This window comes from Cyprinodon tularosa, unplaced genomic scaffold, assembly GCF_016077235.1.
Source record: "Cyprinodon tularosa strain WSP-4 unplaced genomic scaffold, ASM1607723v1 ctg308, whole genome shotgun sequence".
In the NCBI taxonomy this organism is placed as follows: domain Eukaryota; kingdom Metazoa; phylum Chordata; class Actinopteri; order Cyprinodontiformes; family Cyprinodontidae; genus Cyprinodon; species Cyprinodon tularosa.
In genome coordinates this window covers 71,788-143,876 of record NW_024039017.1, presented here as the reverse complement: position 1 = coordinate 143,876, position 72,089 = coordinate 71,788, and the positions used below count along the sequence as shown (strand labels likewise).

The 72,089-nt window shown below is 40.3% G+C and overlaps 2 pseudogenes; one reads left to right on the top strand and one right to left on the bottom strand.

Annotated features, from left to right (window-relative positions):
- Nucleotides 1–24,698: 24,698 nt before the first annotated feature.
- Nucleotides 24,699–63,344, bottom strand: LOC119787992 (annotated as a pseudogene).
- A 5,916-nt stretch (nucleotides 63,345–69,260) lies between these two features.
- Nucleotides 69,261–71,915, top strand: LOC119787991 (annotated as a pseudogene).
- Nucleotides 71,916–72,089: the final 174 nt, after the last annotated feature.

Here is a 72,089-nt window from a genome sequence, read left to right as displayed (position 1 = left end):
ATGATGTCCTTCAGTAATCAGTGTCTGGATGATCCAACAGCCCAGTGGTTCCCAGTCCTGGGTCTCATTTAGAAAACATTGGTAGGATCCAGACTAAAAGTTTACGTACGAAAAACGCCTGAAAATGGAGCAGGACAAAAAATCCTGATTTCTAAAACTCTGTGAACAAAACCAAGCAGTTTTCCTTTCTAGATCCCAGCTGCAGCTCAAAGTTTGTGTCCAAGGCTCCACCTCATGTTCAGGCCTCTTCAAGCCTCCATCCAAGCAGAAATGGTCCATCAAAGCACAGCATGAATGTCATTGTGTCTCAATGAGCCAGCTGATCAATGTTACTTCATGGTTCTCTGGGCTGCGTCTCTGTCCACAAACCAAGAAGAAATCCCTCAGAGGAACCTGAGAGCTTTAAGGTTGGAGCCTTCAGTTCATGTCCTGACATGGAAAGCAAAGCTGAAGACGGCAGAGTCACGTTTAAAGGCCTAAATGACTGATGGAGTTTCTCACAGAGCAGAACTGGGTCTCTGCTGCCCGATGGCAGCGACAGCAGAACCTGAGCGCCTAAGGAGAAATGCTGCTGCTCTTTCTCTAGGAAATTTACTATAGTTTACCCCCCAAAAAACGGGACAATCTTTAGTTCACCTTAAACAGAACAACGTTAAATGATGTCAACATCAGCTTCGTTCACTTGATGTTCCTCACTTCAAAAACTGCATCGTTCAGTTCAAAGTTCGCAGAAATGTGAGTTCAGCTCAGAAATACATCCATGGATTAAACTAAATGACACGTCAGGGTTTTTGATTTCTTCTATCTTCCTCTTTATCAGCAGTTTTTCTTCTTTCTAATCAAACCATTTGACCAGAGGCCATAAAAACAAGGGAGAAATTATCTGGAAGAATCTCCAGATGGGCAGGGACACTAAAGCCTAACAATGCCTCCACCTTCCAGTCCAGATCCATCCAGCCTCTCTGGATCTGCTACTGAGAGATGCAGCAGCAGCACCGGGAGCTCAGAGCCTCGTACAGAGGAGGAGAACGGGAGAACCAAGTGTCCTCTCCAGGACTGAAGTCTTAGAGAGGTTCTGGGATTCTTCCTGCATTCCACACTGCTGCCCATGTTGGCTCAACATCACCAAATAATGTTGCTGGGAATGGGAGTGGGAATTTCCTGCATTATCAGCTCTAAATTCACTGGATTCTGGGAAGTTTTGGATAATGCTGCAACCCCACACTAAAATTCAACTCATTGTTTCATGTTTCCTGCTTATTATTGAATAAATCATGAGAGGAAGTTTGAAAAAGAAATAAACTTGAACTGGATCAAAGCAGTGAGGAAGAAATCAGCCTTTAGCCTGAAGATCCTCAGTGTGGATCAGTAGAATATCAGCCATATGGGCGTAAGTTTGCAGAGGGACCATAGGGACATGTCCTACTTGTCCTTACCAATAATTCGATGTGAATAACATGTTTATAATTTACATCTTTGCTGCAGCAGTGGCTTCTTTTCCTCTGGCAGCTTCACTGCCTGGTAGGTGCTGCTGCTCTGTCTGACTGCCTGCCTGCTCTTTCCTGTCCCTTTAAATTAGCAGCATATATAACTGCTGCGCTGTTTAACTCCACTCTGATTTTCCTGCCTTAAATTCAGCTTCTCTCTTTCTGATTCTTTGTTTCCTAGTCCGTGTGTGTGCGTACTTGGGGGCGCGTAATAAAACGAAAAATTATGCTAGAATACCGCAGTTACTACAATTAATATTAGGGTACGAAACTAGTCCCAATGAAATAACTAAATATCATCTATAAGTTGCTGATTGCACTTCTATGAAGAAGCAAGAGAGTGTTTTGATCTGTGGAACAAATGTTAGCATTTCAAAATAATAGCTAATTCTGAAGTATAATACATTTTATCAACAAAAAACTTTGTTTTCCTTTATAAAACTAAATGTTCTGAGTAAGACAGGAGTTCTGAAGACTTCTGGTAAAATGGACAAGCAAAGACTATCAACAATTCTGGTTCTTAGCCACAGCCGTCTGAAAAGGAAAATGTGATTGTTTCCCTTTTATTAATACTTCTTGGTTACTGTTTTAATTTGTTGATGACCCTTTGAGTTAGATCAGGTATAAATAGGAGGTTTTATTTATTTTATAGAGTATAAGAACACCAGATGCCGGCTAAACACCTGCTATTTTTTGTTTAGAAAGAATAGTTTGGGTTCCACATAATAACAGTGCTATTTAATTTACTATTTCTACTTCTAGAAAAAGCCTCTTATAGTTCCAGTACTCATGTAAATACAATATTTATTTGCCATCCCTTGAATGTATTATTTTGCTTGATACAGAGAGAGCATATCAGATAAAAATTAAAAGTGGGGTTTACCTTGGCATAATTCTATATCTTCAAAAGAAAATACAGGATAAATCCACATATAACAGACATATTTAGACTATATTTGGTTAAATAGGCATGTATTAACCTACTGTCTTAGTCGCTGGTGAGTTCAAATGAAACCCCCTTTCAAAGTGGAAAAAATCCTAATTCCTCATTCATCAGAGCCGGTGATGCTTCAAACATTGATAAACAGCATCTAGTGTGTGTAGTGATTATAAGATTTGTATAAATGCAGCAAAAAATGCTTTTCTCTTTAAATGAAATGCGCCCTGATTTTAATGTCAAGCATAAAAAAGAGCATGCATATTTTTGCATAGGACCAATAACATCAGACCAATGAAACTAAAGACCAATAGTGTCCCTACCAAAGTTGAAATCAAACCTACGCCCTTAATCAGCCATATGTCTGCAGTTTAGAGTCAACACAACTTTACCATTAGAAATATCAGCACTAAACTAAAACATGGTGACTGAACTCAAAGTCTGTGGTTTGCAGAGGGGAGACTGGAGAAAATCACAGAGCTGCTTCACTCCACCATCTTCCAGGTCGCTGCTGATCAGGTCCAGTTCTGTCAGATGGGAGGGGTTGGACTTCAGAGCTGAGACCAGAGAAGCACAGCTGATCTCTGAAAACCTGCATTGATCCAATCTGAATAAAAAAAGAAAAGACGTGTTGAAGCAGCTGGAGAGACGGGTTAAAACTAAAATAATGGAAAAATAATGAATAAAAATGTAAAAAAAATAATTTGATTAAAAGCTAAAGTCCCAGATTACTGGCCCTCAGTTCCCACTAGGCCAGAGGCCCTCTGAGCGATGAGGGCCCTCAGAGCGACTATCTGGAGTCCGTCTCTCGTTATCCAGTCTGCTAACGATCTTCTGTAGCCCTTTAAGTTCCACTCTAGCAGCCAAACAGCAGCTTCCAGTAGTCCATGTTAGTGAACAGCTAGCTTAGCTTCACTCTAACTCTCAAGTTCATCCAGCAACAAAGAAAACAAACACACAGCCCAACAGCTTCTCCTTCAAACTCTACTGTGTCTTGCTAACCTGCAGACTGGATATTAAACTTCTCCTTACAACAAGTCTGAGCTAACTCACTTCCAAACCAGCTAACTGCTCCTGCTATGGCAGGCCGTTTGACATTCTTCTTCTTCTTCCTATGTTTTTTTATTGGCGGATGGCCACCAACTTAAGGTGCATTTACCGCCACCTACCAGAATGGAGTGTGGTTATCAATGATGTCAGAGGGAAGTTATTAATTCATACCTCAATGGTATGAACGAAACTGCATATTATCTATGGATCAATATCTATACAAACTTACATATAAATTAATATTTGTGAATATTCACATGCATATACACACTTATATTCTACGATTAAATAATCCAGTGTTTTTAAAAAATCTAATTAACTGATTTCTAGCTAAATTAGATGCATTTCCCAGAAGGTTTATCATTAAAAATCCATTTTTTTCTGTATTTAGTGTTAACTTTAAATGCTGACATTCCTGTGAATACTTATCACATTCCATTAATAGATGTTCCACTGTTTCTATCTGATTACAGTGATTACAAATCCCCCTGTCATGTTTCCCTATTCTGAAAAGAGAAATATTAAGTCCAGTATGACCAATTCTAAGTCGAGAACTCCCAACAGCGCACTTCTTAAAGTTCCCCATTCATGTCCAGAAAGACATCTTAACAAATTATTCACTTTTTTACATTTATTTTGAACAGATTCTATTTGCTGTTTCCAAGTTCATTTTTCATCAAAGATGTTACCTAAAAACTTTACTTTATTCACTTGTTCAAGCTTCTGATTATACAGATTTAAATTAACTTCTTTATATCTTCTATAAAAACAAATAACTTGAGAGTTTGCAACTGACATTTTAAATCCCCATTTATTTGCCCAACCTTCCACCTTCACAATTGCACGCTGCATCTTTTTCTGCAAATATAGAAGATTATGTCCCCGCACCCACAGAGCCCCATCATCTGCAAATAAAGATTTCCCGATACTATCATCTATCTCATTAAATATGTAATTTATCATAATATTAATAAGAATTGGCAGGCAGGCAGGTCTTTGAATGTGAGCTCCTCCAGAGCTCCTGAGTCCATAAGGTCTTCCTAGGAAGGCAGAGAGGACAAAGGTAGGTTAGAATCAGGTTGGCTTTCGAAGCAGTCAGAGATTCAGGCAACAGGTTTGGCTCAGGCTTGCTAACCATAACTGTTTAACACTCTGGCACTGAAGGGAAGTTCAGCCGCTGCTTATAAAGCTGGTCTCCTGATGAGATGATCAGCCTCAGGTGTGAAGGTGGCTTCAGCTCAGGAGACCCAGGGCGCCCTCTGCTGGAGGAAGGTGGCAGATCTCCAGATCCCAACATTAATAGAATAAGACTAAAACGTAGCAAATATGTTTGATTAACCTTGATACATTAGGTTGACCCAAACCAAGAATATTTGGTTTAAGAAACTAAAATGTTTAATGTTGAAAATTAATTAATTAATTAAGTGTAAATGATTTTCATGATTTCTTCAAGTTCATTCAACAAAATAAAAAAATAACTTCTGGTTGGCTGCTCAGGTGGAAGAAAAGTCATCCGTCAACCAGAGAGTCATGGATCAGTTCCAGCTTCCCCTTAACTACATGCCAAAGTGTCCTTGGGCAAGCACCGAACCCGAGGTTGCCTCCTGGTTTTCCATGTCAGTGTGTGAATCTGAAATGTATTGTAAAGCTCTTTAGATAAAAGCACTGTCACCTCTAACATGTAGTGCCAAAGGTAGGAATAAAAAACAGTTTTCATGCGTTTCAATCAAACTCTATTTGAACAAAGACAATTTAGGCTTACATGTTAACACTGGCTTACTAAAACTGGGTAATTACATTATTTAAAAAAAACCTTAAACAGCAGCATACCATTCTTAGTTTCTTAAACACAAATTTGTAGTGGTTGCATCACAAAATAAAATTAAAACACACATATATATATATATATATATATATATATATATATATATATATATATATATATATATATATATATATATATATATATATATATATATATATTAGGGCTGCAACTAACGATTATTTTGAAAATCGATGAATCGGCCGATTATTTTTTCGATTAATCGATGAATCGGACACAAAATATTTTTTTTATATTAACCTCTTTATTCCAAAATAAACATTTTAGACAGAACAAACAAGCACACAAGTACAGGTTGCTCATTAACTGTACTGGTGCTATATGAAAAATTAAATGTTTGTTTTAAAACTACGCAAACTTACATGAGAAATGTAGCTGTACATCCACAAAATATAGGCTACTTTGTTTCATAAAGCGCAAAAAGAGACATTTTTGTTTTTTAAAGCCCCTAAGGGGTTCAAACAATAGGCCCCCCCCCATTTCAACAAATGAGGTTTTTTTAGACTAGAAGAGTTCTGCCTTTTAAGACAGGAAAGTATAGCAGTTAAAGTTGCTACTTGAGAAAATACTGAACCATAGAGATAAAAATAGCCCTGTGATTCAAATTATAAATTGTATTTGGAATAAAAATGAGAGAAGTAGGGGTGCTAAAAAACACATCCTCCAAAGACAGATATTTACATGGGAATGTGGCAGATAATTAATTGACATATTACTGATCTTGCTGGATTTTATTCTGCTTTACTTCCATAAATTGCAGGATCTACTTTACTTTATCTTTGCCAGAAGATTTAAACTTTAAAAGCCTTGCCCTCATAATTTGCAAGTTAATTTATTTATAAAGAAAATATAAACGCTGCTTAAGCTAATTCAAATGAAATTAAAAGTAAAATAAGTAGCCAACCTTATCACTGTCTGTAACCTACTAACACGGTAAGGAAAGCATCAGATGAGCTACCTGAGAAACTAACGTTACGTTTCCCCACTTTAAAATGAAACAAACATGGTCACTCATCCTGCTGATCAGCTCTCTTCACTGCCATCGAAGGCTCCAACATGTTTTCTTTTCAGGTGCTGCGTCATAACAGTGGTGCTTCCGTGCCATGTTTATTTGTCTTTACAAAAGTTGCATGTTACGACTTTTTTCACTTTACAAAGGCTATTTTAATTATTGTGATCAATTTGCGCCGTCAATCCCGGGGCATGCGCGCTTCATTTGCAGTCTGGACGCTGAGGGTAAACTCCTCACTAAAATCCTGCAGCTCGGACTGCAGCGCTGAGAGGGATTCTTGTGGGAGAGGGAGAAAGGCGTTGGGATGGGGGAGGCGCCCCACGGCAGCAGCTGCCGCTGGAGGACAAGAGTAGGAACGATACATGCTTTCACGTAAGAGTCTCCAAAAGCCGCCAGTGACACCGTAAAAAGTCGCCAGATTTGTCGCTAGTCGCTTTTTAAAAAAATAGTCGCTGGAGGGGTCTGAAAAGTCGCTGAGTTGGCAACACTGCAACTGCGGCGCTGACTCGCTCCGCCATATTTTTTTTTCTTCCCCGGGATGACGGCGGCGGCGGATGACGCATTAATCGCGCGACACAACTAATCGATGATTAAATTCGTTGCCAACGCTTTTAAAAGTCGATTTTTATCGATTTTATCGATTCGTTGTTGCAGCCCTAATATATATATATATGTATATATATATATATATATATATATATATATATATATATATATATATATATACACACACATACATATGTACACACACAATTATATATTAGGAATGCACAATATAATCGGCCCCCTACCGATATCAGCCTTAAAACTGCGTATCGAACATCGGCCACCCACCATCTATTTTGAATTTAAGTAATTGTCTTGTATATAATTATTCATACCCTCCAATTAAAGAAAAGGATAAATTCACAATAGTAATTAAAATAAGAAGAAACTTAAACTAAAAATAAATAAAATTACAAAATTACAATTTAATTAATTATTGCTTTTGTATTGTTATTGCAAATAACAACAACAACAAAAAAAGAACAAAACTACCCAAGACACATTAGGGCACCTTTCCCATGAACAGTGGACCAACATACCGGTCAACAGGTATAAAATTCTTTTTGAACATTACAGAAAACACCCGATTGCAGTCATTGCCTCAAGCATGCATGGGCAATGAGTTATCAACATGGAGAGATGACTTTCAACTTGGGGAGTTTTCAATTTGTAACAGTAAAAGTATCTTTTCTCTTTGCTTAGCTTAAATACCTTGACACTTAGTCACATAATAACAACTTTTTTTCATCTTCTAAACTTTAAGACTTGTACATGATTTTCTGACTTGTTATCTTACCCGAGTCATTGGAAGCATCACTGCCTTTATCTTTTTCCCAATGACTCCTCCTTTTCTGGCAAACACTCTCATCAAGTTTTCAGAGTGTGCATCAAGTTGCGAAAAGAACTTGGATTGAAGCTCAACTGAGGTTATCCTCTTGAATTCTGCTTTCACCTAAAATTGAACAGGGAAAAAAGAGAATAATGATGGGCATACCTGTTTTTAAGAAAGTAAAAAGAAAGTTTTCTCATTACATCTACTTACCTCCCTCACATTAAAGAGCCCTGGCCACCTGGCTTTGAAATCCGCTACCATGGGTGCATCTTGGACCACCTCAAGACGTCTTACTGCAAAAGTTTTGTCCATCATGGCAGCTACTTTGTCTTCATTATTTCTGATCTTTACTTCAGATAGGAGTTTTACTCTCATCTGTTACAAAGTTTCAGCTGATTCACCTGCCGGATATGGTTGACAGTAATTCACTTCAGCCTTTTTAGGTTTCTTAACACCATAGGCAGGACTGCGCCGATCATCAGGTTTTTGCTTCAGAGAATTCACAGTCACTTCTGGACATCCAAGTCGTCTGAGCTTGGATCTGTAGTTTCCAAGTTTATATTTTAAACTAGTCTTCCAACAACCAAACCCACTGGCGGAACCTGGCTCTTTCAAGCAAGGGTATGCTGTTATAAGAGCTTCTGCTACCTCATTGAACTCTGCATCAGAGAGGTAGACTTTGTACTTGACAATGTTTTCCATCAAACCACATTCTTTTCTTATACACTCTGTGAGATCACTGACTGATTCTGGAATTCCATCTGGGAGAATCAATTTGTGCGAGTTGTTCTCTCCTAAGATTATTCGCAACTTTGCTGGTGGAGACATCTTTCAACAATCTAAATATGTAAAATAAAGACATGTCACAACAAGAACAGGTTTCAATATGGAAAAAAAAACATACATTTGGTTTTTAGCACATCTTATAAGTTGATAAATCTTTTCAGTGTCACCATACGCGTCGGTCCAACAAAATAATCTGCTAAAGGGTAGTAATCAGCCAGTTCTTCTAGCCTAATCAAGAGAGTTTCAAAGGCTGAACTTGGCAGCTCAAAGGATCTGTAATGTTCTTTATACCACCCATGAAGTGTCTTCAAAATAAAACATGGTTTGTCATTCACAATGTAAACCTGAAGAATTTCCCCAAAGTCTGGGAGTCCACTTGTAGAGCCATGAACAACGATCATTCCTTTTCTGAAATTGACACCATTACTTGTCAAACTATTAACAAGATGAACTTCTGTTGTTCCAGGAAAGTTCTGGTCAATAGCCTGAGCTATTTCTTCTTTTAAAACATCCACTGGAAGAGTAGAGACATTTGTGACTTCGGGAGCAGATTTCTGAAAGCTGGTCAGTTTCATGTGATATCCCATCATGAGTTGATGCTTATTTGCCAGAGTGAAGGGCACATTTTTGAAGCAGTTGACGTGTCGCACAACTTGCTTGAAAAAACTGTGCTTTGCCTCAAAGCACATTGTCCATAGCTCCACAGAAGGACCAAACATCCTTATCAGTTGAGGGTAGTGCTCTACATAGTGATGTTTTGGGATTAGCCGCACATCAGGGAAAAGTTCTTGGAACTTTTGTCTGTGTCCTGAAATTTTCCCCTCAAGATAGGCTATCGACTCATCTGTATGTGATGGAGCAACAACAAGCTCCATTATGTCTTTTAAGTCCATCAGAACTTCCCAAGCTGGTTCACCTTCGGGAACTAAATGCCCAATAATAAATGGGAGTAGTCTTAAAAGGGACCAGTTTTCATGGGCATTCCCACCGATTGTTTTTCTAGCTGAAAATGTAAGAGGGATTGCATGTGGCTTGTTTTTTGTTTTTTTGTCTTCCCACTTATAAGGGAAATGCAAGATGGCTTTGTTGAGTGTTTCAATATCAAAATATTTCTTGTTCACAAGGACACCCAAACAATGTGCAAGCTCTACTGGTACAATGCCTTCGAAAACATCATGCATGATATCTGGAGGATAACCTGTGTGAATGCTAAAGTGGGTGAGCGTTTCAGTGATAATGCAATGATTTTTTTACCCCAAAAAAACTTGCACCACTCTCTGAGGCCATTTTCACATGAAAGGCATGGAGTTATTTTCTCCTGAGACTGAACGCACCTGACTGCACATCATTTGTCTGAATGTCCGCTTTTGTTCCAGTGCAAAATCTGCAAATATAACCACTGGAGAAGCTCTCATTCAAACCTGATAAACTGTGAGCGCCCAAGTTATCAGCCACAACAAACTGGACTGTTCCTTTAAAACATTTGCCAAGCAATGGAATTAACTTTTTACATCGTGAAGAAGAGGATGCAAAATTTGTTCATAACTCTACTTCTTCAAGTCATCACTCTTGCACAGGACCGCCAGATACATTGCGTGAAGTGAGGACTGTAAGCTTGCAGGTAAAATATTTAAAGTCCAGTAGATGCCACAAAGTTTGTGCTTCCTGCGAGAAGTTCCCAGTGGATTGCAAATCTCAAATTCATCTATGTATAGTTTTAACAAAATTCTCAACTTGCCTCCTGCCAAAAAAATATTACCTTAAAAGTGTGAACCATCTTGAGAAGATCTGTACACATGCTGCTCTACAGACACTTTACTTTGCTGTGCATTGTGATTTTCTAATACACTGTCCACAACATTTTTTCTTTCAAAGAGCTGCTGTAGTGATTTCAGTACAGGAACATACTGAAAACTTTTTTTTTCTTTCGCATCAAGTGTGTACTCAATAGGCTGTATTATATTAAAGTTGTTTTTGTAAAACTGGTTGCGAAGAAAAGATATGCTTAAGGCACCACTCGCCCCTATAGCTTTCAGCAAAGGATTAGATTCATAGACAGCAGATGCTACTTCTGCTAAAAAAGATTCATCTTTTGTTACACTATGTTTTTTTAAATAAATTCTCAAGAATCTTGATGGAGAATGGAAATGTGGACGCTTTTAAAAAGTAGTTAAGTTCCTCAAGAAAGTCATGAAGTTTTGATCCTGGGACATGATAAATATGCTCCAACTTGAGCAATGCTGCAGCCAAATATAGCTCAAATGCATCAAGTAAGTTCTCAGTTGTGTCTGGATTACAGCCTGAAGATGTACTACATGTACTAGAAACCTGAACCTCAGGGTTATCTTGATTATCTGCAACCTCTCCAGAACCATCAGAGTCTTGTTGTAGAATTTGGGTGTTTGTAACTATACCTGGCTTGAAATGTTTCAGAGTGTGTGGGTTGTGTTTCCTATTCTTGTGTGAGTGGAAAGTGCCATAAATGTTGGTTTGAAAAGTGCAATCTTTAAACATGCATCCAACAGTTTCATCATTCTTCAAATGAGTTCCAATGTGTACAAAGTAGTCTCTCTCTGTAGGAAGGCTGCTACTTGCACACAGATGACAACTGAATGTAGACCGCTCCTGAATCGCCGTAGAGCTTGGTTTTGGATGAACTCTACTCAATTGAATACGCAAAGCATTCCATGTCTTAAAAGTACATGGGCAACTTGTATGAGGACATGGATAGCGTTGTCTCAGATAGTGCTGTATTCTGAAATGTTTTAGAAGTTCAGGTCTACCAGACATGGAAAGAGAACATCCCTTACATCTCCACATTTCTTAAAGACTGCAGTTTAAAAAGAACTGCGCTGATCTATGTTTGTTGGACCAAAGCATAAATCAATTTAAACATTCTAAGCAAGAAAAAGAATTAAACATCTACATTTATAGCAAAAAATACAGTTTAAGTCTGGAGTTTGTGCATAAAAAAGTGATGAAATCCTCTGATTGGCAAGAAGCGATTTCCTCTGAACAGAAGCCAATGGTAGGGCAGAATTGGGGTTGGACAGGAAACCAAAGGATTAATTTGCTGTAACAAAGATCCTGTAATGCAGAGAAAATAATGACAAGTAAAATAAAGTTAGACGTATAGCTCCCCATTCTAAAGCTCAGATATGCTTCATAGTACAATGTGTTGGCTACCATGTAATTGACACAATTCTGTAGCCTCCCCCATTACAGCCTTGCAATGTGAATATGACAATATTGATAAAATAAATCATTTAAGCATCATCCCAAAAGTCAGTCAGCTCTGAAGTCTTTTGGTATTTTATGTAAACCTCACTGTGGACTAATTAACCATAGTTTAATGAAATGCTGAAACAAACTGTACGGAAAAAAAGGAAAAATTATCAGATCAGATTAAGACTATAGAGAACATTTTACTTAAGAGAGTAGCTTTAAAAAGTGCAAATCTCAGATCATGTATTGTTATTTGGTAATCCTGCAAAGGTCATGCATCAGTGTGTTGAGCCAAAGCACTTCAGAAATAACTATATTGCTCAAAAAAATATGCTTGTTTAACTGTACAATCTCCTGAGGGCGCAAGCACTTCTCAGCAGCTCCAGCAAAACAGACGTTTTTATCTTTGCAACACTGAAAATACTGACATTCTTGTCTGGTTAGCAGGTGGTAGAATGTACCTCACTTGTTTTCTGATCCGCTGGGCTGTATGGAGGATAAAAAGTGCCAAAATTAAATAAATAAATACAGCATTAAATAAATAATTAAATGTGTCAATAATTAATTAAATGTGGAATTAAATAAATAAATGTGTCATTCATCAATGAAAACCACGTCACTAATATAAAGTGCCACAATTAAATAAATAAATACAGTGATAAACAATTAATTAAATGTGTAATTCATTAAATAAATAAGGAATAAAGTTAGGGGGCGGGGTTAACGCGAATCGAGTCGCCACCTACTGTATCAGAGTATGTTCACAACCTGTGGATCACAGTCTCTGTAATCGATTTGCTTCACCTTAATGTGCAGGGTGACCAATCAGGTGTTAGATAACCGCCCCCTAACTTTGATGGGTGAGTTTATTTTATATATTTAATTCCTTATTTATTTAATGAATTGCACATTTAATTAATTGTTTATCGCTGTATTTATTTATTTAATTGTGGCACTTTATATTAGTGATGTGGTTTTAATTAATGAATGACACATTTATTTATTTAATTCCACATTTAATTAATTATTGACACATTTAATTATTTATTTAATGCTGCATTTATTTATTTAATTTTGGCACTTTTTATCCTCCTTAGGGCTGTGGGGGTGTGCTCACTTCAGTTTGCGGTGTGTGTGTGTCCTTTGTCCTGAAGGAGCTAAACGCTTATATGCTGCATATTTTAGAGAACGACATGTAATTCACACCTACGTGGTCCCTAAAGGCCCTTTCACATAGGACGTGTTTTTCGCTGCGCTCACGCAGGGTAGGGCGCAGACCCGGCGGCAGCGAGCACAGCGTGCACGCATTGCTACGCTACAGACCAGGAAGTGTTTTCTTCAGCTGCGTGAAGCTGACACCCCAATCCACGAAAAAATACTCAGCAAATAGACTGAATGGTTAGTGCTACGTTAGTGCTGAATTGTGCCGTTAAATTTATCGTTTGTGCTGCTTTAGTTTTAGAAATATTAAAGATTATTTTTTAGGTCATTAAGAGGTCACCATCCCCCCATTAAGCTCCGATTCAAACCAAAGTTGTCTACTTTTTTAGTGCTACATTAGTGCCTATTTTGTGCCGTTAAAACGGTCATTTGTGCTGCTTTAGTTTTTAAGATATAATGAATTATAATATAAGGCTTGTGACTAGACGTCAGGACGCATTTCTGGTTGTCAAGGCCACTTGAAAGACTTGAAGTAAACATAATCTGGACCGTGATGTATGTCTCATCATTGCAGCAAAGAGCTTTTCTCTTGAGGAGGAGGAGAAGACCAGCAACAAATAAAAGGGTGGGGGTTCACCTGATCCTGATGGCAAGGCAGGACTTGGGGAGTTCAGGCTCGTCCGGGGGCTGCATTCTTTCACACAGACCGCTTTCAGGTTTACTTCAGGATGACCAGGACAACTTTTTTTTTTCAGAACTGGCCTCACCTATTGGACGCGCTAGGATGTTGTCACAGCGCTTTGCGCCCGGATTGAAAAAAATTTAATTCAGGCGCAACGGCTTCGGCGGTGGCGCGGCGGCATGCGCTCACCTTGCGCGACGCTGGGCTCTGCGACATTGCGGAACGCGCTGTGGCTGCGGCACCACATACACAATGAATGGGTTTGCTGCCAACATCCTGCGCTTTCCGTGTGTGAAAATGCTTGTGAAAGGGCCTTAACAACTGTCCTATGCATCGTAAACGGCGTAACTCGGCATCCAAACACACACTTGGACTTAATTTCAATTCTCAAAATGAATATTCAACACTACTTTTCAGTACCTCTCTAAATGTCATCATCGTACAATATCACAAACATGAGCTGACATGCAGTAGCATGTTGAATTAAGTAGGCTAGCCCACTTTGTCTTGTGTTAGTCACATGCTAACCAAGCAATTGTTTTGGCTAATTTGTAAAGTAATACATCGATTAATCAAATAATAATAATTACATAGCTGTATGTACGTATGTAAGATACGTTTAACCATGGTAATCAATTTTGTTAGATGACATTAGATTCGAGCTTACCTTAAACTTCCCATGTGCTCCTCATGTTTGCCTATGGTGTCTTCCGTTGAGGTGTAATCTCGCGATAGCGTCCGAGATTTTCCAGGTCTGTCCTTGAACAGGAATTAATCAAGTAAATCTTGAGTTATTTGGTTTTAAGTAAAATTTACACAAACTGATTATGTAAATCTTACAATCATATTTTATTTTAGTAGAAACAACATGTTAGAATTGAGAGAGTTGGACAAACGGGTGGTTTTAATTCTTTGAGTGTAAGGCTTTATACACTCACCGGCCACTTTATTAGGTACCCCATGCTAGTAACGGGTTGGACCCCGTTTTGCCTTCAGAACTGCCTCAATTCTTCGTGGCATAGATTCAACAAGGTGCTGGAAGCATTCCTCAGGGAGTTTGGTCCATATTGACAATGATGGCATCACACAGTTGCCGCAGATTTGTCGGCTGCACATTCATGATGCGAATCTCCCATTCCACCGCATCCCAAAGATGCTCTATTGGATTGAGATCTGGTGACTGTGGAGGCCATTTGAGTACAGTGAACTCATTGTCATGTTCAAGAAACCAGTCTGAGATGATTCCAGCTTTATGACATGGCGCACTATCCTGCTGAAAGTAGCCATCAGAAGTTGGGTACATTGTGGTCATAAAGGGATGGACATGGTCAGCAACAATACTCAGGTAGGCTGTGGCGTTGCAACGATGCTCAATTGGTACCAAGGGGCCCAAAGAGTGCCAAGAAAATATTCCCCACACCATGACACCACCACCACCAGCCTGAACCGTTGATACAAGGCAGGATGGATCCATGCTTTCATGTTGTAGACGCCAAATTCTGACCCTACCATCCGAATGTCGCAGCAGAAATCGAGACTCATCAGACCAGGCAACGTTTTTCCAATCTTCTATTGTCCAATTTGGATGAGCTTGAGCAAATTGTAGCCTCAGTTTCCTGTTCTTAGCTGAAAGGAGTGGCACCCGGTGTGGTCTTCTGCTGCTGTAGCCCATCTGCCTCAAAGTTCGACGTACTGTGAGTTCAGAGATGCTCTTCTGCCCACCTTGGTTGTAACGGGTGGTTATTTGAGTCACTGTTGCCCTTCTATCAGCTCAAACCAGTCTGGCCATTCTCCTCTGACCTCTGGCATCAACAAGGCATTTCCGCCCAAAGAACTGCCGCTCACTGGATGTTTTTTCTTTTTCGGACCATTCTCTGTAAACCCTAGAGATGGTTGTGCGTGAAAATCCCAGTAGATCAGCAGTTTCTGAAATACTCAGACCAGCCCTTCTGGCACCAACAATCATGCCACGTTCAAAGTCACTCAAATCACCTTTCTTCCCCATACTGATGCTCAGTTTGAACTGCAGGAGATTGTCTTGACCATGTCTACATGCCTAAATGCACTGAGTTGCCGCCATGTGATTGGCTGCTTAGAAATTAAGTGTTAACGAGCAGTTGGACATGTGTACCTAATAAAGTGGCCGGTGAGTGTATGTGTTGGCTATATGAACTGAACTACCTGCTAAACCTGATAGAGTCTCATTACGATCAGCAAGGCAAAAAGTAAGTTTTTAGCCTTTACCTAAAAGAAACTATAAATCTTAACATTTTTAAATCAGTCTATCCCTTTGCTTTGTTTAAATATTTAAATGACAAGCCCAGATTGTTTTTACAGATAATTAGGAAGATAAATTCAATTCAATTTTCAATTCAATTTATTTATATAGCTCAAATTCACAACACATGTCATCTCAAGGCCCTTTACAGAGACAGTTCAACCAGATCATGAAGTCAAATTGATTAAAAGCTTTTTAAGGAAAAGCAGTTGATAGCATTGACTCAAAGGTGATCCCTTATGCCAAGCATGCTTGTAGCGACAGTGGAGAGGAAAACTCCCTTTTAACAGGAAGAACCTCCAGCAGAACCAGGCTCAGTGTGAGCCAACCAATTCTACAGGGGGTCTGTCTGGGAAACACACAGCCAGGCAGTATAGCTCTAAGCCAGCTCTCATGTCAGAGGATGAAAGAGAGCACATACATGTACACACAGTCAGAGAAAAATGACTTCACTGAAAAACAGGCCAAGCTCCAACATCTATAAACAAAGATGTTGATGGCAGCAGCACAGCTGATATGTCTCTCATAGGATGGAGTCACCGCCAAAAGGAAAAGACCAGATGAAGCTACTATGAGAAAAAGCAGAGAGAGCATAAAGTTAGAGATTGAACTAGCAAATACTGCAAAGCGGGAGAGTAGAGAAAAAATGAAGCGGAGTGATTAAAAAGGGGTCCCTACGTCCTCCAGCAGTCTAAGCCTATGACAGCCTCACTAAAGTGATAGCTTAGGATAACCTTAGCCACTCTGACATTAAGCTTTATCAAGAAGGAAAGTTTTAGGCCTACCCTTAAGATTAGACAGGGTGTCTGCCTCACATACTAAAACTGGTAGGTGGCTCCACAGGGGAGCACTGCAAAAAATAGAAATATCAATAGTTATTTTTTTCTTAAAATAAGTTATTTTTTTCTTTAATTAAGGAGGGTATGTGAGACCCTTTGCCAATGGAACCAGACAATTTACCTTTAAAATAAGAAAAAACAAAACAATGTTATTGTCTTATTCCAAGTGCATATTATCTAATTATCTTAAGAGTAAAAATTATCATTCTATTGGCAGATCATCTTATTTACCTGCTCAAATTAAGGTAAAATACACTTAATTTAAGATTTTTTTTTTTTTTTTTTACTTATTTATAGATTATTATTGCAGTGAGGAGCCTGGTAAGTGTACAATCTGCCTCCCATTCTCCTTCTACAAATTCTTTGAACTCCTAGTAAACCTGTAGATTGAGAATTAAGTGCTCTGTTAAGAACATAAGGAATGATCATATCTCTGATATAAGACAGGGCTTGGTTATTAAGTTCTTTATATGTGAGAAGAAGGATTTTAAATTTCCGTAAAAATTCAAAAAATATCCACTGGACTTGGTTTTCAAGATTTGAAGACGTTTCGCCACCCCTCCAGGAAGCTTTCTCAATTCAAATGTCTGGATCCGCAGTGAGTTTGGGTCTTATATGGACAAGGCCTTGTATTGCTTGGAAACATGCAATGGTAACCGATGAATGGGTCGTTTAGTTCCATCGTTAGCCTGTAATATCCGAACCTGTCTATGTTCCTAGGGGTCGGTCGTTAAAGGGGGGATTGCCATTAAGGGGGGGATTGTCTCCTGTAATACCTGAAACCTGTCTATGATTGTTAAGGGTCGGTCGTTAAGGAGGTATTGTTCACCGGCTGGAGCGGGTAGGTCCCTCGTTCCTCTGTGACGGGGTGGGGGGTTTGGTGATATCTGGAAGGGATCATGTCTATGATTGAATTGTATGTTTTTGGAAGCTGGAATCTGAGTCCACCACCTCTGTTTAAAGTTGTTTTTTCTCTCTTAACATAGATGTCTTCCTTCACGCCCCTCTCAAACCACCTATTTTCTTTATCCAGAATATGGACATTTTAAATTCTATTCTGGATTTAACAGGAAGCCAATGAAGAGAAGCTAGGACAGGATAGTTAAATACTATATACTATATACTGTAATATCAACTTGTTAAAGTTTTTAAATAAGTTATAATTAGTGTTGCATCAATGCCATTTTTGGCCCCGATACCCGATTAGGTTATTTGCATTACAACAAGCAAGGTAGAGTGAATACGCAAACTTGAAGTGGGGAGAGGGACTTGCAGGAAAACTGGAATTCTCCTGAACATCTAGTGTTAATGGTATTGATGGTGAGATGAGACCTCATGAGGATTTGAACCGTTTGGCCAAATCCCCACAGTTCATGAGGCTCCATGTGAACATGTCACCACCTCCTGGTGGAGTGCAGAACTACAGTTAGTAATAAAATTTGATTTGTTTGCAATTGTTTTTCTTTTTTTTCACCTTATCAGTTTATTTGAAATTGTTAATTGGTGTGTATAATAAAATCTTTTGTATTTTTTTAAGTTGTAAAATTTCTTAGAACAATCAAGGTGCACAGTTTTTCTGCCATTTAAGTGAAAACAGCTTAAGCAGATAGTGAAAGTGTTTTTGAAAATTGGGCAATGATGAGCAAAAGGAAATGTATTAGTCAATTTCATTTAAGAATAATATTTTTTCACATTTTTTGGTTTTAGGTTTGTTGGAAAAGGTTGGAAGTTGTGTTCAACCAATCTTTTGGCTAAACCAACCTAATTTGGTAGCGTTTTTCCCAATCTATATTTTTACTAGGGCAAACCAACCATTAGGCAAAAATAATTAAGTATATATCGCAACTTCAAAAGTCAAGGAGTCTTGAACCATCAACCTCTGGACAGAGAGTCTGTGTGTATGTCCATATGACGCCACTTAAGTGGACAACCATATCATGGAGGAAATACTACTTAACACCAATGTGTTAACACTAACTGTGTCCGGTGGCTTGCTCAGATAATTACATTGTTTATTCTCACCAAAATAGTTTTAAGCAACTAGATTTATTGTTTTTCCAACCAATCTATTCTTAGAATCTATCCATACTCTATCAAGCTGACATCAACTCTCCTCCAAACTCCATCATCTTGACTGAATACTGAGGCTGTTCAGATGCCTATTTATTAATTAATTTCAAGCAGCTTTTTAGAGAGCTATAAAGCATTTAGCAGCTCGCTATTAGCAGCTTTCTGACAGAGCGACAGCAGGTAACTACCCTGAATGAAAATAAAATCCTAAATCAATAAGTGGTCTGATAAAAGCAGCTCTCCTCAGCTCTCTCCTCCCTCAGAGCTCTCCTTTTCTCATCCCTGTGCTCCTCAGACCCTCCAAACCAAAGGCATCAATGGAAGATCTATTAGAAGTCATGCAAGCATTGAACTGAAGATTTGACAGCCAGGATGAAAAGATGGCAAGATGTGAACACAAAACTAACCCAGAATCCAGTAATGATCAGCAGTGTGGCCAAAGCTCTAGAACTGAATGTGAAGTGAAAGATTGAAAGGAGAAGAAGTTGATTTGGAGTCTGAGTCTGTTGAACAGAGGATCTTTTGCACTGCAGGTTCATCCACTTCACTCCATTCCTTTCCTGCTGGAAAGAAAAATACAACTTTACTGTTTGAATGACTTTCTTTTTCTTTATGTCGAGCTGTTATTGTTCAAACAGCCAAACAGCCCTCTTAATGCTTAAAACAAATGTGTATTTTATTTAAATGGTAGAGGACTCGTGAATAGTATAAAAAGAAAAAAACATTATTTTTAATATTGTAAAAGGCAAGGAGCTCACTGTGCCTTTCTGCAGGAGACCTTCTCCTGTGACACAGACGCCCCCTTGTGGTCAAACCAGAAGGGAGAAAAGATCCTAAAGCTGATGAAATGTGTCACTGGATGCTTCTTCTCTTTAATGTTCAAGGATATTCATTTTGTGCAATGAATATGGGGATACAAATACTAGTCAAAACAATTTGTTAATTTAAACTTAGATGATATTATTTCTGGATATAGGGAAATGAACTATTAAAACGCTGTTGTGGTAGGAGGGAACTTATTAATCCTGATAACCTGTTAGAAGGATGGAGACAGAAACCCTGATGCCGTCACATGGATCAAAAGTAATGGCAGAACCACATCCATCCATTTATGGTTAACCACACCAGAAGCAGTCAGATATCTTTCACATCTTCCTATTTCTGTTGCTCTTTTAACAGATCACTGGGCTATATATCACTCAGATTAATTCAGAGTTATTGAAACAAATGTAACAAAGATTACAGGAAATGTAATGCTGACTTATTACAATAGATGAAAGATAAAGAATTGATACATGAAATGAAAATTGACCAGACAGGGAAGTAACACTTTAAATTCAAGTTTGAAGAATTTTCAGTAACATTTAGCAAATTCAAATGCAAACACCAAAGAGAATTTGAAGGTAAATTGGTGCAAAATGATTCATTTATGCAGCTAAACTGAAATAACTGAATCTGACAATTGTGACTTTATAAAATTATAAAAATCTATTAGATGTTATATATCATAAAGGGCAAATGGTGTTTAGATCAGAGCTAAATGTATAGAAAGTAAAAAAAAAAACATTTTTCGACTTAAGAAAAAAATAGGCAAGAAAGGTCAAATATAAAATCATTAATTATAGACAACAGCGAATGCACCGTTCAGCAGAAAAAGATAAATCAGATAAAGGTATCTCAGAGGAAATATACAGATTTTTAATCCAATTAATAATTATCAGAGTGCAGTTGTGTGAACTCAAATATTTTTCTAGAAGAGATTAAAAAAATAAATTTTCCAAAGAATAGATTTCACCTTTAAAGAAAGTCTGATGTCAAATTAGAAGCCACAGAGTCACAAATAAACAGCTACAGGGAAAGCATTGGGACGAGACGGTTTAACTACAATATTTCACAAAAATTTGGGGGCAGAACTAAAACCTTCCTTTCCTTTTTGACCCAATGAATGAGATATTATTGACCATTTCATTAACATTTACAATGAAGCAGGGACTCTTTACTCTCATTCCAAAACCAGCAAAAGATCAGAGATGCATTGAAAATCTTCATCCAGTCACTATTAGATTCTGATTGCAAAATATTTACATGTTTGATTGCAGACAGATTAAAAGATGATTGATTTCAGATACTAAACGACACACCATCTTTTCTTCTTAAAGAGAGATTTATTCCTAATAATGTGACACGGGTTTTAGATTTGCTGAATTATGAGCCTCTGGTGGAAGATGATGGGGCCGTTCTTTTTTTGGACTTTTAGAAAGCATTCAATGTGGTTGAACTGCCATTGATTATAGAAGCATTGGAGTGTTTTGGCTTTGGGGAAAGATTTATAAAAAACCAATACGTTGCTTTACAGACATCCAAAGTTCAACACCTCTGCCCTCTGGAACATCTAAACGTTTTAACAATAACAGACATTTAACAGTTCCGGGAGTATCCCTGATATAGATAGCTGTTCACGGATGTCAACGAGTCAGATAAATTATCCCGGATTTTAGACTTTGCAAGGTGGTGATTTTTTATGCGAGTGAGAGCGGGCAGGCAATAATTCATGCATCATGTGCAGTGATGGGACTAACGGCGTTACCTTGTTTTAGTAACGAGTAATCTAACTAATTACTTTGACTGTAACTGTAATGCAGTTACCATTGCAGACACCCGTTACTGCGCGTTACTCAGGTCGCACAATGAACCTTTTTTCATGATAGGACTCGTGCGCAGCTGCGTGAAGCTGACACCCCACCCACGTCAAAAAACTCTGCAAATAGACTGAATGTTTAGTGCAACGTTAGTGCAGATTTGTGCAGAAAAAAATATTGTTTGTGCTACTTTTGTTTAAGAGATATTAAAGATTATTTTTTTAGGTCATCCAGAGGTGCGCGCCTTGTCATGAGAGAGGGGAGGATGAGAATGGCTGATGTATAGTGAGATTCCGTCTGTCAGTTGGGTAGGTGGGTGTTTCTGCTGGTGGGTGTTAACGTACAGTAAACACAGAGAGATGGAGAGTCAGGAGGATCCAGCAGCAAAACAGCGTTTTCCTGATGGAAATACCGGTGTTACGTCGAGCTGCGTTTCCCCATCAGATACGGTTTCCTCTGCATCTCCGCACAGCGCAGGCGGCACGGAAACGCGCATGCTCGCTAAAGGCGCGCAACAGTCGCCCTGTGCTCGCGCCACAGGGGAACTACGGAGAGCGTGAACGATCAAATGCTTAACCTGACAACAGCCAGAAATGATAGCCTATATGGAGAAAGGGAGAAATCTGGATGGATGGATGGATGGATGGATGGATGGATGGATGGATGGATGGATGGATGGATGGATGGATGGATGGATGGATGGATGGATGGATGGATGGATACTCTGCCTTTTCAACCTACTGTATTTTTTATTTTAAACATTATTTGATGGCCTTTGTGGCAGGGATGGAGATCCATATTTTATGTCACCCACAGAGTATACATCTAGATAGATAGATGGATAGATAGATGTTGCAATATCTATAACAACCCAAACACACAGGATTTCAGAATTAGACATCCCCAGTTATTAATTTCATATACTCACCAGATCTGAATGCCCTGTTAAAAAACTTCACATGGCGTTCCCCCCTGATTTCATTTACGTTGAGTTGCAATAAATGCACAACTCTCTGCAGGTTCTTGTCTTTGTCGTCCACTCTATTCAGCTGGCTTTGGAAACACACCGCGAGAAGGTGGGGGCTGGGTGGTAAGGGTTACGGGGGCGAGAAACGCAAAAGTAACGAAATAGTTACTTTTACTAGTAACTAGTTACTTTTATTGTGGAGTAACTCAGTTACTTTTTGGGAGAAGTAACTAGTAACTATAACTAATTACTTTTTCAAAGTAACGTGCCCAACACTGATCATGTGTGGTTTAGAACTAATGCGACTGCGCAGACACAAATAAGAGAGAGCGGGTGTGGGGAGGAGGTTACTGGTGAAACCTGTGCAGCGTATCTGTCCAAAGCGATGCTCTGTTCAACGAGCATTCCAGGCGACTGGTTATCAGAGAGCTGATTGGATCAGTCAGAAAAATAGGCCAATAAGTTTCCGTTTACTGTGTTACAGTCACCTCATTTTACAGCAGAATATACTGAAAAGTATCCATGTCTAGTGAAGGTGAAGAATGATGGAGTGTGCATGTATGGAGCATGGTGTGGCAAGGGGCGTCAGCTGATCCAGTACTATACAGGGGCACAACAAGGAACCAAAAGAATTTTGGGTAATTATTTATTTGAAAAAAAAAACATGGGCACAGATAACTAAAGCAAGCATGCGAGCAGATATTTTATGGCACTTATTTATTATTATAAAGCGTCATGAATAAAATGTACAATAAGATTGTTATTTTCTGCATCATGAAATATCTACCTGAACCAAACTGAAATGAACTGGCCCACTTGTGAACTTAACTGTATATCTCTAATCCACTACTGATGAAGGCACAATTTATCTTCATTAAGTACTTGAAAACTGAAAACTTGAAATGTGCAACTGTAAAAGGAAAAGGCTATAAATTGAAAATATATGTATTCCAAAAACCAGTCAAACATATACTAAGTTATCACACCAATATATTTATATGAATGCCAACAACAAAAAACATTATAAAAACAAAACATAGTTTCCTGAACAGCTTTACATTTTGTCCATAAATCTTGCCCTTCTAAGGCTTTGTGAAGGTAAAACTGTATTTTTCATGGTCCAATATTATTTCACAAACCTAAAGAAATAATGTACCAGTTAAATAATGTTTTATGAGCAACTATGCAGAGTAACAAACATCTAGAAAAAGTATACTATATTCTATTATTTTCCATATAAATCCCAGATTGTTTATTCTTCTTTGCCTTTTCTAAAAAGTGCTTTAAATCAGCCTACCTGTCTTTATCCATGCTGGATCAGATCCTGGTGTTTGAAAAAGGAGGCAGTGAAAGCAGAATAAAGCTACATGCTGCTAGCCAAGCCTTATTGCGAAACCAGGTGCTGGAAAAGGACATTTCTTGCCCCATTTTTCTCTCTCTCTCCAATGCCTCTCCAGCCACCGCAACTCAACCTGTCAATCACCCAAAAAAATTCCGAGCTGAGAGGAAGTGGTTTGCTCACCACTTCCTCTCAGCTCGGGGCGCACCAGAGCTGCAGCTGAGCTGTGAGAGATGAGCTGTGAGAGCGGAAAATTAATTAATTAAAAAAATCAGTGCCCCTGGCATATCCAGGCACCGCAGATGTGCAACGGGACATGTGCCCCTGTGAAAAGGGTCTGCCGTTTTCTAAAACTTCTGGCCAACAACTGAATATAATTAAATGTGAAATGATGGCTATTCATGATGGTCCACTTAACGCTGTTTGCTATATTTCAATCCAGAAAGAGCTGAAATATTTAGGCATCAATATTTCCAAGGATAATGAATTAAGAGAAGTATCACACATAGAAAGTAAAATTCAGAAAACTTCAATCATTTTCAACAGTTGGCTCCAGAGAGATGGATCTATTTTTGGACATATGTTACTCACTAAAATGAAAGTGGCTCTAGGCATATTTACCCAGCGTACTCGTTATATATATCTGATGAAGTGATTAAGAGGAGAAATCGAGACAACTTTAATTTGATTTGGAGAAACAGATGCCATTACACTAGAAGATCTGATGTAGTGAAATCTTTGGAAGGACGTCTGAGTATTATGAATTTTAATCCAATGAACGGCGCCGTCAGAGTCAAATGGCTACAGAGCTTCATTACAAAAGGATGAGTCTCTGATAGCATTTTTATTTGTTTTTTTTTATTGATTGGTGGGGTTCTAATTCTTAATGAGATGTGACTTGGAATCTTTAAATTATCAATCAAATGATCAGATTTTTATAAACAGGTCATGAAGAAATCTCCCATCAGCAGCTTGAATGATTACCGCCTGGTGGCCCTCACTCTGCTAATCATGAGGTGCTTTGAGAGACTGGTTCTTCAGCACATCAAGGACTATTTCCCCCCAGACTTGGACCCCCACCAGTTCACATAGCAAGTGAACAGATCCACAGAGGACGCCATTGCCGTAGCTCTCCACTCTGAACTGAACCACCTGGAGCAGCAGCAGAGGTATATCTTGATGCTCTTTGAGGATTATTACAGTTTGGCCTCCAACACAATGATCCCGAACAAACTTAGATGCTGGTGCAGAAGAACCATTATGGTATTTAACCTTCAGAAGAAGGAAATCAAAAAGATCTGATTGAAACTCCTGAAGAAAAGCTTCATCCTCTGATTGAACAAACCTTCATTTCCTCACTGAGCTGTTTGCAGCAATAGATCAAATGAGCAGAGCTCCCAAAACATCAGCAGAAACGATCTACTTACAGAGTCTTCAGTTTATAGTCTGGACTCTCTACAAGATCCCGCAGCTGCTGAACATCTGACTCCTTCACGTTGTTATACATCAGGTCTAGGTGTTCCAGATGTGAGGGGTTTAACTTCAGAGCTGAAACCAGAGAAGCGCAGCTGATCTCCGACAAACTGCAGTAATTCAATCTTGATAAAGAATAGAAAGATGTGAGCTGATCCAACTGGATGCAGGTTAGAAGAGTCCAACAGAAGCAGTTAACACTAGAAATACCAGAGCTAGAGGATTTTCGTCAGCCTCCAGTCCCCCCAACTGTACTTCACAACCCCTTTCAGATGTAAATGCCCCATTAGCGCTGTGGTGGGAGAACCTTCAGTTTCGGTTTTAGCTTAAGCCTCTCTTTCCCCCCTGCTCTCTTTACCTGAGTAGAGGGGTGGTGATGTTGGGGGGTGGAGTCTGAATGACAAATGGCTCCTCTATTTTATGAGTAGAATAAGTACAACATGAGCAATGACTACACTATAGATTATTGTAGTGCCTCCAAACGTGTAGGATACACAGATGAACTAATTTAGTTCATACTACAACTCTTACTCTGGGAAAATGTGCTAAACTCTATTTTTGGAGATTTTTTCATTATTATTATAAGCAGGCCAGGTGTGCAATCTTTGCAACAGAACCCACAGGACTGAGCGTTGCGTGCACTGCATAAAGTGTACCGGTCAAAAATGCAGGAAGGACTCACCCTGGGTTTGTAAAAACTGCTAAATGGGACAACTGTAGCTTCATATGTAGTGCTTTTCCTTGGGTGAAATACGTGTTATTCCAATACTGAAATCATATTCTTTGTCATTTCTGAAGCTGAAATGTTGAATGACATGAAAAAGCGAGACAAGACAAAATACAATTATTATCCAAGTTGTTCTTTCTTTCGCATAGTGAGCTTTGCAGTATAAATCTGTTGAGTCTGTTGCTGAATGGACAAGGGTCTGCATTGCCTTGTTGGGAAAGCATGGTTATGACCTGTTCTCAACTCAGGAACCAGGACTATGATATCTGGTTGTTCAATAGGTTTGCCTAAATAAAAGACTTAGATATGACTTATCAATATATTCCTGCAAAAAGGTCTGATGTTGCAGGGGCAGGTAATGAAAAGTGCTGGGAAAAAATGCTCTTGTTCTGAAGCCAGTTTGTTTCAGCCTTTATCCAGTCCCATGTAGAAGGGCTGGTCATATCACAAGTTATTTGCATTACACTAGGGACAGTTAGCAAGGTAGAGTGAACACACAAACTTGAAGAGGGGAAGGGGGCTTGCAGGAAAACTGCAATTCTCCGGGAATATTTTCCTAACATTACCATATCAACCTGGTATATTTGTGAGCAACAGAGAATTGCAGGGATGATCCAGCATATTTGTAGGACATCATCATAACTGTTCTTTCTTCAGATCAAGACTGTAATTCATGGATAACCTTAGAGTTGCTGTCAGTCAATGCTCATCATAAGTTAACTTAGACATGGGTCTAAATTGACCGTAGATGGGGAACTTAAAGAGTTTTTAACCTCAAACCACATCAAACAACAGAGCGGGGGAAAACTCTTAGTTTAGACTTCTAAGTCTTTTTTTCTCCACCAGAACAACACACACAAAAATAAATTCTGTTATCAAACTCTAAGTCTGTTTTTTTTTTCCTCTAAAATTGCAAGAGGGTAAACATTTTTTTCACCCACACATTTTATTAAGTGTTTGTTTTTGTAAAACCTTTTCTGTTCATCTGTAGCTTCCAGCTAAATTGCAGGTGAGCACAGATAGGATTACAATTCTGCCTTCAACACAATAATCCTGCACAGACTGACCACTAAACAGGTCACTCTGCCCCCCCTCACATGTGGAGATCTGAAAGTCTTACAGCTCCAGATGTCATAGAAATGAGACAGATGGGCCCAGTATTCAAGGTGAGACAGTCAGTTGGAAAATTCAAAATGTTTATCAACACAAACAGAACAGAAGCACACTGCTAGAAAGGGGTGATATCCAGCCAGTGGGCTGATAACTGATGCAGCTTGCATCACCCACAGTGTCCCCGGTGCTGCAGCCCCAGAGGACTTACAGGAAGCTGAATAGTCAGGGGTAGACAGATCAGACAGGAACAGACAGATCAGACAGGATCCAGGCTTCCAGGAAACCTAGACCTCCCAGGCAGGTTCAGAGTCCAACGGAGTCCAGAAGCATGGCCAGGCAGACACGCACAGAAACATGGGCTGAGGTGCAGACAGGCAAGCTCAGTGGCTGAGGGTTAACGGAGACAGGACATTGGACCAGAACTTGATGCCGGAAAGTTTAAACAGGTCTCCTTCTTGAAGCCAAGCTTACAGGATTAAAAACTGATCCTCCCCGCGTTCCGAGCCAAAACACTGAGGAGTCCTCAGGAAAGAAACAGTGTACAATCAGGAGACGATACAGATACAATACCCTCTTCCACTAGCCACCAGGATCCAGGACTTGAACCTTAGAACACACGGAACACACTAAGGCAAAGGAAACAGGTGAAAATACATGATGATACAGCAGGGAAGGAACCGGCAGGTGAATGAAATAAACAATTAAGGTGGAGGAATCAGGCCAGATCATGACACCAGTAATTGTTTCCAATGCTCAGCAAAGCAGATGCTGGAGCAGATGAAACTAGCCTTACTCAGTTTGATATTTGACCTTCTGAAAGATGGAAATCAAAAAGATCAGACTGAAAAGCTTCCTCCTCTAATTGGAGAAAGCATCTTTTCCTCACTCTGCTGTTTGCACTAACAGATCTCAGGGGCAGAGCTGCCCAAACATCTGGAATAGAATCAAAAACATCCAAAACCTGAATTACAATGAAGCAAACATGCAGCCTGAGGACTTTAGAATTGAGCTTTATTTCAGATTTCTGGGTTACAGGCTGAAAAAGGAATCAGAGAGAAAAAAGATCAACTTTACAGTTTGATCAGATTCAGATCAAACCTCCATGGAGCCACTAAATGGAGCTTGAATTTCATCTCCATTGTTCCAAAAAAAAAAAAAAAAAAACAATTACTAAATGACAGACAGGATCAGATAAAGAGCAGAAAAATCTCTAAACTCAGAGTTTATCATCAGGATCCAGTCAGGGTCTCATCAGGACACAGATCAGCTTCTCTCTTCTACTAAGACCATCACCTCCACAACCTGAAGGATAAACAGAGGAGATCAGTGAGTGTTTCCAGCCTCTCTCTCTCCATCAGCTGTCAACTAGTGATTCAGCAGATTCAGGATTAAGAGCAGCAGGGACTTCAGTCCTGGGGTCTTTTTCACAAAGCCAGTTTACTAAGAAACTCTGTTATGTAAACCTGAAATATGGTAAACTTTTCGATTTTACGAAGAGAGTTTAGTGAACCTCTGTTTCAGTCACCGTAGTGACATTGTTCCCAGAGCTAACCTGGTCGGGAGCAGGTTTTCCTCAGTAAACTCAGAGTGTCCTCTGTCTCCGCCCTCCCTAGAGCCAATAAACTGGTTTAATTTCCTGATTTAGTCAGATTTTTTTTCATAGTGGTGTGCAGAAAATAAAGAAAAAATAATTTACAAGATCCGTTAGACACAGTAGGTTTTACAACAGACATTATATGTCCGTTTGACACAGATCTTATCAAAGGTTTTCAACAGTTTTTCTACAACTTAGTTGATAGAATATGATATTTATTTGTTTTTGGTTTGTTCAATATGAGCGACATGCAGATTGGGTTGTTTTTATTTATTTTACAGTACACAAAGAACTACTGATAAATCATACAAAAACAGATTAATAATTTATGCAACGGGGGATGATGAGGGTGGGGGAGAAGTAACTTTGGATAAGGATTCACTCGGTGATAACTACCTACTGAGCCTAACGGTACAATCTGTTCTATGGAACTGATAACTGCTATAACATCTGCTGCAGCTGCAGACAGCAAATTAGTATTTAGTGTATGATGGAATAAAGAATCAAACTGAGGAGGAACCCTGTGAGATGATGTACAGGTTCTATCTGTTAGAAAAACGTTTTAAACTTCATTTTCACCTACTGCCATTTGATTTTACCTAAATACATACATTGATCCACTGACATTCAAGAAATAAACCCATAATGTTATTGTGGTCACAACAGGATTTTGCAAGCCATTTTGATATGTATTAGTTTGACTGAATATCTATTTCTGATATCTGAAAAAAAACATTTTTCTTTATCCAAATGAGCATTTAAAAAAAAAATCAATACTCTTCAGATCTAGAATAAACATTCTGGATTTCTAGAAATTATTTATAGATTTTCTCATTGCTTTTGTTACTGGTCAGCAGTTTTCATTAAAATCTCTCGTTCGAGTGGGGTGAAATAGGGACTTCCTGTTACCTGTTGTCATGGTGACTTGTGGAATCAGGGCTCCACTGGTAACGGCTTGTCATACTTGTTACACACATGTGTTTCTGAGTGGATCTATTTAGAGTTCATTGACCAAATTCACAGCAGCTGCTGTGAAACCAAAAACTCAGTTCCCGACCTTAGGCTAGATCAATTTAGAGTTGAGGATTCTAATCAGAGGTTGTTAAACCTGCTTCGTGAAATTGACCCCAGTTCAGAGCAGCTGTGGTAGCCTGATAAATGTGAGATTAAATGTGTAATTTAGTCTGGCCCAGATGAATGAGACATCGGAAGATGCTGATGAGAACAACCCGTTGTTTTTCAAACCATGTATGTGCCTATTTGCCAATGCTCTGACCAATGAGCGCAACTGACTGTGATGTAGGGAGCGCGACAGAAAGCTGGTGGGGGAGTTTAAACAAACAGCCTGTCGGTAAAATGGCAAATATGTCCTTCTTTAAAATGAATGAGCGTAGAATCTCTTCCTGCTCATGTTTCAATGAAAACCTCAAGTCTAATCTTTCACAAACTGATTCCAAAGCTGAGTCAAAAATCGCCACCAGAGCCAGCGGTACTTCACACGTGACTATGTTGAGAGAGAGCCGCTGCAGACAGGCTGCAGTTAGCCCTGGCTGCCGTTAGCCTCGGAGCTCCGCTGGTTGCCACGGTCCTATTAACTTCGGAAATAATTTTTTTAATTACACATTAAATCGGTAAATAGACCATATAGTGACGCTTGAAAGTATAACAGTCTTGTCTCAAGTGATCTTAAAACATATTTTTATTGAACAACAGCAACAGAAAAGAGAACTATTAGCTGCTGCCATGTTGCAAGCCACTGTTCAAAAGTTGTTGCCATCTTCCTTGTTGTGCTTTCTCCAGTGTTGCTCAGCTTTCTTGCCAGGCCCTCACAACATGGTCCACTTTGCATCCAGAAATTCAAAACACATCTCTGCGTTGCAATTTGCCCCCCAGTTCTAGGGGTTGGGGCATTGATCGAGGCAAGACCAAACTCGCAGGCAAAAATTATTTTGGCCGCTGACGGGTGGGGCTAGTTCACTAGACTAAAGCTGTGGAACAACTGGACTCACTCCAACATTCTACTTACAGAGTCTCCAGTTTGTATTCTGGACTCTTCACAAGATCCTGCAGCTGCTGAACATCTGACTCCTTCAGGTTGTTGAACCTCAGGTCCAGGTGTTTCAGATGTGAGAGGTTTGACTTCAGGGCTGAGACCAGAGAAGCACAGCTGATCTCTGACAAACCACAGCTCTCGAATCTGGATACAGAATAAAAAGATGTGAGCTGATCCTACAGGATGCAGGTTAGAACAGTCCAACAAAAGCAGTTAAACAGCTCTCATTAATATTAATGCCAACATGCTGCTGCTCCAATAAAGAGCTGCTGACTTCAGCAGGGAGAAGGAAAAATCACACACCAGACAAGCAATGTGGTTCTCCTAGCTGAGCTTTTCTCAAAGCAGACAAAAACCAAAACAGGACTGCAGCAGAACCCAAACCCAGACCAGTATTCATTTGGCTTGACAATTCACATTCAACAACCCTACATGCAAGGCAGACAATGAGATGCAGAGGAAGGGCGAGAGAGAGAGAGGGAGAGAGAGAGGGCTTATAGAAAGACAGCTAATACTAATTAATAAGCTGAAGTTATTCTAAGACTAGTTGTTCAAAATAATTGTTGAAATATTGAAAATCAAAGAGACCTAAAAATACAGTGACTTAATATGCATACTGTAGGTAAGGAATACAGAGGCACATTTGATTAAAATGATGAACTAAGTGTTCCTTCAAGGTGTAGTGGAGGATGTTCTTTTTCTGGGTGGATCATCAAAATATGTGGTCCTCCTAATTGTTAGTCATTCTATGTTAACATAAGACCAACCTATGTGCTCAGTGGAGAGGGTAGGTGTTTTCAAAAATTTGCGCCTAAGTTATACCTTTAAGTGGTTGATAAGTAGAATGATTTCAAAATTTAAATGAAAATTGAGTGAAAAAGCTAGTTAGTAGATAAGCTGAAGTCAGAACATTCAGAAACAATATGAATCAGAAGCTTAGTTAAAGTCTTGAAATGTTGAAGAAATGTAAAATTTGGGCATAAACTAAAAAAGCACTACCAGCAGAAATTAAAATAAAGCATTTCCATAATTTTAAATAAATATTTTAGAAATCACAAAGTGGATTTCAAAGATTCATATGTTATAGTGCGGTTATCACAAGTTTTAGTTGAACTGAACTGTTTAAATGTTATCAAAATATAATAAAATTAAGATTAAAATCATTGCCTAATGAAGAAAGTTTAAAAATCAAAGCTAGGGGTTAAAATGTTTTTCTATCAGTATGGAGCAATACATTTAAGTTTTGGAGAGTATAAGTGTTGAAGTTTTTGAGCTAAATACAAAAAATCTATTAAAATATTTACTGATGTTTAAAAAAAATTAAACAGTTCATATCTTAAATACATGGGTTGAAATGTTCTCCTGTTAGTGTGGATCAACCTTGTGTAGGTTTAAAGAGGCTTTGCAGATTTTAAAGTAGAGCAGAGAAATAAACAAAAAATCGTGTTTGACAAAACAAAGTCCTCACAAAGACAGTAAGACAATTATTGTGTGTGTGTGTGTGGTCTTGTTTTACATGACTTACAGGAAGTACTCGAGTTGAGGGGGGATGAGGTGGGGATGGCATTAAAAATCATCCCCCTTCATAAAATGACCACCCACCCGTACCATCCCTGTGGAATTTTTATCACTAAATGTGTAAATCTCTATTATATATTAACAGTAACAGCAATAATATAGCCTTTTCAGCATTTGGCAGGTCACACTTATGAATAGCGCACAGCCTGCGCTGTTTTGAACAGCATCTCAGCCAAGACAACATGATTTGAGGCAATGTGAAAATAACAAGGGCAGGGAATCATTGGCAAGTTTCTCCAAATAATCATACCTGCACTCTGTGAGTGTGGTATGAATTTCATAAGTCTGGGACAATAAATGTGAAAATAAGGAGGGGAGGAAATCTTCAGCAGGTTCCAGGTTCTAAGTTTAACAAATAAAGTGTCAGAAAGGATCTAGAATGGTGTTGTTAGCAAAATCGGGAATTGGCATCATCTGAGCAGAGAATGTACTCATCGCACACTGACTGTAGCACAATGACTGAAACATGTCTCCACACAAGTAAAAATTCCTATTAATTGGAATTTATCTGTACATCAAAACTATCAATTCTAAGGCATCCTTGTATAAGAAAGAAAAAAAACATTAAAAATATGTTTAAAATGTTCCTTTTTGTTCATATTTCATTCCGTTTTCTCATCAGTGGGCGTGAGTTTAGGGCGATGTGCACTCAGGGGAACTCTGGGCACAACAGATGAAACCCGGAGAAGAGAATCGAAGCAGGGGTGGATTTTAGAAATGCGGGCCCTGGGCAAAGACAGGCATGAGACACTCTGAATTCAGAAGACGACTCATAATACAGACCCATTATAGAGAGACAGAAATTTTATGTTTTTTTTAATATATTATGTCTAGGGAAAAATAACGATTCAAGCTATCACATTCAAAATGCATTTTGAGATGTTTCAAAAGACATCATCTGATTTGTCATTTAAAGTGTCACACATCTGAAATTATAATCAAGATATTTCATTTAATTTGAACTAGTCAAAACTATGTTTGTTTGTTTTTTAATATCCCAATTATGAATATTCCTCTAGTACTATCACTGAGCTGTCCTAACAATTGCCTGCAGAATTTTGCATGGCTGCAAGCCTGATGGCTCTTCTTTGCTAAGTTGTTTCAAAATGCCACAATATAGAAAGAACTCAGCAGTATGGGATGTACGAAGAACAACAACTTTATGAACTCTAAGACCCATTTCAATTTAATTATACGTTTTTTTCATATATTTAAACACTTTTTTTTCAAAATTTAGAATTTTTCTTCAATAGCTTATCTTATCTACTCCTCTCATCCCTTCACAGGTGTTGCCAACTCCCCTGCAAGAAAGGCCGCTGTTGGTTGTCCTAAAAGGCGCTTTAAAGGAATAGTACACCCAAAACATGATTAGCCTTCATTTTCTACTCACCCCCATGCTGAACAACACTCTGGAGTACTTTTTTGATATCTCAAATGCATCTGGAGATCTGGGAGGCTTCTTGCTGTCTGCTGACATTCAAATAATGGAGGTCTACGGTGCCCGAGACAGAAAGGTCCATAAAAGTTCACAAAAATGTGTCAATATTCCTCCATACTCCAACGTCCAATGTATTCCAAGTGTCCTGAGTGGGTAGCATCCAGAATTTACTCGAAACGAAGTCATAAAGAATGTTTTTAGAGCATAAACAGTAGTGTATGGGATTTCCTGAAAGCGCGCGCCGGCGCGTTCATGACGCTACGGAAGCCGGCAGACCAAACCAGATGAAAGTGCGCATTCGCGTCTGCTCTGCCGATAATGCAAGCATAGCAGAAGAAATGTGCTGTTTACCCGTGCAAAGAAAGAAACAACGAAAGAAAAATGTCTGAGGACTTCAGTGTTGAGGAAGAGCATGAGTTCTTTGCCGAGCTGAATGCGCTGGTTTGGTCTGCCGGCTTCCGTAGCGTCGGGAGCGCACATGTGCGCGCTTTCAGGAAATCCTATACACTACTGTTTATGCTCTAAAAACATTCTAAATGACTTCGTTTCGAGTAAATTCTGGATGCTACCCACTCAGGACACTTGGAATACATTGGACAACCAGTATGGAGGAATATTGACACGTTTTTGTGGACTTTTATGGACCTTTCTGTCTCGGGCACAATAGACCTCCATTATTTGAATGTCAGCAGACAGCAAGAAGCCTCCCAGATCTCCAGATGCATTTGAGATATCAAAAAAGTACTCCAGAGTGTTGTTCAGCATGGAGGTGAGTAGAAAATGAAGGCTAATCATGTTTTGGGTGTACTATTCCTTTAAGGTGCCTGATAAGGCCTGTCATCCATCCATCCATCCATCCATTTTCTGACACGCTTGTCCCGAGTGGGGTGCTGGTGCCTACCTCCAGCAGTCTGCCTGTCATCCAATCAATGGTAAATAGCTTAGTTCGATGGACCTGTTACAATAGTTTTAACTCATTCTTGGCATGTAGCCTAGCTTATTTTAAATCAGCCAATAGAAGCAACACTGATTTTCTGATAAATAGTATTTTATAAAATAAATACTCTAAATTAATATTTGAAAGGTGAGTAAAATTATTATAATGTATATAGGCTTATTTAATTTTCTGTTTTTTTTTAGATTTTTTTAAATTATTTCAGCTGTTTCAATTTATTAATTGCATTTGAATAAAAAAAATACTTGACTTCAAAGGAGTTAATTTCCAATGTTTTCTGAGGTTTATTTCCAAATTTTAATAGACTCATTGCCATAAGATTCTCCAAAGTAATATCAAAGAAGTGTCCTACCATGACTGTGAAGCTGGTCCCAGTGGGAAATTAGTCCCTAACTACATAGGGGTAGTGATAGCCATGCCAGTCCAGGGACTGACTGCAGTTCTACTGTAAGGTGCCTTGGTCAAGGTAAATGACCGTCATACCTGACATGTAATAACCATACCATATATAGTGCTTTAGGTTAATAAAAAATATTAAGTAGCCTATGTATACTTAAAAAAAAATCCAACATCCCCCTTCTTCTTTTTTTTTTTTACAACTCAACTACTGATTACAGGTACATATTGTTAGGAATCCAGTTTGTGTGGGTTGTGTCTTTGTGTGTTTTCTCTCCACCAACAGGTGGTGCCTGGTTCTCGTTGGCCCTCTCACACACCTGTGGATGGTTGCCTCATTACCGGAGGACGCTTAAGCTGCTGACTGCCACTACCTCGACGCCAGAGTGTTTGCCAGTTTTGGGTACTCTAGCCTCTCGGCAGGAAGTCACCCTGCTAACTGGATGTTTGGGACCTTCTCCGCCTGGAAGGATCGTCTGAGTTTCAAAGTGAGCTGGGGATTCAAACTGGAGGTTTGGATCAACCTTTCCCCAAAGGATTGTTTGAGCTTCTCATTGAGCAGGGGATTCATCTTCACAAGGAACCATTCAAGTACCATTGGAAATCTAGTTGTCAGTCAGCTCCTCCGTTCCTCAAGGAAACACCTCAACCTGGGTAAACCCTGTCCGCTCTCCAACGAGAAAGTCAATTACTGGAACAACCCACACCCACTGGATTCAGAGAGAGACACCTTTTCTGGAAAAGTGAGTCCTGTCGTCTTTATTACCTTTGCAAATTGAAGCCCAATTTTCCCACTAAGCCTGAACTAACCACAGGAACTTCCCCTTCACTTTTCACTCCCGGTTCGCCAGTGTTCAGAGCAGCACTGGACCCTTCTCTACCAGTTCTCATAAACCTGTTAAACCTTCCCCTGCTCTCTCTGTTTGGTTTTCAGAAATTATTTAGGGGAAATTGCTTTAGGGGAAATTCTACTGGTCCACATATGGTTCAGTACTGTTTTTTGAGTTGGAGTTAAGTTTAGGTTAGAATTCAGTTTAAGTTTTGGTTAGGGTTAGGTGTATGTTGGTAATAGTTAGGGTTAGGGTAAGTGTCTGGCTTAGGCCATAAAAATTAATTCAAGTCAATGAAATGTTCCCATACATCATGAAAACAAAGCTGTGTGTGGGTGGTTGGTTGGTTGGGGTTCGATGTATATACGTATTACATGTATACTTGATATGACAAATCCATGTGTCCGGAAAGGACTAATCCAAAATGTGACAGGTGCTGCATTGATATTAACACTCACTGACACTGTCCTGCCACACCTGTAGCTTGAGAATATCACTCAGCTGTTAATCAGCAGTGAGACATTCCCTCAAACAATGGCTGATACTTGCAAACCATAAGTGGTATCAACATCATTCTTGGACTGTTTAATTCAGAATGGATAGGGGAACTATTTTTCAGGGATGGTTTTGTCAAAATATATTTTTGAAAAATTTTTAAAACTCTGTGTCAAACTATGGTTAACATATAAAAAATAAAATAGAAATGTTTTTAGACCGTAGAGTGAGCAGGCTTTGATGAACTATTATGCCAACTTTCACCTTTCTCCAAAAATTATGTGGCCGTGGTGCTGATGTAAAAAAAGGGGTTTGCTTTGAAAGATTTCAGTCTGAGTTTTTTTTGGTGAAAGACAGTTTTGAAAACCCAGCCAGCTTCATGGCCAAATCATTAATGATATCATAAAACTTTCTTCAATTTTAGTGCTAAAAAGGCCTAATCGTGGTCTGTGCCACGTCGCAAGCTTGTACATGAAACAGTTAAGGAGAGGCTGCAATTTGAAAAGATGTTTCATACAGAGTTCTCAAGCTGCCATTGTTTACAAAGATGGTCCCCAGCAGCAGCTTAATGTCTCGACTTATGGTACATTCAGACCTGACACGTTATTTTCAGAAAGTGCAGTGGAATAATATATAATTCCAATAGAAATCGCACAGGGAAGGGTGGGGAAATGTACAGAGGTGAATCCCACGTGATAAGGGCGTTCACTGAATTGAGGTGTTATCAAACAGCAGCACCACATGTTAAGAGCGGGGTGGTGACCACTGAAGTTGAAACAACCTGAACTTTTAAGTAAAATTGTGCACATATCAAGCACTGGTTGTAGGCAAAGCTTTTCCAACTTAAAAAATACAGAGATAAATAATGTTAACAAAGGTAAAAATAAGGAATGCCCTCAAGATTTTTTAGGTGTGTTTTAAAAAAAAAATGTTTTAATTTAGCCCTCGAAAGACTGTTTATCTTCCGACCCTTGGCTCCAGTACAGCCTGTCACTGCCCATTGGCCAGCATCATTGTTTTCTGCATGGGTAGATTTACAAGGAGGTACTGCTGATTCTGAACATAATCCAGGTGCAGCTCTGGATAAACAAAGTGGACAGTTTTTATAAGGGGCTTTTGGGGCTTTTCCAAAAACATATTGTGTCGCCGAGGTGATTCAAAAGTTTTTCATAGAGAAGAATGTAGACGACATCTGTGATGTTAAGATTCACCTGTGCTTTATTGTTAAATGCCGACAGTGAGACCCTGACAGGAGATGCTATAAGGTTGCCAGGGGTTGCAGCAGGTCCAAAGCAAAGGATCTGGGAGGCTGGTGATTTAATAAATATTTAACACTTATTCTGTGTTATATTCAGTACCAACACAGGAATGACATGTTACGTTATGCAACAACTTTATATTAGGAAATGAGTGCAGCACTAAAGCTTCTGGCATGGCAACATCATCAGGCGTAATTAAAATGTTCCTATCTTAAAAGCCAAATCACCAAAAACAACAGTTTTTCTTGCAGAAATAAAGTAGAATGGAAAAAGTAGGCTAGACAATTTAGATTCAATTTGGAGCTCAATGAGGAAATAGTTGACCTCTTGGTGACTTAAAAGTAGTCTTAAATATCTCTGAATCAACAGACGCACATCCATCCATTTTCTCTCCTGTTTAACCAAGGCAGGGTTGCAAAGGGTCCTGGTCCCTTTCTCCAGCTGTCTAGGGGCGAGAGGCGGGGTACCGTAGCACATATTATCTGTATTTTATTTATTTATATTAAAATTTTTACAAATGACTATTTAACTGCCCTGTCCTGCACTAATGAAAGACTATTTGCAGTCTTTTTTACGTTAGAGGGGTTTCATCTTCACGCAGATCCTCCCATTTGATGACATGGTCCAGGATGTAAACACTGAAATGCAGAGCGGTGAACTCCTGAAAGACTTGCCGAAATCTTCATGGACACAGCGTTAAATTTGAGCACACCATTATAGTCTCTGTGTTTTTATTGTTAGAAGAATCTTGTCCCGAGCAAATGCTTATAAATTTTGGCATAAAAAGGTGTATTGATTTAATTGCGCAGTTTAATTCAAGGTGGATGGAGGAACGTTTGTTTTATTGCGTAATTTGATATATTCTTTTGACAGAACACACTTTGAAAAAAGCTAGGTTTGGGAAATATGAAGAATAAGATATTTCACTCTCAAGCTTTTCCACAAAAGTTATTTAAAAATTTCTTCACTGTGAGTGCCAGAAAGGTCTAATGTGCAAAGTCTCATGCCTCAATTCATGTTTATGAGAGACAACAATTTTTAACCAGTGTCGTTTAGGATCTGCAGCTCTGATTTTATAAAAACTCTCCTATTGGATTTGTATTGAGGGCAGGCAGACTTATTATTGCTCTTATGCTATTTAAAAAAAAAAGTAAATCCCAAACCAATGGTGGTTATATTTCCTGATGAATAATTTGTCTGGATAGAGTAAAAGTTGAGGTAAAAGAATTTGTTTGGCATGTGTAAAATGTTTACAAATGCCAGAGTGGCACACTCTATTACCACAAAAAATTTTTGTCATAGACTTACCATATAAACTGGAAAATCTGAAAAAAAATGTTCAAAAGTTTGAAGAATCACTGAAGCAAAACTTTAAAAGATATTAAAAAGCTGAATCACAGAGTAATAGGTGACGTCTGTTAAAATGTTTTAAAAAGGTGAATGATGTTTATAGCTGAAAGTATTAAGAATGAGTTAAATGGCAAAAACTGCTAAGTTTTAGTGACAATTTTGAGGTTTTCCATCCATTCTATGAGACCAAAATAAAAGCAGAAAACGATAAATATTTTAAAAAGTAAAAAGGTTAAAAATGCCAAAAGTCATAGCAGACATTTCCTGAATAGGCGGAACATTGTAAAAGTGAAATGGGTAAAACACAAAGAAGGCTGAAGTAGAAGTGATTCAAAAAGTAAACAAAAGCAACCATAAGAAAAAGAGAATCTCAATAGTTTGAGTGTTTGCAAGCATTCACAGAACAAACATACAGGTGCTGGTCATAAAATTAGAATATCATGAAAAAGTAGATTGATTTCAGTAATTCCATTTAAAAAGTGAAACTTGTATATTATATTCATACATTACATACAAACTCATATATTTCAGATGTTTATTTTGTTTAATTTTGATGATTACAAATGACAACAAATGAAAATCTCAAATTCATCATATCAGAAAATTAGAATATTGTGAAAAGGTTCAAAATTGATGGCCCCTGGTGCCACACTCTAATCAGCTAATTAACTCAAACCACCTGCAAAAGCCTTTAAATGGTCTTTCAGTCTAGTTCTATAGGCTACACAATCATGGGGAAGACTGCTGACTTGACAGTTGTCCAAAAGACGACCATCGACACCTTGCACAAGGAGGGCAAGACACAAAAGGTCATCGCTAAAGAGGCTGGCTGTTCACAGAGCTCAGTGTCCAAGCACATTAATAGAGAGGCGAAGGGTAGGAAAAGATGTGGTCGAAAAAAGTGTACAAGCAAGAGAGATAACCGCACCCTGGAGAGGATTGTGAAACAAAACCCATTCAAAAATGTGGGGGAGATTCACAAAGAGTGGACTGCAGCTGGAGTGAGTGCTTCAAGAACCACCACACACAGACGTATGAAAGACATGGGTTTCTGCTGTCGCATTCCTTGTGTCAAGCCACTCTTGAACCACAGACAGCGTCAGAAGCGTCTTGCCTGGGCTAAAGAGAAACAGGACTGGACTGCTGGTGAGTGGTCCAAAGTCATGTTCTCTGATGAAAGTAAATTTTGCATTTCCTTTGGAAATCAAGGTCCCAGAGTCTGGAGGAAAAGAAGAGAGGCACTTCATCCACGTTGCTTGAAGTCCAGTGTAAAGTTTCCACAGTCAGTGATGGTTTGGGGTGCCATGTCATCTGCTGGTGTTGGTCCATTGTGTTTTCTGAGGTCCAGGGTCAACGCAGCCACATACCAGGAAGTTTTAGAGCACTTCATGCTTCCTGCAGCTGACCAACTTTTTGGAGATGCAGATTTCATTTTCCAACAGGACTTGGCACCTGCACACAGTGCCAAAGCTACCAGTACCTGGTTGAAGGACCATGGTATCCCTGTTCTTAATTGGCCAGCAAACTCTCCTGACCTTAACCCCATAGAAAATCTATGGGGTATTGTGAAGAAGAAGATGCAATACACCAGACCCAACAATTCAGAAGAGCTAAAAGCCACTATTAGAGCAACCTGGGCTATCATAACACCTGAGCAGTGCCACAGACTGATCGACTCCATGCCACGCCGCATTGCTGCAGTAATACAGGCCAAAGGAGGCCCAACTAAATACTGAGTGCTGTACATGCTCATACTTTTCATGTTCATACTTTTCAGTTGGCCAACATTTCTATAAATCCTTTGTTTTTATTGGTCTTCAGTAATATTCTAATTTTCTGATATGATGAATTTGAGATTTTCATTTGTTGTCATTTGTAATCATCAAAATTAAACAAAATAAACATCTGAAATATATGAGTTTGTATGTAATGTATGAATATAATATACAAGTTTCACTTTTTAAATGGAATTACTGAAATCAATCTACTTTTTCATGATATTCTAATTTTATGACCAGCACCTGTATACATGACCTCAATGCCTGTAGTTTGCAGAGGGGAGACTGGAAAAACCCAATGAGATCCTTCATTCCAGGGTCAGGATTGGTTCCTCTCAGGATCAGTTTTTTTAGATGGGATGGATTTGACTTCAGAGCTGAGCCCAGAGAAGCCCAGCTGATCTCTGACAAACTGCAGCTCCACAATCTGAATCAAGGATAAAATAGTTTTTATCTAAATTCAACAGGATACAGATTAAAACTTTCCATTAAAACATTCCAGCAGAGTATGTGTTGGGAGCACATGATATACACTAGTCCAAGGACCATTGTTTTTTTTCCTCACTGACACTGTGCTGGCCAATCATATAATATAACTGAACACATTGTCTCTTTGGCCAGGGACACTGAATATAGTATAACAACAGTACAAAGCTGCTACCATACTGAGATGGAGATAAAGCCACCAGGAGTCATGGCCTCAGGAAATCGTCCCCCCTGCCAGCCAAACTATTCAAATGCCTACATAAGTGGAAAATGAAAAACCAGTTGATTCCATCGACTCATTGACTCAAATGCAATCCCTCACATTAAGCATGCTTGTAGCGACAGTGAAGAGGAAAAACTCCCTTTAAACAGGAAGAAACCTCCAGCAGAACCAGGCTCAGTGTGAGCGGCCATCTGCCGAGGCCGACTGGGGTTCAAGGAGAGAGAGGCACAAATACAAAAAGTAGCTGCAAAAGGCAGCTGTGTGTCCGGGAGTCACACAGCCAATAAGCAAAGAGAGCATCAAGTTAGAGATTGAACTAACAGACTCTGCAGAGTGGGAGAATAGAGATAGAAGGAAGCAGAATGAGGAAATAGGGCTCCCTATGTCTATTGCAGCATAACTATAGAGATAGCTCAGGATAACCTGAGCCACTTTAACTATAAGCTTTATCAAAAAGGAGTTTTCAATTCAATTCCGTTTATTTATATAGTGCCAAATTCACAACACATGTCATCTCAAGGCACTTTACAGTTCAATCAGATCATACAGTCAAATTGATTCAAAGTGTTCTATCTAAGGAAAACCAGTTGATTGCATCGACTCCTTGACTCAAATACAATCCCTCACACTAAGCATGCTTGTAGCGACAGTGGAGAGGAAAAACTCTGGACAGTTTTAAGCCTACTCTTAAGAATAGACAGGGTGTCTGCCTCACGGAGTAAGACTGGTATTTGGTTCCACAGGAGAGGAGCCTGATAACTAAAAGACTTGCCTCCCATTCTATTTTTAGGAATTCTAGGAACCACTAGTAAACCTGCAGATTGAGAGTGAAGTCCTCTGTTAAGAACATAAGGAACAATCAGATCTCTGATATAAGATGGAGCTTGGCCATTTAAGGCATTATATGTGAGAAGGAGGATTTTAAATTCTTTTCTTGATTTAACAGGAAGCCAATGAAAGGAAGCTAGGATAGGAGAGATATGATCTCTCTTTATAATTTTAATCAGAACATTTTGGATCAGCTGAAGACTTTTAACTACAGTTTGTTGACTTACTGATAGAGAAGAATTAAAATAGTCCAGCCTTCAAGTAACAAATGCATGGACTAGTTTCTCTGCATCACCACTGGACAGGAGATTTCTAAGTTTTGCAAAAAAAAAAAAAAAAAAAAAATATATATATATATATATATATATATATATAGAAACCTCTTTGATATGGGATTAAAATGACAGGTCCTGATAAATAACTACACCAAGATTTTTTACTTTATTATCTGAAATTAACACAAGATGTCCAGGAGAATTTCAGTTTTCCTACAAGCCCCCCTCCCCTCTTCAAGTTTGCGTATTCACTTTACCTTGCTAACTGTCCTTGTTGTAATGCAAATAACATTACAACATGTGATATGACCAGCCCTTCTACATGAGGTTGGATAAAGGCTGAAACAAACTGGCATCAGAACAAGAGCATGCAGGTAAAGAACACTTATCATTACCTGCCCCTGCAAAATCAGACCTTTTTGCAGGAATATCTTGATAAGTCATATCTAAATCTTTTATTAAGGCAAATCTATTGAACAACCAGAGATCATACGGGTCCTAGTTCCTGAGCTCAGAACAGGTCTTTCCCAACAAGGGAAGGCAGAGCCTTTTTATATTCTCCATTTACCAACAGTCTCATTTATATTGAAAAGCTCACTATGTGAAAGAAAGAGCAACTTAGAGAATAATTGTATTTTGTCTGTTCTCACATTTTCATATCAATCAACATTTCAGCTTAGAGAATGACAAACAGTATGATTTCAGTATTGGAGTAATACACTATATTGCCAAAAGTATTTGCTCACCTGCCTTGACTCACATATGAGCTTAAGTGACATCCCGTTCCTAATCCATAGGGTTCAATATGACGTCGGTCCACCCTTTGCAGCTAGAACAGCTTCAACTCTTCTGGGAAGGCTGTCCACAAGGTTTAGGAGTGTGTTTATGGGAATTTTTGACCATTCTTCCAGAAGCGCATTTGTGAGGTCGCACACTGATGTTGGACGAGAAGGCCTGGCTCTCAGTCTCCGCTCTAATTCATCCCAAAGGTGTTCTATCGGGTTGAGGTCAGGACTCTGTGCAGGCCAGTCAAGTTCATCCACACCAGACTCTGTCATCCATGTCTTTATGGACCTTGCTTTGTGCACTGGTGCACAGTCATGTTGGAAGAGGAAGGGGCCAGCTCCAAACTGTTCCCACAAAGTTGGGAGCATGGAATTGTCCAAAATGTCTTGGTATGCTGAAGCATTCAGAGTTCCTTTCACTGGAACTAAGGGGCCAAGCCCAGCTCCTGAGAAACAACCCCACACCATAATCCCCCCTCCACCAAACTTTACACTTGGCACAATGCAGTCAGACAAGTACCGTTCTCCTGGCAACCGCCAAACCCAGACCCGTCCATCAGATTGCCAGATGGAGAAGCGCGATTCGTCACTCCAGAGAACGCGTCTCCACTGCTCTAGAGTCCAGTGGCGGCGTGCTTTACACCACCGCATCCGACGCTTTGCATTGCACTTGGTGATGTATGGCTTGGATGCAGCTGCTCGACCATGGAAACCCATTCCATGAAGCTCTCTGCGCACTGTTCTTGAGCTAATCTGAAGGCCACATGAAGTTTGGAGGTCTGTAGTGATTGACTCTGCAGAAAGTTGGCGACCTCTTCGCACTATGCGCGTCAGCATCCGCTGACCCCGCTCCGTCAGTTTACGTGGCCTACCACTTCGTGGCTGAGTTGCTGTCGTTCCCAAACACTTCCATTTTCTTATAATACAGCTGACAGTTGACTGTGGAATATTTAGGAGCGAGGAAATTTCACGACTGGATTTGTTGCACAGGTGGCATCCTATCACAGTTCCACGCTGGAATTCACTGAGCTCCTGAGAGCGACCCATTCTTTCACAAATGTTTGTAAAAACAGTCTGCATGCCTAGGTGCTTGAATTTATACACCTGTGGCCATGGAAGTGATTGGAACACCTGATTCCAATAATTTGGATGGGTGAGCAAATACTTTTGGCAATATAGTGTATGTATTTCACCCAAGGAAAAGCACTACATATGAAGCTACAATTGTGCCATATAGCAGTTTTCACAAACCCAAGGTGAGTCCTTCCTGCATTTGTGACAGGTATACTTTGTGCAGTGCACACAACGCTCAGTGTTGTGGTTCTTGTTGCAGAGATTGCACACCTTGCCTGCTTATAATAACAATGAAAAAATCTAAAAAGTAGGGTTTAACACATTTTCCCAAAGTAAGAGTTGTCGTCTGAACTACATGAGGTTATCTATGTGTACTACAAGTTTGGAGGCACTACGATGACCTATAGTGTAATTATTGGCTATTATATGTCTATAACAACAATGAATAAATCTCTAAAAATACAGTTTGGCCTATCTTCTCAGAGTAAGAAAAAAAAAGAATGTTTTTATATAACTATTTTTTTATGTATTTATTACTGTTTTCAAGGTTGCACTTTAAAATATGAAATTATCTAGAGCTGTTCTAAACTAAATTAATTTTGTTTACACTTGTGTATAAAAAATGACAAAAAAATCTGTCTAAGTCATAAGTAATTACTGGCTTATAATAACAATTAAAAATCTAAAAATATAGAGTTTAGCACATTTTCCCAAAGTGAGCTTTTGGAAATTTCTCAGAAAAGTATTATTTTCAAATCCAATAAATGTGAATATTTCTCTCTGATTATTTTGCAACTTGCAGACTGAGCATTTGTGGAGCAGCAAGCTGCCAATAGGGTCCAATGTCAATCCCCCAGAGCGATATGAGACTCGTTTTTAGGAAGATACGATTGTAGCTCACTGTCTCCCTAGCTGTGGTTGTGAAGAGGTGTCTGTTTTGTAGAATAAATCTTCCGCCGACGAGTTGTTAATCCCGGTAAGCTAAATCTGTGAATATATTGCCAACTTTACTGCAGTCTCACGATGCTGTCTCGGCTGCAGCAGAGGAGAGAGGAGAGATCGCTTGAGTTATATTCCCCCCCTAATAAATTAGCCCGATGCTCATTATTGTATAAATATGGTTGCTTTCTACAGCGTTTCAGCTCATGCAGCTATATTCATTACACAGACCAGTTATCGCCTGTTTGCTGCGCTGGTGGCTCCACTGAAATCATTGCGATGTTGGTGACATTGATGACGTAGACCTAGTTATATTTAATTACAAATATTATTTTTTAACCCCCTGCGCTCAGGTAAAACACTCTCAAACAGAGAGACTTTAGCTGAAACCGAATCTGAAGGGGGTGGAATGGTTCTCCAGCCACAGCACTCATGGGGCATTTACATCTGAAAAGGAATTCATGAGTTGTGAAGTACTGTTGGGGGGGACTGCAGGCTGACAAAAATTTCATATCTCTGGGTTTTCTAATGTTAAGTGACTGACTAACCAGCTTTTTTTTTCAAAGACTCCGGTCCAAAGACTATAATCTCTATTTTGTCTCCATTAAGAAACAGCAAGTTAAGAGTCATCCAGGTTTTTATGTCTTCAAGACATGCCTGTAATCTATGTAATGGGTTAGCCTCATCTAGATTTATAGACAGATAGATAGAACAGTGGGAATTAATCCCATGCTGTCTAATAACTCTGCCGATTGGGAGCATGTATATAGTAAAGAGAAATGGTCCTAGCCCTGATCCCTGTGGTACTCCACAGGTAACCCTGGAGCATGAGAAAGATTTGTCATTAACATGACTTTAATTCCCACAAAATGTTCAAGTCTTTCTAAAAGAACATTATGGCACAACTGTATCAAATGCAGCACTGGGATCTAACAGGACAAGTTCAGATACCAGCCCATTTTCTGAGGACATGACAATATCATTAGCAACCTTTACAGAGCTGTTTCAGTGCTATAATGAACTCTAAAGCCAGACTGAAACTCTTCAAAAAGTTCATTATGGTGTAAGTGGTCGCACACTTGTTTGGAAACTACTTTCTTTAGAATTTTAGATCAGAAAGGAAGATTGGATATAGGTCTATAATCAAAGCCTTAACCAGGCTTTGCCTGCATGGTAAATAAATTCCCACTTTCTCTGATCAGAGAGAGGCAAATTTGAGGCAGAGCACCATGGTGTCATCTCAAATTTGAGGGAAAGTAGCTAGTTTAGCAGCTAATCTGCACAGTGCAACAACTTTTTTTTCATAGCTGGTGTCTAGAACTAGTCCATTATTTCCTAACCACATTGATTAGTCAGGGTAAATAGTTTCATATCTATTAGCAACAAAGTGAAGTTTGGTTTATCTCCCTGTTTGGTCTCATGTATCTTGAAGAGGCCTATACCAAAGATGGGCCACCAGGTGATGCTGCTGTACTGTTGACCTGGGCTCTCAGTACTTTGTTTTAAGCCTCCTTCAGGGGTTCTGGAGACCAGAGGTGTCAAAAGTTCTCTCCTTTTCCACTGAAGTAAATGTACAGATACTTTTGTAAGAAACCACTGACCTCATTTACTGAAAAGAAAAAAACAAACAGGTTCCACTTAATTAAAATTAAGTTATTGCCTCAAAAGATTACCTTTAAAATTACCTTTAAAAATTGTATTCTTCAAAATAATTTCTCTGCTAAGAAAACAGGTAAATTTTGCTCCTTTTCTCACTTATTGGTAGATAGAATATGAAAATACTGACTGGGCCTAGTTTTGTTCTAGATCAGACATGGGCAAACTACGATGTACCGCCCATTACGCTTATTAAAGTGGCCCGCCAACCTTGTCGAAATTATAATAAAGACCCATGTCTAAAAACCTAATTAATTTCCATTCCCCCTGCAATACGCTCATCTCCCAGATAGAGAGTGCACTAGTCTAGACTCACTGGATGAAAGCAATAGCATGAAAGACATGCTTAATGTGAGGGATTGTATTTGAGTCAATGAGTCGATGCAATCAACTGGTTTTCCTTAGATAGAAAACTGAATCAATTTGACTGGATGATCTGATTGAACTGTAAAGTGCCTGGAGATGACATGTGTTTTGAACTGGCGCTATATAAATAAACTGAATTAAATTGAATGTTGAGAGTGATCTTATTCCACTAAATGTTGTTTTCTCTAAATTTTCACCTTCAGTTGTGTCTGTTTTTCATACATTTCAACCCCCAGGTTTGAGAAATTACATTGCATGACCAAATGCTCCTGGCCTGTCCCCTCTGTCAAATTATCAAAATTAATTCTCTATATGATTTTCTCATTATCTATTGATCTGCTGTTCTTAATTGGAATAAATTCTGGTTAATCTTAAAAGGCTTACTTCATTTTTGCATCACATGAACATTACTCCCTAATTGAATAAAGACCACCTGCAAGTCAAAAAGTTTGTCCATCCCTGTGCTAGATTCAAATTTCAGACAGGATGATATAGACTGAAGTGAAAAGCAGTCCTTCATCAGCAGGTTTACCCTTTTAGAGCCCTGCTATTCATATCATTAATGTTAGGAATCCAGTTTGTGTGGCCTGTTTGTGTGTGACCATTTTTACCAGCTCACTGAGTTCCAGATCCAGACCTGTTACTCCTTCAATAAACCTGTTATACTTTTTCCGTGCTCTCTGAGTGGTTTCTCTGCATTTGGTCAGATTTTTAAAATCGATCATGACAATTAAAGCTGCAAACAGAATCAACATGAACATTACCTCCTTAATAAAGGGGGAAGGGACGGGCAATTTCTGCATCTTAGAATCTGATCCATCAATGTATCAGCTCTCCTGTCTTCATCCATGTCTCTATCAGTGTTTCAGTTGCTGCCATCAACACCTTTTTATACACTACTGCAATCATGGTACAGCAAAAAGTTAATTAAACTTCTGGGATATTGATTTGGTCAGGTAAGTAGCAGAGGGTATTGTTAAGTGGTGTTCAGTTTCAGCTTCTTTGGTGAAATTAGCAACAGGTGCACTAGAGGGGAAACAAGGGGATGACCATCAAAGCAGGTTTGGTTTTACAGGTGGAGGCCACTGACATTTTTCCCCTCCTCATCTTTTCTGAGTCTTTTTCAGCAATTTTGCATTTGGCTAGTGTCACTGTCACTACTGTTAGCATGGTGCGCTACCTGGACCCTACAGAGGTTGCACAGACAGTCCAACTCCTCCAGGATGTCACATCAATACGTGCTATTGCCAGAAGGTTTGTTGTGTCTCCCAGCATAATCTCAAGAGCATGGAGGAGATTCCAGGAGACTGGCAGTTACTCCAGGAGAGCTAGACAGGGCCTTAGCAGGTCTACAACCCATCGGCAGGACCGGTATCTGCTCCTTTGTCCAAGGAGGAGCACTGCCAGAGCCCTACAAAATGACCTTCACTAGTGTGAATGTCTCTGACCAAACAATCAGAAAGAGACTTCACGAGGGTGGCCTGGGGGTCCGACCACATTGATTGGGCGCCCTGCACTTTTCACAGATGATTGCAGGTTCACCCTGAACACATGTGACAGACGTTAAAGGGTCTGGAGCAGCTGTGGAGAACATTATGCTATCTGTTCCATCATTCAGCATGACCGGTTTGATGGTAGGTCAGTGATGGTCTGAGGAGGCATATTTATGGAGGGAACGCACAGACCTATAAAGGCTAGAGAACGGCACCCTGACAGCCATTAGGTATCGGGATGAAATCCTTGCACCCACTGTCAGACCCTATGCTGGTGCAGTGGGTAATGGGTTCCTCCTGGTGGACAACAATGCCCAGCCACATGTTCCTTGGAGGATGAAGGAATTGATATCATTGATTGGCTCCCACGCTCGCCTGACCTTAAACCAATAGATTACCTCTGGGATATTATGTTTCGATCCATCCATCTCCGCCAGGTTGCACCACAGACTGTCCAGGAGCTCAGTGATGCCCTGGTCCAGATCTGGGAGGAGATACCCCAGGACGCCATTCGTTGTCTCATTAGGAGCATTCCCTGAAGTTGTCAGGCATGAATATATGCACGTGGGGGACATACAAATCACTGAATACCATTTTGAGTTGTTGCAATAAAATTTCTGCAAAATGGACTGGACTGCCGCGTAATTTTTTCACTCCAATTTTTGTGATGTCTTTGAATTCAGCCCCCTGTAGGTTGATAATTTTTAAATAAACAGCATGATTTTTTTCCCTATTGAGATGTGTTTTCAAAGTGTTCCTTTTTTGAGCAGTGTAGATATTGAAGCTTGGTCTGCTTTTCAGTGTAGTCCTGTTCCTTTTACTGTGACTAACTGTATGCACTCTTTCATCTTCAGACTTGGAAGCTGGCTTGGAGCTCATCTGCCTGGCTGTGTGTTTCAGGGATGGAGCCGAACAACACTTGGCTTTCTTGTCCCTGCTTCTTTCTATATGTCTGTATGAGTCTATGCAATCAGATAATTTCACCTGGATAGAAAACTTAAAACCAATCTGACTTTATGGTGTGGTTGAATCTTCACTAGAAAGTGCAATGAGATAATGTGTTGTGAATTGGTGCAATATTAATAAACTGAATTGAATTGAATCAGAAATGGGAAATAAAGCCTTTATCTTTTTTCATCATCTGTATCTTTCCCTTATCAAACTGAAACATCTCCATGATTACTTAATACCATTTCACTGATTTTCCTAATTTTTTATATTTATTGGTCTAAAATATTTGAAAATTTGAGCACCTGGAAAATAAACTTCAATATTTAGAACATCTGGAACAGGAAAATAGTTCATTTACAACATAAAAAGTCTGAGAAATTGCATTCTGAAAGCAGCTGTTTTTAAAGAAAATATAGAATAAAACTATTTATTAAAATCAGTGTTAAAGTACCAGTGAATGCTTTGGTTGGCATAAACAGAGAAACTCACATTAATTCCTTCACTTTGCAGATTGCACTCTCCAGTATCTCACACAGATGCTTTATATCAGACTCTCCAAAGGATCCATAGATCACCTCTATTTCCACTTCAGTCAGATGAAGGTTCGAATTCAGAGCTGAGGCCACAACTTCACATTCAGCCTCATGGAGCCAACAGCCACCAAGTCTGTGATAATAGGAGAAACAAAGTCAATTTTAATGAAATCAGACAATCTGTAAAGAGTGTGTGAACTGGTTTCACACAAAAACAGCTGCTACGGTAGCTGGTTGCGCTGCTGTTAACATAAACATGAGAAAGAGAGTGTGCCACCTTTAAACAGGAGGAAGATGTGGAAGTTGTCACAACCAGTCACAGCTAATGTGACTGGTTGTGTTAACTGGTTCATTTGATGTGGATTTGGGCTGATTCCTGTAATAAATGTTGGGTTAAAGAAAAAAATAAACAGGGCTTCATTGTGTTTTGGTCATACAAAAGATGAGGACAGGAAATGTAACATAAACAGAGCTAATCAACAGAAAGTGAGACAAGACCACAGGTTGCAGCTGAAATGAGTAAAATAGACTTGGACAAAATGAAACAGGATGATTTAAAACTCCTTGCAAGACTGTTAATCCAGTACATTGGTTAACATGGAATGAGCAAAATAATTCAAAACTGAACCTTTAGTTGATATTTTTAGATTTAATATAAGTTGTTTTGCTGATTTATGTTTTTTATTCATGAGCATAGACTTCCAGGCTTATGTGTGCTTTCCTACATATCAGTTTGGATATATGCAAGTTTATCATGTAAAAATCGAAGTCAAACTGAATGAGACAAGAGACAGGTCAAGATCTGCATGATATGAGAATCATGGTGTTAAGAGATAACTGGCTGGTTAATGTTCATTTATCAAGTTGTTTTGGCTTGTAGCTACAAATATTGTCGCAATTAGCATTTTAATTATTTCTTTAGGTTAAATAATGTTATAATAATAACAATATAAAAATAAATAAATAATAATATTCATGATAAACATTATTCCAGAACAACCCCACTATCTCATCAAAAAATAACCAACTTCCAATTTGTGTGTGAAACAAGAATCTTTTTATATTTTACAGGTGCTGGTCATAAAATTAGAATATCATGAAAAAGTAGATTGATTTCAGTAATTCCATTTAAAAAGTGAAACTTGTATATTATATTCATACATTACATACAAACTCATATATTTCAGATGTTTATTTTGTTTAATTTTGATGATTACAAATGACAACAAATGAAAATCTCAAATTCATCATATCAGAAAATTAGAATATTACTGAAGACCAATTAAAACAAAGGATTTATAGAAATGTTGGCCAACTGAAAAGTATGAACATGAAAAGTATGAGCATGTACAGCACTCAGTATTTAGTTGGGCCTCCTTTGGCCTGTATTACTGCAGCAATGCGGCGTGGCATGGAGTCGATCAGTCTGTGGCACTGCTCAGGTGTTATGATAGCCCAGGTTGCTCTAATAGTGGCTTTTAGCTCTTCTGAATTGTTGGGTCTGGTGTATTGCATCTTCTTCTTCACAATACCCCATAGATTTTCTATGGGGTTAAGGTCAGGAGAGTTTGCTGGCCAATTAAGAACAGGGATACCATGGTCCTTCAACCAGGTACTGGTAGCTTTGGCACTGTGTGCAGGTGCCAAGTCCTGTTGGAAAATGAAATCTGCATCTCCAAAAAGTTGGTCAGCTGCAGGAAGCATGAAGTGCTCTAAAACTTCCTGGTATGTGGCTGCGTTGACCCTGGACCTCAGAAAACACAATGGACCAACACCAGCAGATGACATGGCACCCCAAACCATCACTGACTGTGGAAACTTTACACTGGACTTCAAGCAACGTGGATGAAGTGCCTCTCTTCTTTTCCTCCAGACTCTGGGACCTTGATTTCCAAAGGAAATGCAAAATTTACTTTCATCAGAGAACATGACTTTGGACCACTCACCAGCAGTCCAGTCCTGTTTCTCTTTAGCCCAGGCAAGACGCTTCTGACGCTGTCTGTGGTTCAAGAGTGGCTTGACACAAGGAATGCGACAGCAGAAACCCATGTCTTTCATACGTCTGTGTGTGGTGGTTCTTGAAGCACTCACTCCAGCTGCAGTCCACTCTTTGTGAATCTCCCCCACATTTTTGAATGGGTTTTGTTTCACAATCCTCTCCAGGGTGCGGTTATCTCTCTTGCTTGTACACTTTTTTCGACCACATCTTTTCCTTCCCTTCGCCTCTCTATTAATGTGCTTGGACACTGAGCTCTGTGAACAGCCAGCCTCTTTAGCGATGACCTTTTGTGTCTTGCCCTCCTTGTGCAAGGTGTCGATGGTCGTCTTTTGGACAACTGTCAAGTCAGCAGTCTTCCCCATGATTGTGTAGCCTATAGAACTAGACTGAAAGACCATTTAAAGGCTTTTGCAGGTGGTTTGAGTTAATTAGCTGATTAGAGTGTGGCACCAGGGGCCATCAATTTTGAACCTTTTCACAATATTCTAATTTTCTGATATGATGAATTTGAGATTTTCATTTGTTGTCATTTGTAATCATCAAAATTAAACAAATTAAAAACATCTGAAATATATGAGTTTGTATGTAATGTATGAATATAATATACAAGTTTCACTTTTTAAATGGAATTACTGAAATCAATCTACTTTTTCATGATATTCTAATTTTATGACCAGCACCTGTATATATTTAAAATTTTAGCTTTCACTGTAGGTTTTAATTTTGTACATTCTAATGTTTTTGAAAGGGATCGTTATATTAAGTCTCTGTTTAAGAATAGTGTAAAATTGATAGAAGAGGAGAGATAAAGAAGATGGGAAGACTGATAGAAGGAAGCCTAAAAGAGAGTGAAGGAAAAGGAACACAAAGAAAAGTTGAAGAGAAAAGAGGAAAATCTAGTTAGAAGAGTAAAGTATAGAGCAGGCAAAAGTCAGGAGAAGGCTAGAAATAAAAGAACCTCAGTAACCAGACAGACATCACTGGATTAATCAGATTGATCAGATTCTTGCTTTCTATTAATGATATGATAAAATGATAAATTCTATCAATCTTATGAAATAATAACAGGGCGGCATTCCTGACTTTTAAACTTGATTTTTGTGCTTTACATATCAATAAATGTGTTCAAATAAATGAAACCATTACTGTCCCAGGTTCCTAAATGTAATCTTGATGAGATGTATGTCTTTTTATCTAGAAGCTCGAAATGTGGCCAGATTAGATTTCAGAAAACTGGTCACCTAAGCTCTGACATCTGTCTGCTGCAGGAATAATTTGGATCTACAAAAGATCTCTATCAACATAAAATTATTGTCATTTGAAGACAAAGGAATAGATTCAATCAATGGAGCTAATAACCTAACAGTCACAGTGTGAAGGATGATTAGGATCAATAATCAACCAAGCAGCATCAAAGATTTTCCATGCATCCGTTTTCTCTCTAACCTACAGCTTGTTTAGGATCATGACTCCTCTATGTCTCTAACAGCAGGATCCACTCTGGACAAGAGAACATTTATCGTTGCATGAAAACATTGGATTAAAGCACATTTTGAAATCCTTTAAATAAAAAAGAAGTGACTAAATCTATTTAGATGTCCATGTTAAGATCTGTCTATTCACTGGATGGAAAAAGAATCAAAGCAGATTCATTTGGGTCTGGCCCTCTGTAACCATCTTTAAAATTGTCATGGTTTGTGTTGTAGTGAATCCATATATGGATAAGTATTTGAAGTGTTTGACATTGAATGTGTTAAAGTTTTAATAAATCAGTAAAAGCATTGTTTATAAAGAAGAGTGTGTTTTAAAAAAGTATTAACAAATCTAGTGTTTTTTAGAAAGGAAGAATTGTCACATCTTGTTATATTTTGAAAGGGCTCATGTAAGGAAGTGTAAAGCATAAGGATTTTCCTAGTTTGTCAATGGTCCATGTATAGGAAGTGGGAATAGGAAAAAGAGAGAGAGGAAAAGTTGCAGGAGGAGTGTTCAGGCAGGACCACGGAGGAAAAACATGCCAATGTTTGCTGAGAAATGGGTGTTTGCTGATGTTTGGGACTTTCAACTCTACGGTCATTTTTTTTCTTAAATATCAGCTATACATCATTGTTTGTCACTAATGGTATTATTTCAAACCAAAATTTATTGCATAGAAGCCATAAGTTTTGTTTCAGGGATTGCTAATGCATTAGCATTCACCAGCAAGTGAATGTACCTTTGGAGAGTCGAGCACAGTGCAGATAGATGATACTGATGGTCTATGTAACTGAGCTGGAGGACTGCACCTTCACTGGACCAAACAAAATCCTGCATCTTCCTTTACCAGCCGAGACCGAAGGACAGGTGAATTACAAGAAGGTTCCGAAGTTCCAACTGTTCAACATCTTGTCAGGCCTGCAACTGGGGAGATTTTTTTATTTTATTTTGAACTATATGCTGGTTTAGGCGTGAGTTAGGGAGTGTGGGCCCACATAGTTTAGTTTAAGTTGGACAATTGAACTGAAACTTTATTACAGAGTGGAATTTATTTTGATTTTATGTTTTAAAAACATCTGCATTGTATTTTTGGGATTTCTTTTCCTCCATATTAAAGACATATAAACTGTTGTCTGTTATTGGTTATTTTGGATAAGTTAAAATATGGTTTAGAAATAGGCAGAAGTAATGCTGGGTTATAACATTAAATTTCATTGCCTTATGTTGCATTTAGATGTTATTTCTATATGGTATTTCAGAGATAAGATAAACTCAAATCAAAACAATAGAGTATAATAGAGTAAATTGATTTTAGGGGTTTTTATAAACTCAGTGGCCCTTACCTTACCTACTTCAGGTAGGCTACACCTCCAACATCCAGATGACCTCCTGACAAACAATTATGAGACTCTCCTTCCTTAGGAGCATCAGAGACTCAAAGCAACTTAAGCAACTGATGAAGAGGCTGACTGAGTTAGATGAAGGACACTACTGGTGATTGTAAAGAGAAGAATGAACAGCTGGGAACCAAGGTTTATACAGAGAGTGGACAGCCCTTAAAAGAGGGCCTCAGACAACATACTCCTGGAGCACCCCCCACAGGGCAACAAGAGGGACATGGTGGAACGCCTTCTTCAGATCCACCAAACACATGCGGACTGGTTGGTATGAACCCTCGAGCAACCGATAAAGGATATAGAACTGGTTGTTTTTGCCGCGACCGGGATAAAAACTGCATTGTTCTCTTGGATCTGAGGTTCGACTATCGGCCGGATCCTCCTCTGAGGAGTGTGATCCCCCTGTATTAGGAGCACATCATTCAGTCCTGCTTTTTAAAGAGAGGGTCCATCAACCTGGTCTGCCACATCTGGACTGACTGACATCTGGACTCACCGAGCCTTTCTGCAGTTCTTCACAGCTGGAACCAGTCTACGTCGTCCACCCTCTGATGTGTTGCACTTCTCCAGGTCTAAGTCATCCAGAACCTCTGACATCTGCAGCATATCGGCCAGATCTGAGCACTGGACCTCTGAGAGCTTCTTTCCTGATTTCAGGAACTGTTGGATCTCCTGATAAACTGAGAGGTCCTTCATCTCCTGACGACATTGGAAAATGTTGATGCTTCTATCAGGAAAGACATGTTCATCATCAGCATTCATCTTCTTCAGATTGTTGATGACTCTCTGGATGGTTTCTGGACAGGTCTCCATCTGACTCAGCAGGCCTCCTAAGAGGCTCTGGTTGGACTCCAAAGAGAGGCCATGAAGAAATCGAGCAAACAGGTCCAGGTGGCCATTTTTACTCCTGAGGGATTTCTCCATGACTTTCTTCATAAAGTCCTCCAGAGATGTTTCTCTGTATTTTTCTCCCAGGAAGTTCTCCACCACCTCTGTGTTCCTGCTGGTGAAGCAGTGGAGCATGTAGACTGCAGCCAGAAACTCCTGGTAGCTCAGATGAACAAAGGAGTAGACTGAGTTGTCGTCCATCACTGTCTCCTCTTTAAATATCTCAGTGAACACTCCTGAGAGCCATGAAGCATCTTTGATATTAATGCCACACTTTTCTAGGTCTGGTTTATAGAAGATCAGGTTTCCTTCCAACAGCTGCTCAAAGGCCAGTTTTCCCAGAGACTGAACCATCTTGATGTTCTCTGGAGTCCATGGGGACTCTGTCTTCTGTCTTCCATCATACTTTATGATTTTTCTTTTGATCTGAATCATGAGGAACAGGATGTACATCCCAGTAGGACTCTTTGGCAGCTCTCCTCCATCTCTGCTCTCCAACAGACCCTCCAGAACATCAGCAGTGATGGAGCAGAAGATGGGAATGTGACACATAATGTAGAGACTTTTAATTTTTTTTATGTGGGAGATAATCCTGCTGGCCTTCTCTTCATTTCTCAACCTCTTCCTGAAGTACTTCTCCTTCTGTGGGTCGGTGAACCCTCTGACCTCTGTCACCATGCCAACAAACTCAGGAGGGATCTGATTGGCTGCAGCAGGTCTTGTGGTTATCCAGAGGAGAGCCTTTGGAAGCAGTTTCCCCCTGATGAGGTTAGTCAGCAGAACATGCACTGAGGTGGATTCTGTAACATCAGTCAGGATCTCATCATGGTGGAGAGAAAGTCGACTCTCATCCAGACCATCTAAAATGAACAGAACCTGGAAGTTTTCAAAGCTGTGGATCCCTGCATCTCTGATTGGCTTAAAGTGCTTATGAATCAGTTCCACCAAGCTGAACTTTTCCTCTTTCAGAACATTCAGCTGTCTGAAGGTGAATGGAAATATGAACTGGATGTTCTGGTTGGTTCTGCCTTCAGCCCAGTCCAGAGTGAACTTCTGTGTTAAGACTGTTTTCCCGATGCCTGCCACACCCATCGTCATCACGGTTCTGATCTGACTCCCTCCTTCTGGTGATTTGAAGATGTCTTCTGATCTGACTGTTTCTCCTGGTCTGTTTTGTTTCCAGCATTCTGCTTCAATCCTTCTGACCTCATGTTCATCGTTGACCTCTGTAGTCTTTCCCTTTGTGATGTAGAGCTCTGTGTAGATCTCCTCCAGAAAGGTTTTCTCTCCAGCTTTAGCCATGCCTTCAGAAACACATTCAAACGTCTTCTGTAGAGACCCTTTAAGGTCACGTTGACATCGACCAACAACCTCTGAATGAAGAAACAAAGAAGCGGGAGGAAACATTTTAGAGAAACAAAGAAGAAAAAAATATTTCTGATATTCTAATTGAGGGCTTTGTTTGTTCATTTCTATGTTGAAAACATTCATTATTTATGAACACTAATAGTTTTTATACTAAAATGTCTAAGCTAGGGGGTCGTCCAACCAGGAAAGCCTGAAACTTGCATTGAACAAGAACTCCAAATGTCTAAAACAGTGGTCAAGGATGAGCGGACCGGGGCCCGGATCCGGACCCACCTGCTTGCTAACCCAACCTAATTTAAAACATTTATAAGTTACTACTGTCTAAACGTCACTTGAGCCGCTTCAACTGTTTTTATGGTAAAGCCATCCAGAGAGTCCAGCACTAGGCTGCATGTGATACTAATCAGCTAATTAGCTGTGTCAATCTAGGTTGCTCCTGCTAGCTACTTTTAGGCACAGCAGGCAAACCTGTGGCAAGCTGGATGGTGGGAAAGAAGGAGGAGACGATGAGAAAAAGAGAGCAGAGAAAGTGTGGATTGTTGGAAGAGGTGCAGTGAACTAGTAAAAGAAAAGTGAAATGGTGTGCTCCAAGTTGACCCTACACATTTTGAGTATGTTTGGCTCAAGCTGCTGCTGTGAAGCAGGATTCTCCATTATGAACATAATCAAAAATAGTTATCGATTCAGGCTCAAAAATGAGCACCTTAAAATGTGCCTTAGAATGGCTTTATCGCCATTCAATCGCAGGTTTAAAGCCTTTCAGTTTAGCCTAAAGCCCACTTCTCCCATTAAGCCATAAAAAAAGAAGGAAAAAAAATTACAGTTCAGGTGTTTTACAAAAAAAAAGTAAGTCAGGAAATTGTCTATATCCCAAACTGAAAGATTGTTGTTCTCTCCTTCAAAAACAATTTAGATTTTGAAATGGAAAAACATTAATTTTTTTAATATTTCTTTTGTTAAAAATTCTATGTATAACATGGATGCATAAACACCTGTATTTTATTTCAGTGTAAATGCTGTTTAAAGTAATGGATTATAATTAAATAATTGCCAGGACATTTACTGGTTGTTCAATTTCTTTATTCGGACCGCACTGATTTTTAATTGGTTACCCCTGGTCTAAAGCCTTGTGTCCCCGTGTTTCTGCACACTCTACCTTCATCCACCCTAATCAGCGCCGAACTGGGCACAGCTGGAGGAACTGCTTAGAGCAACCTAGCTGCTGCATTGAGCTCAGTTATAGCATGATGATAATCATTCAAATCAGATGCATTCTAGTATTTGTTTAATAATCATCCACGTCAAAGTCGCTAGTCAGGCTAACCTCATTTAGGGCAATTCTTCAGAATATTCCCCCTATATTGTGATCAATGGACGCCTAAAATGGCTCAGAGGGCTCCTAATGGCCCCCGGACCACACTTTTTAGCAACCTGGCGTACTTAGAGTTCACATTAATTCATTACAGCTAACAAAGATTATCTGCTGATGTGACACCACTGTATTCTTAGATAGAATGAAATATCCCTTTTCAGAGGTTTTCAAAGTGTGGCAGCATAACTCCCCTCAAAGAAGAAAAAGACAATTGCTCACATCTTGTGACCTCCCTGCTATCTTCTAGGAAACTCACTATTGAACAAAATCACATATTCTACATAATCAGAGATAAACTCGGGGCTACAGGAGGAATAGCTTTGCAGAGCAACGACTGCCCCCCTATCAGTTTCAGTGTACAGTAAATATCAATACCTTAGTGATGCAGAAATCCCAAGTTCCAAAAACTGATTTCAGGGAGATGCCTTTTGAACCCCCTGAACACCAGGTTTCACAAGCAACCTCCTTCCCACACCCGCTCTCTCTTGTTGTGCTTGCGCAATCAACGTAATTCTAATCAGCACATGGTGCACGAATTATTGTACTGCCTGCACCGTCTCACTCGCATAAAAAAAACACTACCTCGCATAGTCTAAAATCCGGGATAATTTATCAGACTCCCAGGCATCCGTGAACAACTGCCTATATCAGGGAGACACCCGGAATTTCTGGGAGACTTGGGATGTCTGCTGGTGCTACAGTGAAAACTGCAGGAAAGGAATATAAATAAATAAATAAATAAATATATATATATATATATATATATATATATATATATATATATATATATATATATATATATATATATATATATATATAAACTGTTTTCTCACCCCTAGTGGGGTGGTATGTGTCATCCTCAAGCTCGGGTCCTCTACCAGAGGCCTGGGAGTTTGAGGGTTCTGCGCAGTATCTTAGCTGTTCCTAGGACTGCGCTCTTCTGGACAGAGACCTCTGATGTTTTACCTGGAATCTGCTGTAGCCACTCTCCCAGTTTGGGGGTCACAGCCCCCAGTGCTCCAATTACCACTGGCACCACTGCTGCTCTCACTTTCCACATCTTTTCTAGCTCCTCCTTCAGTCCTTGGTATTTCTCAAGCTTCTCGTGTTCTTTCTTCTTGATGTTGCTGTCGCTTGGGATTGCCACATCTATCACTACTGCCTTCTTCTGCTGTTTGTCGATCAACACGATGTCTGGTTGGTTAGCCATCACCTGTCAGTCTGGATCTTGAAGTCCCATAGGATCTTAGCTCGGTCATTCTCAACTACCTTAGGAGGTGTCTTCCATTTTGACCTTGGGACTTCCAGCCCATACTCCTGGAAGATGTTCCTGTACACTATGACAGCTACCTGGTTGTGGCGTTCCATGTATGCACTTCCTGCCTGCATTTTACACCCCGCTGTTATGTGCTGTATTGTTTCAGAGGCATCTTTGCACAGTCTGCATCGGGGGTCCTGCCTGGTGTGGTAGACCCTGGCCTCTATTGATCTTGTACTGAGTGCCTGTTCTTGTGCTGCCATGATTAGTGCCTCTGTGCTGTCCTTCAATCCAGCCTTTTCCAGCCACTGGTAGGATTTTTTTGATATCAGCCACTTCTTCTATTTGTCTGTGGTATACGCCGTGCAGTGGCTTGTCCCTCCATGATGGTTCTCCTCCCTCTTTCTTGTCCTCACTTTCGGTTTTCTCCTTTTCGGTTGGCCCCCAAGCCATTTGTCTTTGGGGGCCATCTTTCTGATGTACTCCTGGATCTTAGTTGTTTCATCCTGGACAGTGGTCTTGACACTCACTAGCCCTCGGCCTCCCTCGCGCTTGGTGTACAGCGTAGCGAGGGAGGCCGCGGGCTAGTGAGTGTCAAGACCACTATATATATATATATATATATTTTTTTTTTTTACCAGAATTAACATTTATGTAGCATTCAATGTATTCTGCCTATTTTAGATTTTTTTGATGTTGCTTCATTAATTTTCTTTAAATGTCTTGAACCTTCAAATAAGTGTCAAACTGTATATCAGTGAACAACCGTCCTCTCCCTATGTCTACTTGCTTAAATGATCAATGCAAAAACAAAATAATATATTTTTCTCTAACTGCTGTGATTTCTCCCAACCCAGCAGAACTTATTTAGAGAACCAAATCCTGTTCTGCATCAACATCAGATGTAAATTCACTCTCATGTTTGTCCTATATGCAGCAGGACAGGCATATTATCTTTAACGGTATAGAGGAGGATTTTCCCGAATTTTTTTTTCGAAAGAACTGCCCTCTCCACTTAAAAAAAAAATACACATGTGAATCCTGTACACGGTCCTGAGAGGGAATGCCTATTAAACCTCTAACGTTGGGAAGCCCGACCTGTGATTTTAGTGTACGCCATCGCATGAAAGAATGTCCCAAAAACACTCTGGCCTTTTTTCTCTCTTCTGAGGCCTTTCTCTTCTTCTCATACACTTCATAGACACTTTTTTGTCGTATGACCCTCTGCCATTTTCAAAGAACCGCAGTGAAAAAGTGAAGTTTTATTGACTGGCTGAAACTGTGGCTCATCACACATAAATGCTTGAAAGTGAGCATGTTCGAAAGCATATCTCCAGAATGATTGACAATTAGGAGAACCACTTATTTTGATGATCTATCCAGAAAAAGAATATCCTCCACTATACCTTTAAGTTAAAGGTGTGGATGTGATACAAGTCTTTCACTATTGTTCTGTTGAACTTTAAGTCAGTTCTGATACGTAATGGGTTCAAGGGCCTAAGTCAAAACTTTTGAATAAACCCTCTTGAGAAACTCAGTTAAAAAAACTGATTTGGCTCTTAAATCTTTTCTAATGAGTATAATAATCTGTGACATGCTTTTTATAGCTTGATAAACCCGGTAGTCAAAGAAATGCATAATTATTACAAGGGTAATAGGAAAAGCATTGTAGACACAGTTGCATTGCTTAATAAATCCTAATGCAAGCACTGATTTGAGATATGAACTCATAGTTGCAAGAAATACAACATCTGACCTCAAACCAGTGGTGAAAATATTAAATAAATTTTTTTTTCCTGACTTATCATTAATCTATTAAAACAGGTCAGTTTCCTGAGGCCTGGAAAAAACTTTTTTGAAACTAATTGTTAAATCAAGGAACACATTGGAGGTGAATAACTACTGACTAATAAGTTGTGTTTAAAGAACTTTTAAAAAAATTGTTACAAAACAAGTATAAAAATGTATACAAGGTAAAAAATCTTTACATCCTCTTTGATTCAGACTCACGCTTGAACTTTAAAAGTCATAATAAGAAATAGTGTAATAATATTAATTTCTTTAATATAATAGAAAATGTCTAAAATGTCTCAGCAAAAAAGATGGACAAAAACTGAATAATGTATAAATCTCTATCCTGTAATCAGTGGTCTTTTTTCAGAATTTAACAGAGACGATAGAAGGAAGCTCTGCTTGGATATGTTCAGTCCTACCTGCTGCATAGCTGCTCTGATTGGCTGTCAATGCTCCAGCTCCAGTTCTGGCTCTTTCTCCACACAGGGGTTTGCTCCTTCTCCTCCATCTGTGAGGATATTTCTTCATTAATGAAAAAGTTCACTACCAATAGGGTGGGGCTATCCTACTGAAGCTAAAGAAGTTCATGAAGGTCCACCATACACAAAGGACCAAAGGCTGGTCCTCATTTTATTAACTTGAAGATGAAGCTCATTCTAGATTAGATGAGCTGCGGAGGGAGGAGGAATTCAGCCAATGAGCTGAGCTGGAGTCAGTCTGGACCACTGAAACCAGTTCAAACAGGGACTAAAGCCTTGGCATATGGAGCCTCTACTCTACCACTGAAGCACCCAATAGAACCTGAACTGGATCACAGGCAGCGTGACGCTAGGTTTGTTTGATGCTGGGAGGAAAGAGACGCCACAGAGCTGCAGATGAACAGCTGCTGGGAGAGTTCTGGTTTCTGAGCCACATGATGAAGCTCTGAAGAACCCAACCTGCAGCTCAACAGTTAGGACTGTGTGGACAAAGACACCCGCTGCATTGAGAGCTGCTTCTACAGCCCAGTTCCATCTGCTGGAAGGAACCAGAACCATTCTGCTAATTCATGACACACTGAGTCTGACTCACTGCTCATTTAGATTCGGATCTGAACAACCTCTGGGATTTATCAGGCTGGAAGGAGTGAAAATTACTTTGGACCTGTCAGTAATCTGTTGGATGCTGATGAGAAACCAGCAGAACAAAGTCCAAACCAGTGAGACCCTGAAGATCAACCAGTTCACATTCTAGAGGTTCTTTCTCTGCAGAGCTACATCCATCAGTTAGAAACTGGTTCCTTACTCTGAATCTGAGGGTCCAGGTTCTGCACTGAAGTCTGGAGGGTTATTTTCTTTGGAACAATCACTCCTCATAGACGGACAGCTGGATCCTGGAGGTTCTGCTCTGTCCTCCTTTAGATCCCGATCTTCCATCTTCTGGACTTCAGTCAGTCTGAGAGAGAAACCAGAACCAGTCAGTTTCCAGTGGTTCAGGTCCAGTTAGTGTCCTGTAAAGCAGAAAGCTGATTCCCATCATGTGTGCAGAGGACCAGAGGAACCTGATTCTAGCAGGAACAATCTGGATCTGATTATATTGAAATGCAGCCCTATCATATAGCCTAGTACTGTGACTTTAGAATGTGTCTGCATTATTATGTCCCCCTCTGCTGAAGTATCATTAACTGAAATATGTCTCTATCATAAATCCTCATCTAAAATGATTTTTTTACAAGCTTAAAGAGCTCCTTAAAATATTTAATCACAAAAATATATAAATATTTTTGGAGATTTTAACAAATTGTGATGAAAAAAATGACAGAAGGAATTTTGAATTTAATAACTGATCAGATTCATCTAAACCAATTAAGATGTTCATGAAGGTCCACCACAAAACACAGGACCAGAAACTGGGTCTGAACCGTCTCTTTGCTGTGTGACTAGTTGTTGTCTATAATTGATCCAAACTGGGATTAATGAGGATCCCAGATTAAAGGAAATGGTTTAACTGGGAGCCGTTCTGTAGATCTCTAACTTGATCGATTCTTCCAGCTTCGTTTTGAGACCCTTCATTTTACTAACTTGAAGATGAATCTCATTCGAGATTAGATGAACTGCGGAGGGAGGAGCAGTTTAGCCAGTAAGCTGAGCTGGAACACAGAGTTATGCTGGACCACTGAAACCAGCTCAAACTAGGAGCTGCAGATGCCTGAGGGTTCTGCTGAGCTCAGAGCATGGAGCGGAGCGGACAGAGAGAAGAGAAAGTTCTGTCTTCCAGCAGATCAGCTCTGAGGTTTGACCCTCTGGCCCCTGTGTTTAGCGGGCCTTGAATCTGACAGGTATGAGGGTGGAGAGAGCAGGAAGGACATGCAGCTAATGGAGCCAGGACAGGAACCAAACCCAGGACAACCAGATCAGGGACTATAGCCTCGGCACATGGAGCATCTACTCTACCACTGAAGCACCCAGTAGAACCTGAACTGGATCAGAGGCAGCGTGACGCTAGGTTTGTTTGATGCTGGGAGGAAAGAGACGCCACAGAGCTGCAGATGAACAGCTGCTGGGAGAGTTCTGGTTTCTGAGCAACATGATGAAGCTCTGAAGGACCCAACCTGCAGCTCCACAGTTAGGACTGTGTGGACAAAGACACCCGTTGCATTGAGAGCTGCTTCTACAGCCTAGTGCCATCTGCTGGAAGGAACCAGAACCATTCTGCTAATTCATGACACACTGAGTCTGACTCTCTGCTCATTTAGATTCAGATCTGAACAACCTCTGGGATTTATCAGGCTGCAAGGAGTGAAAATTACTTTGGACCTGTCAGTAATCTGTTAGATGCTGATGAGAAACCAGCAGAACAAAGTCCAAACCAGTGAGACCCTGAAGATCAACCAGTTCACATTCTAGAGGTTCTTTCTCTGCAGAGCCACATCCATCAGTTAGAAACTGGTTCCTTACTCTGAATCTGAGGGTCCAGGTTCTGCACTGAAGTCTGGAGGGTTATTTTCTTTGGAACAATCACTCCTCATAGACGGACAGCTGGATCCTGGAGGTTCTGCTCTGTCCTCCTTTAGATCCCGATCTTCCATCTTCTGGACTTCAGTCAGTCTGAGAGAGAAACCAGAACCAGTCAGTTTCCAGTGGTTCAGGTCCAGTTAGTGTCCTGTAAAGCAGAAAGCTGATTCCCATCATGTGTGCAGAGGACCAGAGGAACCTGATTCTAGCAGGAACAATCTGGATCTGATTATATTGAAATGCAGCCCTATCATATAGCCTAGTACTGTGACTTTAGAATGTGTCTGCATTATTATGTCCCCCTCTGCTGAAGTATCATTAACTGAAATATGTCTCTATCATAAATCCTCATCTAAAATTATTTTTTTTCAACAAGCTTAAAGAGCTCCTTAAAATATTTAATCACAAAAATATATAAATATTTTTGGAGATTTTAACAAATTGTGATAAAAAAACAAGGAATTTTGAATTTAATAACTGATCAGATTCATCTAAACCAATTAAGATGTTCATGAAGGTCCACCACAAAACACAGGACCAGAAACTGGGTCAGAACCGTATTTTTGCTGTCTGACTAGTTGTTGTCCATAATTGATCCAAACTGGGATTAATGAGGATCCCAGTTGAAAGGAAATGGTTTCACTGGGAGCTGTTCTGTAGATCTCTAACTTGATTGATTCTTCCACCTTTGTTTTGAGACCCTTCATTTTATTAACTTGAAGATGAATCTCATTCTAGATTAGATGAACTGCGGAGGGAGGAGCAGTTTAGCCAGTGAGCTGAGCTGGAGCACAGAGTTAGGCTGGACCACTGAAACCAGCTCAAACTAGGAGCTGCAGATGGCTGAGGGTTCTGCTGAGCTCAGAGCATGGAGCAGAGTGGACAGAGAGATAAGAAAGTTCTGTCTTCCAGCAGATCAGCTCTGAGGGGGCGTTGGCCCCTCTGGCCCCTGCCTTTAGCCGGCCTTGAATCTGACAGGTATGAGGGTGGAGAGAGCAGGAAGGACATGCAGCTAATGGAGCCAGAACAGGAACCAAACCCAGGACAATCGGATCAGGGACTTTAGCCTCGGCATATGGAGCATCTACTCTACCACTGAACCACCCAGAACCTGAATAGAACCTGAACTGGATCAGAGGCAGGGTGATGCTAAGGTTTGTTTGATGCTGGGAGGAAAGAGACGCCACAGAGCTGCAGATGAACAGCTGCTGGGAGAGTTCTGGTTTCTGAGCAACATGATGAAGCTCTGAAGAACCCAACCTGAAGCTCCACAGTTAGGACTGTGTGGACAAAGACACCAAGGAGCCCGCTGCAGTGAGGGCTGCTTTTACAGCCCAGTTCCACCTGCTGGAAGGAATAAGAACCATTCTGCTGATTCATTAATGAGACCCTCTTTAAAACTGTCATGGGTGTATGTTATTTGCCGACAAGGAGATTAAGATATGTTAAATTCTTCATCCTAAACTACTTCACCTAAATAATTTAAATACTTGCCTGACATTTTTGTTTTAAGCATTTAAAGCAAATACTACTGAAACAGCTATAAAAATCAGTACTCGAACTCTTCCTCCTCCTACAACTACTACCAACAATAATAATGTAGTTCTGTGGTTCCTGTTGAAGAGATTGTGCACCTGGCACCGTGTTTGTTGGGTTTTAATCCAGAAAAATGTGAGTTTAAAAGATTAAAAGGAAATGATCAACACAGAGACAGGGTTTTGTGACGTCAGCGTCTGCCGGGTGGAGAGAAGATGCTGGCTGGAAAACCAGCACCTTCTCACACAGATCCCTTCAGGGCAAAGCCTTTTATTAACAGTTTACAACATCAAACAGGCGGGCCTAAAACAGAAGACCCAGTAATGTTTTTCTGAGAGGATGCAGGTAACAAGATAGTGTGAATTGACCAACTGGCTGGATGGAAGTCACACAACCGTGTGATTCTGACTGGAGGTCATAAAAGTTTATGACCCTTCTGGTTTATTCACATTATAGAAATGTAACATCCTCTTTCTTTTCACTGTTTCATATGTCCACACAATAATTTTATAATTATCACTCTAACAGTGTTACAGCCATGCTGCAGCAGAGGGGAGATCGCGCTGAAGTGACTTGAGTTATATCTCCCCCCTACCAAATAGGACAGAGGCAGTGGTGTCAAAAGTACACATTTGTTACTTAAGTAGAAGAATAGATACTGCCGTTTAAAAACACTGGTAAAAGTTTAAGTATCAGCTTTACCTATTTACTCAAGTAAAAGTGAAAAAATATGTGCTCCGAAACTACTTAAACACTGTAAGCCTTTGGTGTAAATTTACAGTTAAATCTGAACAGTATTTTACTGTATCACTGCCATACAGTATCATACTGTAAACTGCAATGCAATCTGGGAGGAAAAAAAAAGATTACAGCAATTTCAGAGAATGTCATTCTTTTTACAATATTACTGCACTTTTACTGTAAACTGCTAAGCATTATGGGAAGGTGAAAGAAAAGTGCGGGAAAACAGGATTCTAGACCATCGGTCCTTGGAAAAACTGCTCAGCCAACTGCAGATGCCTGGAGCTGCCCAACGTCCTCCACACTGTTCACAGAGTAAGTTCACGTTATTCAATTTTTTGTTCCTGATTTAGAAACGGGATTTGAGGACTTCTCTCTTTTTAGTTTTCTGCTGTTTATAAGTTTTACAAAAACGCTGTTGAAAAATGTTGTTTTTGTAAGCTAACATTAGCTAAAATTGTGTTAGCTTTGTCTCAATTTAATGTTAAATCAACATTAAAACATCAGGGGAATGGATAAGTAACATGGCAGGTCTGAGTTAGCATGTTAAAAGTTTCCTCTGTTGTGTTAAAGTGCTCTATAAATTATTTCAGTTGAGTTTCCACATCAAAAGAGAAACAAAACAGGCAAAGTGCTAAACTTGGCCAAAATTACTAAGAGTCAGCGTTTTGTTTTCTGTTTTGTTTTTTTTAAATGGTGGATTTCACCATAGGCTTCTTTTTTCTCTGCATCTAGCAAAGGAGTCTTGCGAGTTGCGACTTCCCCTTCACCCCAGACCTCTTCACAGCCGAAGTTGCGGCTCTGCTGCAAAAAGCCACTGTGAACCGGTCACAACCGAGCTGCATCACAGATGCCCGGAGCTGCCTGACGTCCTCCACCCTCTCCAGAGAGTGAGTGAACATAATTCAATATTTAGCCTTTTTTTTTTCCTATTTAGATATGAGGTTGTCACAGGTTTCGTTTTTTTTTTTTTTTTTGCCGTATTTAGCAGACCGAAGCTAGTCGGCATTGTAGCTGATTCCATTATTTCTGGGATCTCTGTTTATTGTTTCCAACTTGTCTTTTTCTTAGGTCATATGGCACAGGCAAACCGATGGATGTTGAGCATCGAGAAAGAGGTGTTATGTGATGGGACATCCTTTGTTCTTGGCGTTGCAGTAGTCTTCTCCTCCTACTACAATTTTAACCTGCAGTACCAACATGAAGCAGCATGCACATTGGAGTTCATTCAGAGGTAGCTTCTGTTTCAAATATAGTGTTCCACAGAGCTTGATTTGATTGACTTTTCTTCATAAAACACCATAAGCAAATAACCTTGACGTGATAGCCAATGGTCCTTAGGCTCTGACACAAGTATAGCAACCACAAACACTACAAATGCTACCTTTGTAGTAATGTTACGTCTGAAACTCCTTTTTGTGGTTCAACATACTACCTGGACACAAGTCGGGGAACTGATCTCCCCCGGCTGGGTCGCCAGAGTGAGGGTGTATGACTAAGACCCGAAACACCCAGTGATCTCGGGAGAGTCACTGAAGATGTGTCCAGGTTGCACCACTAGGTGTATTACAATCCTAATCCAACATGGCAGAGCCATTGACTTTCAGGAAAGACTGGATGACAACCCCGAAAGTGTGGTGACATCTGGAGAGACAGAGGACAGCTCGGAGAGACGGCAACTGGGGCAGGTAGGGGTAGCATCCCGAACTGCAGCTCCCGCAAGGGAGCACCCTAACAACGCTACGAAGAACACTAAAGAGTTATACCCCCAGGGGTGCCCGAGAGGGGGAGAGAATGAGCACCCCAACTGGACGGATTCTATGGTAACGACCCTTGCAAAAGGACAGTTGACGACGAGTGCAGTCTGCAAATGTGGCAAGGTCTGCAAAAATCTGAAAGGTCTGAAGATTCACCAGACCAAGATGCGCTGCTTAAGGAACCCCGTGGAGCAACGCACAGTGCCAGTACCCAGTACGGCATCTGGTGAGACGGAGGAGGATCCGGGCCCGGAGTCACCCCACAGTGCCCAGAGCCTCCATGCACTACCGGCGACGCCCCAAAGCAGAGCCTCAGAACATCGACAGATGGGTGTATTGTGGACCAGAGGCTCAAGACAATGAGCACATTCATAATCAGCATTGCATCAGACAGGTTTGGCATCAAGGAACATCGTGCCACCAAGACAACTAATGTAGCAATTCCAAACCGGCGTGAGAAAAAGATCGCTCAACTCAGACAAGAGCTGAGGGCACTAAGGTACCAGCACAGGAAGGCGAGTGACGAAGAGAAGAAGGCCTTGGCAGAACTAAGGATTGTGGTGAGGGAGAGGCTGCTCACCCTCCGCCGTGCTGAGTGGCACAGGAAGAGAGGCAAGGAGAGGGCCCGCAAGCGCAGCTCCTTTATCGCAAACCCATTTGGATTTGCAAAGAAACTGCTGGGAGAGAAATACAGTGGCCAGCTCTCATGTCCGAAGGAAGACATCAACCGCCACTTAAGGAACACTTACAGTGACGGCATGAGAGACCAAGACCTTGGCCCCTGTGAAGCCCTGATATGCCCATCTGAACCCAGTACACTTTTTGACACCAGAACACCCACCTTTAAGGAGGTCAAAGAGGTAATCAAAGCGTCAAGAGCTGCATCAGCACCAGGCCCCAGTGGAGTCCCATACAAGGTCTTCAAACATTGCCCCCGCCTGCTGGAGCGTCTGTGGAAGATCTTCAGAGCTATCTGGAAAAGAGGGAAGGTGCCCCAGATGTGGAAGCATGCAGAGGGAGTATGGATTCCCAAAGAGGAAAACGCAAAGAACATTGAGCAGTTCAGATCAATATCCCTCCTCAGTGTGGAGTGCAAGGCCTTCTTTAAGGGTGTCCTCAGGGGCATCAACATCGGATTGGCACCGTCTGGAAAAGGAATAATCACTGGCTGCACGATCTCTGTCTCCCTGTTTGCCATTGCCATGAATATGTTGGTTAAGTCAGCAGAAGTAGAGTGCCGAGGCCCATTATCCAAATCTGGTACCCGGCAGCCACCAATCCGAGCATTTATGGATGACCTCATGGTAACTACTACATCAGTGCCTGGGTGCAGATGGTTGCTGCAAGGCCTGGATAGACTCATCTCTTGGGCAAGGATGAGTTTCAAGCCTGGGAAGTCCACATCCCTGGTCTTGCGGAAAGGGAATGTGACGGACCGCTTCCGCTTCAGCCTGGGAAATACCACTATTCCATCTGTGTCTGAAAAACCAGTGAAGAGCCTTGGAAAGCTCTTCACTGGTGATCTGAAGGACACCGCTGCACGGCAAGCAACCAGCACCAACCTTAACCAGTGGCTCCTAGCTGTTGACAGGTCTGGACTTCCTGGGAAGTTCAAGGCTTGGATCTATCAGCACAACATCCTGCCCCGTCTCCTCTGGCCTTTGCTGATGTATGAGATCCCACTTACGACCGTGGAGGGCTTTGAGAGGAAGATCAGTCAGTACCTGCGCAGGTGGCTGGGCTTGCCTCGCAGTCTGAGCAGTATTGCCCTTTTTGGACATGGGACCAAGCTCACGCTCCCGTTGAGCAGCGTGTCAGAGGAGTTCAAGGTTGCCCGGGCTAGAGAAGTCCTTCTCTACAGAGACTCCACTGATGGGAAGGTGTCTTCAGCAGGGATAGAGGTCCGCACTGGAAGGAAGTGGCGTGCCAAGGACGCAGTGGAAAGAGCCGAGGCGAGGCTGCGTCACAGCACCATGGTGGGTACAGTGGCCACAGGGCGGGCAGGGCTGGGCAGCAACCCGAAGCCCTGCTACAGCAGAGTGACAGGGAAGGACAGGCGTAAACTCATCCAAGAGGAGGTTCGGGCAGAGGTGGAAGAAGCTCGCTTCAGCAGGGTGGTGGGCATGAGCAAGCAGGGGGCCTGGACCAAGTGGGAGCATGTTTCCAGCCGTAAGATCACCTGGACTGATGTATGGAGGGCGGAGCCACATCATTTCAGGTTCCTCGTCCAAGCGGTGTATGATGTCCTCCCAAGCCCCACTAACCTGTTCACCTGGGGCCTGATAGAATCACCTGCATGTCAGCTCTGCCAGAGGAAAGGGTCTCTTGAGCACTTCCTAAGCTGCTGCCCAAAGGCCCTGGGAGATGGCAGATACCGCTGGCGCCATGACCAGGTCCTGCGGGCAATAGCAGATACCATCTGCACTGGCATAAACACCAGCAAGAGTCAACCTCTAAGCAGGAGCATGATTGCCTTTGTTCGAGCAGGGGAGAAACTGCAACCCTCCAAGAAGACCCAAGGGGGCCTGCTCACGACAGCAAGGGACTGGCAGCTCTTGGTCGATCTGGGGAGGCAGTTGAGATTCCCGGATTACATCGCAGCCACGACACTCCGCCCGGACATGGTGCTGTCATCAACTTCCACCAGGCAGGTTGTGCTGCTTGAACTAACTGTTCCTTGGGAGGACAGAATAGAGGAAGCCCAGGAGAGGAAGAGGGCTAAATACACAGAACTTGTGGCTGAGTGCCGGAGGAATGGCTGGAAGGCCCGCTGTGAGCCTATTGAAGTGGGCTGCAGGGGCTTCGCAGGCAGATCTCTACACCGTGTCCTTGGACTCCTAGGGATTTGCGGTCTGCAGAGACGAAGAGCAACCAAGAACATCTTGGAAGCAGCTGAAAAGGGTTCACGGTGGCTCTGGTTGAGGAGGGGGGAGGCGTGGCGTAGTGTGCTACCTGGACACAAGTCGGGGAACTGATCTCCCCCGGCTGGGTCGCCTGAGTGAGGGTGTATGACTAAGACCCGAAACACCCAGTGATCTTGGGAGAGTCACTGAAGATGTGTCCAGGTTGCACCACTAGGTGTATTACAATCCTGATCACTATATTGTATATTCTTGACATGCTACATTCATAGACTGATAAAACCGTAAGGAAAAAAAAAAATTTTTTGTCG